Below are 60,948 nucleotides of genomic sequence, written 5' to 3'. Positions count from 1 at the left end.
TGACTTCCAATACCAAGCTATATTTTAAAGATTCACTATTCCACATCTATTTCATGTTATTTGATTTATATTTGTCTAAAATAATTTCGTTAGTTACAGTAAAACACGATTACAACACTAATAGATATACATTGTTTCAAATACACGTCTAAACATTAAACACCAATATAAAATAAGATACATCGATATTTCCAAATCTTTATATACTAGAAAACTTTCCAAATAAATACATTTATAATGCGCACACAATAACATGACTTCGTTCTTATCCAATCATGTTACGTCAAATTTCGTTACAAGAGCGAGAAGCAAGATACAACTTTACGTAGAGAATGAGACAGAACTACGCATTGCATGCCATCATGTTACTGCGCACGCAAGTTTATTATTTCTAATAAATTTATCTATTATTGTAGAGATTCATCTAAACGAGGTTACAGATTGATTTATTAATCATTATGAAGTAATTCAGTCACTGGTAAAAATTAAAAATTGTAAATGGCAATGGCAAAAAAGAAATGTAAAAAGTTTCGATATAAAAACCTAATATTTAAAAACATAGATATGCCTTTATTTTCATTATTAATTAGATATTTTACTTTACTCCCTTGTCTTTCGATATTTTTAATTACATGACTTGTATTATTCATGTCTACAAAGGCATATCAATGTATATAAATATTTAGTCGAAAACTTTTTAATATTTCTTAAATAAAAATAAAGTACAAAAAAAAACACGCTGTACATTTCATTGAAGAGTTGCTATAATTAACATCACGCTGTATTACCTTGCATCCTTGTGAAGCCGAGGAATACTTGTTCGAGCGTAGTCTGAGATACAGAGTAGTCCTCTATTGGCAGATCCTGACGTGCATTCTCCATGATGTGGAAAATCTTCCACCATGGTAGATCTTCATCTTTTAAATAGTAAGTACTTATTCCTAAGTAAGTTTCACTGGAAATATACATCAAAATTATGTTTAATGAAGCGTAAATTTCATGCCTTATACATTAAAAAAAAATCTTTTACTTACATTAGCTTAGCTTCATTGAAGTTGTCTGCTATATATTGATTTATACGAGACACATTGCTGTCTCTGTCCGGTCCAGATTTACTCTTCACTATTAACGTGTAACCTGTAAGACGTTCCAAAAACCCACTTTAAAACTTAATCTTTTTCACAATAAAGTATTATACAAATACGATTTTTAAGAGAACAATAGCTTTTTGCATTTAAAAAAACAACTAACAATTCAGATTCAAATAAGAGTAATATGTATGGTATTCTGGAACGTGAACTTTTTTAACCACTGAATTTCGATATCAAATCATCATTTATGAGTCAAAACCATCGTTTTGACTCATTTCTTGGGTCTATATCTTTGATCATATGTGAATGTGAGCCACTGACCTCTATTACATGGACAGGCTATAAACCGTGGTATTTTGTGCCTTTTTGATAATAGTCATTTTGGCGCTGAAGGTTGCGATTGTTAGGGATGGAGGGGATTCAAACTAATAATACACATAGAATTGTCAGGATCTTCAACATGCGCGTTTAAGTCAGAACCACGTGAAAGTTGTCATTTCCAAGCAATAGTCTATCCATATATAGAGATCAGTGTTTCAGTGTATGTTTGATCGTCGGTACTTTTAGAGATTATTATTTAGAATCTTTTGGCGCAAATGACATGCTTTCGTTATAAAGTCCAGTGACAGAATGAATAGTGAGGGGACATAAACGTCGACATTTTAATAAGGCTAGTGTTGTGCCAGTACACCGACACAGTGTCGGATTTTCTTCCTAACATTACCTTGTGAGAACTTAGTCTTGAGATGCTGCAGTGGTCCGAGGCAGTAGAGACGTCCGTTGACCATGACTGTGAGTCTGGAGCAGAGCGCCTCGCACTCCTCCATGCTGTGCGAGGTGAGCACCACGCTGCGTCCGCCGCGCGCCGCCGCGCTCACACAACGCCACACCAGACGTTTCGACGCCGGGTCCATGCCTAAACGATACATTTCAAATTAAAAAAAAAACTTTGATAGAAGTAAGCAGACAGCAGCAGCAGGCAATCATACATAACTTTAAATTGTCGAGACAAGTCGTCTAATCATCGACATTACGTAATTCGCTTAGCGACTACAATCGCCGGATATCGAACATTTACGTTTCTTTGTATACAAAGCACCTAAATTACCGCTGCACTCTATAAGGATAATAAAATTGCAGGGCCCCCGCGGTGACCTAAGGAGAAGATAATCTGAATAGGTATATCTCCCTCCATCATATTTCCAGTTCCAGTTTATTTTAATAGACATTAGTACTCTTTAAAATGAATTATTCTGAAAATTTCTGGCAATATTTACTCACCTGCGATGTCCATTCAAATATTTTCGCTTACCTGTAGTAGGTTCATCAAGGAACACAAGCGGCGAATCACCCAGTAGAGCTAAGGCGGTGCTGATTTTCCTTTTGGTGCCACCACTGCACTCGTGTACCTAATCGTAAAACAAAAACATTTTTTTTTTACATTAATCAGTTCATAGTTTTTACGCACCGTCCGCGCGGAAATATAAAAAAATAAGTAGTAAGTGTTCTACCAGACTAAGTTCTACATCTGAACCAAATTTCATAAAGATCCGTTGAGTCCTTGAAGAGACATCTTCTAACATCCATCCATCCATACATCTAAACTTTCGCATTTATAACATTAGTAAGAAGTAAGATAGGTATTTTTAGACTATTAGTTAGAAACATTTGGCGCGAATGGCGCGCTTTTGTTACTAAGTCAAATGTCAGATTGATTAGTGAGGGGACATAAACGTTGACAATTTAATAAGGCTAGTGTTGCGCCAGTACACCGGCACAGTGTCGGATTTTCTTTCTAATAGTATTATAAAAATACGAACCATTTTATCATAATGTGTGGTGAAGCCGAGCAGGTTGGCGAGATGCAGGGCGCGCGCTGAGCCCACTCTGACGGGGATACCGCGCAACAAGCAGAAGATGCGCAGCGTCTCCCGCGCCGTCAGGTTCTCCAGCAGGGCGTCGAATTGAGGACAGTAACCTAATATTTTTCTATCATTCAAATATACAAGTGTGCTATCACCAATTTGATAATATTAGTAAAACAATTTTGAATTCAAAAATTCTTACTCTATTACTCCAAAAAACACAGTTACACAATGTTTTGTTAAATACGTGTTTTAACTCTTTGACTGCCAATGATTGATATGGACGTCAGCGTGGTTACCAATGAGTGTGTTTTACTCTTAAATATGTATCACAAAAAGTGCTTCCGATATAAGTAATATTGTTATTTATTTTTATTTGTCAAGATCGCAATTCGAAAGCCTACGCATAATCATGATTTATCTTTAATTTTAATTCTTTAAATTTTAATAATGATAATTTGCACAAAAAAATTTATATTATTCAATGTGTCACGCGAAAAAAAAACATTTACTCTAAAAAACAGAATAAAATTGCGATACCGATATGTCTGTAGACATCCTGTAGATGAGTCTTGAGGGAGAGTCCGTGCACGAATGCGTCGCCGCAGGAGATCCGCGCGTCACCAGTCAGCATGCGGAACGTACTCGTCTTGCCCGCACCGTTCACACCCAGTAGACCGAAACATTCGCCCTTGTGTACCGCTACACAAAATACATATGTCTTCTGACTCATTTTCAGGTCAAATGACCTTAGTTATGACGTCACTTGACATTACGTCAGGAGTCACGTTAATTTCACCCAAAGAACGATAAACAAGTCATAAAATAATTTTTATTTGTGTATAAAATGTTTAAGATGGCGAAATACTCTACTCAATTTTTCTTTTCAAAAGGAAACGTATATTATCTAACGATCTTCGTTATGGAATCGCTTTGGAACGAATGAACTTTGTCTAGATAGGCTTACTTACCAAAGGACAATCGATTGACAGCGAGGAAATCTTTATAGAACTTGGTCAGATCCCTACAGACGAGACTGTGCTGTGCTATCTCCGGGCGAGTCATTTTCTGTACCAGAGAACGCTCCTCCGCCACATCGGAGTCCTCTTTAGGGTCCACCGCTGGAGGCCGGTGAGGACTCTCCTTGTAGAATACCTTATAGAAATATTGTTATGAAAGAGAAGTTCAAATAAATATACGCAATAACATCAGTTTTATCATAGAACCTTGTCATAGTATACATTCAGAAAAGGAAAAGAAAATAATCATGAGACAAGGACTTAACAGTAAAAGCGATTAAGCTTGTAGTGCCTACTTTACTGGACTGTTCAACTGGATTGGACTAGTATTGGATTGGTCTATTAGGTCATTTCGACTTGAATGCCAAGCTTGCTTAATAACTTTCTCCGCGAGGCGTAAAATGAGAGTAGATTTTGGATGTTTAACAATCGTACTAATGATACTATGGATGGATGTTCAATAGAAAGTATCTGCAGATCGGCTTAACAAATTTGAGATAGAGGTAGAACATCTGCCAAGACATATAAACTAATTTCTTTTTTTAATTTCGCGTGGATGGAGTCGCGGGCGAAAGCTAGTAAACTATCACTTACCTTGTTTATAAGTTCATATTCCTTTAGAAGTAAGATAATGAAAGCTATAATTCCGACTAGCGCCATCATGAACAAATATCGTCCGATGCCAGGCTCACTCCACTTGAGGAACGGGTCGTCTTCAACTAAAATAAGAGTCGAATTAAATAAAATGCTTTAATAATAAGACAAACTGTATCTTTCATAGGCAAATAATACTGATTAGTACCCAAAAAATAAAAATAAACTTTACGAAGATAAAACAAATTATTTTTTCTAAAGGTTTCTAGTTAAATGATTTATTTTGATCAGAATCCTTGAATCACTGTGGGTTTCTGAGACCAACATTTCCGTCCAAATATTGCTATCTCTGTTTTGTCAAAGATAATGACTGAGATGACGATAAGTTTTATACAGAGATTACAGTCTCAGAGAACAACCGTCATTGAAGTGTTAATGAAAGATTTTCAAGTGATGTGAAATAAGGAAGTAAGATAGTGAAGTGGTATGTGCAGACTCACTTACTACAACAAACCGAGATGTTGAGATGTTGGCAGATGGTGTGTCGCGTGCAGTTGTCGATGTTGACGAACTGCTCGCACAGACCGTCGCACGCCAGCATTGAAAACGACGACACGCTCATATCTCTACACAACATAAATAACAATATATACATATTAATAAAAATTGGAGTTTCTGTATGTAAAATTGAGAAAAAAAAAATCATATTTCAAATTCTTGATATATTTGCGTGGCTGACAATGATAAACATACTTTTAATATTTTTGTCTCTGTCTGCATGTCTGTCCGCGTAGTAAAAATGAAAATTTTCATATGACAATATTAAATGCGAGTGCTAAAATGCCTTGTGAAACAACTATCTGTCATATTTTATGTTTTTAAAATTACTTAATACAATTTATTTTAAGGTTTTAATAAAAAGCTTTTCCATACTTTGTCAAACAAGTTTTATCTGTGATATTAATATCGCTTTAAATGCCTTTTACCACCGTGAAATAACTTGTAAGTTAAATAAATAATTGTTATAAAAATACCTGAAACTCCGACTTATGCAGTAAATTGGCAACGGTGAGAATATCCAATCGAAGATATGAGCATAGTAGGGGCTGCCTACTTCTGGCAACCTTAATACTTCAGTTATAAGAAAAGGCATGCAACCTGAAACGTAATAAACTGTAAATATGACAAAATACAAGAATTAAAATAACTGAAATAATTATAATAACATTTACCACAGAATATGTTCATAAAACACATTTTAGAAAAGCCAGTTGCAGCTGCCTCGAAGTAAAACGACGCTAAATAGTGCAAAGGTATAGTCGCCACTGAGAACACCATTAATACTAAAAGAACTCGACCTGGAAAAATACAATCATGATAAAACTATCATTTTAACTCTCAAAAATGAAGTCTCAATAAGACAAGTTGTTTTTACCGAGTTCTTCTGGAGTTGAAAGCGTATTCTCTTGGAAGCAGGCTAATGTGAGTACAATACATAGATATACTAGGAAGAGCCACACCCAATCCCACACGAAGGCCGCGCCCCACATCACAGCTGGCCGGACACCAGACACACGCTGCAGTAACTTCGCACCGCTTATGCGCTCCTAGTACATTTGTAACGATCATTTATCAAATTAAACTAAATATTAAGATTTACTGGCAATAATTCTAGTTACAAGTAAGGTTTCATACATAAGTCAATGAAAATCTTTAAAACTCGATTTTAGTCGCTAAGCGACTTATGCAATACATTTTCATAGAGTTTTGTACACAACGCGCGTCGTCGACATTTCTACCTGTCATCGACAAAGACAGTCGCTAGTAACCAGTTTTTCAAGGTCATAGCGAGAAGAGTTGCTGTAATTTTCAAGACATCATAGTTGACATGCCTTATTGACCGAATAGATGATTCTAGCAACTCAACCTACGATTCGACGATTTACATTGTCTAGTGTATAAAAGAACTGATGATTTTTTAATAAAAATCGTAATATTATTAGTATTGGTAGAATTTACAATATAAAATTTTAAGGAATACTAATAAAATTCTTACCTTGACCACAAACAGGACAAGAAAGGATGTCACGAAAGCCATACAAAATCCGATATTAAACGCAAACTGAAATCCCATACTGCTACCCGTAGCCATCACTCTCACCTGTAAATTCACACATAATACTTCTTAGTTAGAATTAATGATTTTTAATTATAAATTGTCTTAAACAAAAGAATAATTGGGAAAAAATTCCGGGATCAAGACAAAACCTAACCTAACCTTAATTAACAAAAAATCTAAAACTCGACTGACCGATGCTGCAATAAACGAAATAGCACCATCTATTGTCAGCGTTTTAAAACAAAGATTTAAAAAAATAATTTAAACTAAATAAACTGTAATGTTATATACAACATTTTCTATTTTAGAATACACTCGAAAAAAAATGTATGGCAAGTGATATTTGAACTCGTCCTTTATACAATTTTTTTTATAATTTCAATTCTTAAGTCCACTATAAAATGTTTGTGCCGATATTAATACTTTATGATACTCCGGGGACGAATACGAAACTAATAACACCTCAGTAATCAAAATCGGTTCATTCGTTTAGGATCTAGACCGTAACAATGGAATTCACATAAAAACCCTCATACATTCAAACTTTGTTACTCGGGTAAAAATATCAGCAAATATATTAACTAATTAACTTACCAAATTTTCAATAGAATAAGGTAATGGATGGTTTATAATCCTGAGCGTGCTGCCGGGAGAGAGAGCGGCAAGCATCGCGTTGTTGACGAGTGCGAGCGAGATAGCAGAGTCGTGGTACCCGTAGTTACTGAACCAGCCAGTGATGCGGTGCGGAGCGAACGTCGCACCAATCAGGTTCTCGTACCGCACACGTGATAAGTCTGCTTCACACTTTAAAATAAGAAAAACGTATAATGTAAAGAAGTTTTTAATGTCCTAGTACTTTGTAAACAATTTGTATTTGTAACATCATTTGATAACCACAGAGACAGTAACGCTGGCCTTGTATAGACTGTTTTGGCTCACTAGCGCCACTTAGTGCTGTTGAGTACCACTGTCCTACTGTACTGGCATAATTATGACTGACTGACTGATAAGCAATTATGACTGTTCTAAATACACATACTATTGTGTATTTCCACTATCGGAAAACTTTTATAGACCTCTTGTCATCTCTGTCTTTCATTTTGAAAAAAAACAGAGACTACAATATTTTTAATATACTTGTATTTTTAAATTAAAATTAAACGTTAACTGTAACAAATATTATAAAACATACCAGTTTCATATAAAATTTGCCAAGATTCATAGTTCCTAGATCATTGAGCGTCATGCCAGGATAATCTGATGTTTTGAAGTAATCTTTATATGCGAGCATCGCTTTGTGTTCCAAACTATTCCCCGTTACATTGACATCTTGCGACATTAATGTCTCTGTCGCTCTGAAGCCACTTTTCAAACTTAAATCTAAAGCTGGTAACTGTGAGATAAACTTCCATGATCGTGCTATAATCACTGATAATGTGATATTTATAATCGGTGTTATAAATTGTATTAGAGCTGCCAATTTGTTCCTCATCGTATTATAAATGAGCTTCAGAAACATTGCTTTTATATGATTCTTAAGTAATTTATATCCTCGCACTTTTTGTATTGGCTCATTTGTCACTGTAATAAATTTAACTTTAATTATAATTAATGCATTAGAGTAAATTTTTGCATTGCTTATATGTATAAAAATTTCGTGTCAATATGTATGTTCGTGATAAACTTGGAAACTACTGAACCGATTCTTAAATTATTCAAACGGCCCCGAAACTAGTCGGTGCCGCCACTGGACGAACCGATTCTTATCAAATTTTGTAAGGATCTGTAATTTGGTTCAACTTGGGACATAGGGTAGTTTTTATCTCAATTATTGACTTCAATATTTGTTATTGCAAATTAAACGTTTATTATACGTCTTTAGTGTGTATTTATTTAGATGGTTATTTGTTAGAAGATATCTCTAGAACGGCTGCATGGATCTCGCTGAAATTTGGTATACATATAGAACATAGTTTGGAAGAATACATAGATTACTTATTAAGTTTTTTTTTTATTTCGCGAGTGCAGAGTCGCGGGCGACTGTGCACTCGCGACGGTGACTTTAAATTAAATTGTCGTTTTTTTTCGTAACCTTACCTATATTATTTTGATGATTTTCAAGTGGTACTATAGCAGCGTCATTTCTGGTTACGAAACTATTTTTTTTAGCCGAAGATACTTCTGTATTATCCTCTACACCGGCCCTTAAATTAAAGTAAGCAGTTTTTAGTCAAAGAAAATATTTCTTTGCAATGAACTATTTTACTGAATTTATGTGTATTCTTTTTAATAACAAGGCAAAGGACTTACTTCATAAAAACTTCTTCAAGACTGGTAACCGAAAGACCATAACTGGATACATGCATTTCCTCTCTCTTTTGTTCAAACTCTTTCAACATATCAGGAAACTTGCTGACATGATCATTTGGCAATATATAGGTTAGTTCCGACCCTAAAAAAATTAAAAATTAAAAAGTTAACAGACATTTATTCAGTGAAAGTTTTTTTTAATTTAAAAATGTACAAACCTATATTAGTATTCTCTCTAATATCAGGCACGTGTTTTTTGAAGAAAGCTGTAACATTTTGTACGTTACATTCGTCTTTTTTGACAATAGTGAGTTTGTATCCGATGCCGTAGTGCTTCTTGAGGAAGTAGGGAGTGCCGATGCACTGCAGTTTGCCTCCAGACATGATGGCGATGCGGTCGCCGAGGACATCCGCCTCGTCCATAAAGTGGGTTGTTAATATCATTGTACGCCCTGGTACAGAAGTATGGGTATCTTATTAGTATTACAAATGTCACTATTTGGATGTATGGATTGATGAATACATGATAGATATCTGCAGTACGGCTACATGGACATCGAGGAAATTTGGCTTAGATGTAGCACATAGTCGGGAAGAACACACAGGCTACCTATTTTTTTATTTCTTTTTTTGTAATTACGGGTGACAGTTAAATTATAAAGAGCAATAAATAACTATCTGTAGCAATCGCTATTAAATTTTATGGTGTAGGCATTATCTCGTGTCGAAATGGGGTAAATTAGACAATAGGGAACATATCTAAATTATTACTTACTAAAAATGTGCTTATAACAAAAAAAAATAGACAAAATTTAAGATTATACATTCGTATTAAATATTAATAAAATTTAGATTAGCAAATAACAATTATGTACGTATTCAATGACATTTTTAAAAACCCTTATAGATAGCTTAATTTTTTTTTTCATATTATAAGGTGGCAAACGAGCGAGCGGCCACCTGAAATCGCTGAAATAGCGAAGTGAATTAGTGATGTACCTTTCTTTTCCTTTTGCAGTAGATCCCAGAGCGATCGCCTAGCTGCGGGGTCTAGTCCCGAGGTGGGCTCGTCCAGTAGAACGACTCGCGAGGAGCCGCACATCGCCGCGCCCACAGACAGCCGCCGCTTCTGACCCCCCGATAGGTGGTTTGATACCACATCTCTCTGCATCATCATTATCAAAATTAAAAACTATTTTCTATATCAATTAACCAAGTAAGCAAAAGCTATCAAAAAAACACGATATTTTCTTAAGCTGGCCATCGATTTATTTAGCATTTAAATTACATAATTAAAATAAACTTCAAGTCGATCTTAACAATCGATTATTGCGTTAGGTTATTCTTAGGTTCCCTGGTGGTTTTTGTTTTAGATGCATTATATAATTAAGCCTACCTTTTCTTCTAATTCCAATAATTTAACGAAATGGTTGACTTCCTCTTGTAGTTTATTACTTGGTACTCCTTTTAATCGGGAATAGAATATAATATGCTCGGCGACAGTGAGGTCGGGGAATAGGACGTTATGCTGCGGACAGATGCCGAGGGACTTACGAGCTAATTCTGTCTCTGTTACTATGTTGTACCCGTTTATTGATGCCGACCCTGATGTGGGTGGTACCATACCTGATATAACATATTTAATTAATGAATCATCATCAGCTTACTATATTACATCCTCACTGAGGGGCTCAGAACCTACCCTAAGTAAGAATTGACCCAGTGCGGTGTGGTTAACTTCACATATATCTTTGATTTGATGTTTCTTTACCGTAAGAACGTCGTATAAACGTATTTTACATATGTAAATCCAATAACATATCGGTATTATATGTTAAATTTGGAATTTACATAGATAATAGTTCAATCGAAATTAGGTAAGCAAGAAACTAACTTTGGTTTTGAATTGGAATTAACGAACGCACATATTTATAGCGTCGGTGGCTCAGTGGTCAAGCACTTGACTTGCAATCTGCAGATCCTGGGTTCGAATCCTTTCATGTAAAAATGTGATTTTCGATTTTCCGATTTACATATGTACATTTATCCGACGTACGGTGAAGGAAATCGTGATGCAACCTGCACATATCTGAGAAGAAATTCAAAGATATGTGTGAAGTCAACCAACCCGCACTTGGCCAGCGTGGTTGACTATGGCTTAATCACCCTTAACTTGGGGTAAGCTCCGAGTCCCTCGATGGGGACGTACAGTGAGCTGATGATGATGATGACATATTTATAAAAAGTTGATATAAATAGGATTATAACAAACAATATACCTGTAAGCATTGATATTGTGGTAGTTTTTCCAGCGCCGTTGTGACCCAATAATACTGTTATTTCATTTTCATACATTCTGAGATTCAAATTATCAACAGCCTTTTTACGACCTTTATATATTTTTGTGAGATTCTGTAAAAAAAACACGAATGATTTTCAACTAAACATTATCTGTTCTGTTTCTCTTAGGTTCTGTTCTATACGTTATAATAAAATTGGAATGATTACATGGAATATCGAAAAAAAAAACATATATCCAAATTTTATAATTTTTATCTGTTCGTCTGAAAAACCGGGTTAGTTTCGGGTATTCTCCGGAACGGATAAACCGATTTTAACAGGACTTTTATTGGAAAGTAGCTTATTTATGCGAAAGTAACATATTTTTTTTTGATTTCGCACTGGCGAAAACGCGTTCAAAAGAACATTAGTTTAACGATAAAATTCGATCTTGTATACTCCGCGCAATAACAAAATCAATTTACGGATTTTATATTCATATTAATGTAAATCAAAAACCAGACCAAGTTTAAGAACTTGGCCTAGATTTAAACACACAACTCTATAGATTGTACTAAAAATTTACAGCGGTTATCATTCATATGAGAGGTCAAGAATTAAATAAATTGTTAAGATACAATAGCTAAATATGGTTTGTACGTTACCGCGAGTCTCTAGATATAGAAAAAAAATATACTAAAACATATCGCTATCTCAGTTTTTTCAAAGAGAATGACAGAGATGACTATACATTTGACAATATATCTTATCGACTAAATATAACTTACCTCTATACAGATTCCCATCGGTACACCTTTCGGCTCTTCATCATGAACAACTTGCAATAGCGCATCATTATAATCTTTATCCACTCCATCGCTCATTGTTATCTCTAAAAATAATAAAAAACAATATACCCATCTAAACGTGCCTTTATAACATTCCGGGGATTACCCAGAACAGGCCATAGTACACGTTCCCTTCCCATCCTTATCTTATAAGGAAATGACAACGATTTGACCGATTGACTCACAGAAAGGGTGTCTATGGGCAATTTCGCTATTTTAGCGAATTTGTGTGACCGCTTCGAAGTTTGTCAATTTACAATACAAATTAATAAGAATGGAATGACATCTCGTACTAAAACAGGTCAAACTCTTTAGATCAAGATGTTACAAGGAACAGCTGTTTGACCAAAAATAAATTCACGAAACGGACTTTTAAAAGACTTAAAGCTATTACAGTTTTATAAATGTAAGAAGGTCATAGAAAAATAATCAATACTTCCTTACAGGTTTTATAATTAAATATTCAATTCCAAGGTTCATATTGTTCGTTAGTATTAACATTTACATACGTCATGTTAAGTTTCACACCTCTTACATTGAATACGAAGTTATTAATGACGCATTCCTTAACAAAGTAAATACTTACTTGCACTTTTCTTTTTATTGGGAAACCAAAAGCTTTTAGTTAACGGGAAATACCATGGTAAAGGTACACCGTATAAACCGGGCCTTATTTTTTCCACGTACATTGCAATCAACATGTATAATATTGTATCTAGAATTAACATGAGGACAACATGACCCGGTTGGAACTGATCATGGTAAGATATGGACGTAAAAAATTCATTCCATTGTAAACCTGTAAAAAGTAAAAATATTTATGGTCTAATTCAACACACATTTCACTGGATGAAAATATCATTTATTGTCTATGGATTTATTTTGACATTTTTTTAATAAATTTATTATTACAGCCTTATAAAGGAAAATAATAAATGATATATTATAAATCTAATTAATTATATTAAATATAATTGAGCGTATAATATATAAATATAATTGTCCGACGTTCTTACGGTGAAGGAAAACATCGTGATGCAACCTGCATATATCTGAGAAGAAATTCAAAGATGTGTGTGAAGTCAACCAACCAGCACTTGGCCAGCGTGGTTGACTATAGCCTAATCACCCTTAACTTAGGGTAGGCTCCGAGCCTCTCGGTGGGCACGTATAGTGAGTTGATGATGATGATATTATAAATGCGAATGTTTAAATGGATGGACGGAAGGATGTTAGAAGGTATTTCCATAAAGGCACAATGAATCTCGATTAAATTTGGCACAGATGTAAGACATAGTCTGGAAAAACACATAGGCTAAATTGTTATTTTTAATTCCGCGCGGACAGAGTCTTTGCGCCAATTAGCTATAATATCTCATTTCTATTAAATTCGACTATAGTCTTTGCGTCATTTAGTTTTTTATATAAAAGATGCGCTCAAATCGCTACCAGTTTAAATAAAAAAGAGATTTAATTAGTTACAGATCAAAAACTGGTTTGCTGCGTTTCTTAACCTTGCATCTCTGCAATCAGTTCAACGTTCACCTACCTGATGATATTTATAAACGTTCTTTAATTGCTAATATTTAAACAATTTAATTTAAAATAAGATTTTTTTAATATTAGCAGATTTTTGTTAATCTATACAAATATTATAAAGCGGAAGAGTTTGTTTTTTTCTAAACGCGCTAATCTCAAGAACTACTGGTCCGATTTGAAAAATTTTTTTTTGTTGGATAGTCCATTTAAAGAGGAAGGCATTAGGCTATATAACGCTGCAACCAACCCTTTTTTATTAATTCGGCGCGGGCGGAGTCGCGGGCGATAGCTAGTTTATTAATATTTCTTGAACCATTCCAACTAATTTCTAAGCTTGTGCTAGGACATGGTTTACGAAAATAGTCGAATGGCGGAATTCGAACCCCCAACCTCGTGATCGGATGATACTCGTACAAGGTGGATTGATAGCTATTTGTTCACCTCGACAATATTATCTTTGCCATTTATGGAAGTGAGCAATTGTTTTTTTTCTCCTTGTAATCATATTCAAGGCTAGTTAAGTAACATGTAAAGGTGATTGTTTAGTGCACGTTTTAGACTAACATAAGGTCGCTGGATCGATAATACCTTAGCCTTAGAGAGCCATCTCTCTTTGTTGTTAAATTTTGACATTAAAATTGTTAATTATAAAATTTTTAACGACATTATAATCGTACTGCTCAGTTCAGGAATTATAGTAATTCCATAAATTGGACGCATTTGTAATGGAAACTTTTTGGAAACGATTATCATTTTACGTTGTTGTATTAACAAAGTATATAATAATATTCGAATTTTGTACATTGTACATAGATTCGGACTTTGTACAGAATTAAAAATTATACTACGATATCAAAATCCTGAATGACGAACGAGATGATACGGTTGTAAAAAACTGTACGTATTTCGTTACGCTAACAAAACGTGTTTATCATTGTACAAACATATTCGCAAAGAAACACGAATGATCTTCACATATTTTGGCTTTTTATTGCTTAAAAAGGTTGCCAAATTAAAATATACAAACAAGTACATTTTTCGTCTCTCTCTAAATGCACGGCATTGAACTTTAGACCCATGTTTAAGATTCGATGTTATTAAGAGTTGAAGGACCTCAATTCCATATTAAATCTTCAATTAACGTCTCTGTGTGCGACAGTTAATAACTTACCTTTAGATGTTCCCTCGCATATCACGATCATTTGAAATGCATATCCCATCGCTGTATTTGATATAAGACTTAGCAACAACTTAGTGGACAGACTAATGTCCTCATATAAAACTTGAGTCAGCATAAATACAGAGTACGTTGAAAACCACGCAAGTCCCATGAAAGAGGCGGCTGTATTTGCTGCAATAAACAATTGTGTCATACATGATGAACTAAACTTTGTATTACGGCAGTTGACATCAATTGACATGATTTTACTATAGTTATGTAGGAACGTTGTCGTTCAAGCGTGTATGTACACCAAAATAACTCTTATTACAATACAAATAAGATGTTTTAATGAATCAGTACATAATTAATATAAGTACATCATCGGTTTATCATTAAATGGTACTCGTTTCCTATAACAGTGTTAACAAATGAAAATAAAATTTTATACTTATCTTATTCAACTAGAGTACAAAGATTCAAACATATAAAAATATCAAACAAAAAAATATTTATTTCTTTCGTCTCTGACCCATTGATTTGTTTATTGCGAGATATCAAAAAATTTAAACATTTAAGTGATTCATAAGCAAATATTTCGTAAGCTATTCAAATATACAACATACCTCTAGAGAAGAAAACGCTGACCATAAAGCAAAAAGCTAATGACGCCATCACAAATAACACCATAAAAAATAATAACACGGTCCATGGCGTAAATGTCAATACGGAATATTTATCTCCTGTTGCCGTCGAGTTGAATGGAGTCTACAAAAAAAACTTAAAATTAAAAAAAATTACACATAAAAAAAGACAAATATATTCCAATATCTCACCTTAAATAGTATAACCATAAGAATAACTGATATAAAAAGGAATGAGAATTGTTTAATGAACCAAGCGACCCAATGCAACCACGATGGTAGTCCCATTATCGTCATAGTCTCCTGAAATAGAATCCGATTTAATCAAGCAGTTCAATATAAGAATTCAATACATCGAGCTCACATATTACAAAAAAAACAAAGAACTCTATATAAAATATGCAGAAAAAAACTTTGATAGCACAAATCGGCCCATTCATGCCAACAAACAGTCGGAGTCGACTTGTGTATAACGCTATTCTAACTTTATTCAAAGTAGACGCTGTGCATAACAGAATTTTCGTATCGGCGGGACACATGCCAGGTCAGAGCATGTCTCTGAGCCCGCATACCTTCGCTCGCTTTGCGCACATAAGCCCGAGCCACTATTAAGTTTGAATCTTATGATACTATAATCGTGATAAATACAGTTAATACTTCTAAGTTCCTTTTACTGAGAAGTTTAGTAAGGCGTATACATTTCCCATTAATCATTCCTTGTGCACTCATAATGACGATGGCTCCAACGTAAACTATCATAAGTTTGAAACGCAAATTATGCAAGACAAAAAGTTAAACGCTGATAAGTTTAATTACGATATATTACGTTAATAGACAACCAAAATCCATTCTACTTCTTCTCTCTGATACTTTCAAATTTTACAGTTAAGCTAGCTGTCGCCCGCGACTCCGTCCGTGCGGAATTAAAAGAAAACTTAATAATGTTTTATATGCTATATGTTTTTCCAGACTATGTTCTACATCTATGCCAAATTTCGTCGAGATCCGTTCAGTCGTTCTGGACATACCTTCAAACAAACATCCATCCATCTATCTAAGCATCCACGTTCAAAATATTAGTAAGATTATCATTTAGGATGTATATGGCAAAATTGTGTAGACCAGTCTTTCCCAAAGTGGGCGATAACGTCCCCTTGTGGGCACTGCAGGTCTCAAGTTGCGAGTTATAGTAAAATTTCGTTTAGAATTCCGTTAATATACATATATAGGTCACAATAATTAATTAATTTAATTTGAAGTTATAGTGGTTTGTAAACATGTAAAAATATGGGGGCGCTAAAAAAATATTTATTCTCAAAGTGGGCAGTAGACAAAATAAGTTTTGGAACCACTGGTCTAGAATATGGTAAGGCACAATTTTTACTACACACCTACCTAGGTAGGTGTCATCGATTATTTATTTATATTAAACAAGGTACAATATAAATAATTACAATAAAAGTGTCTATAAACCCATGATACAATAATGTTTTAATTACGCATTGTTATCTTATTAGATTTTTATTGCTAATAGTAGTTAAATGACATCATTGCTTATTTTCCTCCTTCCACCATAATAATACGTATTGATTGTAAAGTTATCACAAATAAAAACAAAAGCCATGACTAATATTACAAATGTGACTAATAACTTTAACAACAATTAAATTTTTTAACAATAATCATAATTAAAGACAGGGATACATTATTTCACTTATGTCACCAGAAGTAATATTCAATCAAATAAAAAAACGTTGTAATATATATACAAAACGAGTACATGCAAATACATGTGCAACAACTAGACTACATTATACACTTACCTTCAGTTGTAACTCCTTCTCCGCAGTCACAACTCTGACGGTGTTGACAAATGTATACGCAAAGCACAGCATTATTATCATAGATATGAATCTTTCTAAAGCTATCAGTAAGTCATCATCTCTATATGCAATCTGAGGTAGACGTTGAAGATAAACTTTTGTGTCTATCGTTTTTCCTGATTTTTGTTTTATAATTTCCTGTGATACTGCATGTTGTACCGCCAAGAACATCTCCGGTGAATATCCTTGAAGATATATAAAATTAGAAACCAGCTATTATTTAAACCACAAAAAATTTTCATAGTTTTATTCAACCTTGCCAAGAAAAAATACAAATAGATGTAACTTAATTCTGGTACCTTAGAAAAGTAAAAAAAAAAATATGAAGAAGCAGTTGAAGAATATGTTAAAGTAAGTCTTAGTTATAGTTTATATTTACCTGGAGTTTTTCCTCCATATAAATCATCTGGGTCTCTTGGCCCAGGTCGAGGGAATAGAGGGAACAATAAATTAGTCCTCCAACTGGCTCTAAGAGGATGTTCTACCATAGGAGTACGCATTACTGCTGGAAACCTTAATGTCACTGAAATATCATCTGGCCAACTTGTTGCATCTAAATTGATTAAAAAAAAAGAAAATAAAACGTCTTTCAAAGTCCATCTATAATTTTTTTAGATGGACACATTCTTTTAACTCCGCAATTCATTCATATATCAGACAGTTACATATGACATGTCACTGATAATAAATACAATGAAAATATTATTAATAAGAAGCACTTACTTGCCATATTATCATCAAATTGAATACCAACTAGTATTTGATTCATTACATTCGGTTGAGTGAGAGCTTGCTCCAGTTCGTATGAATTGTTGAAACCTTTTGGTTGAGGTAACATTTTCGTGTCAAATAGTAGAGCCAGTAGACCATTAAGATTATCAAGAGCAACCATAGCCATAGCATCTTCAGTAACTTTTCTAGTCAGTGGGTTTTCCGGTGAAAATGCCAGAGTACCCTCTCTCTTTGCTGTAGTAAGGTTTCCCCTTAAAAGTACAATATCTATGTATTTACAATAATTTAATTAAAGTCTAAAGAACCTCATAATACTAAACTATACTGTGAATTTACAAGTAAATGTGGTTTTTGCGAATACTTTTCCCTTTTACCTAAATAAGCTTATTTTACAAACAAGATGTTTTAAATACATCTTTAAAATTTAACCAATATTTTTTTAATTTCCATTTACAACAGATACTAATTAATTTCAATGAATAGTACTCACAGCGTTTTTCCACTTATATTGAAATATGTTGGGAGAAATGGTTTGTATGTTATATCCGGTTTTGAATTTGGGTCCACAAGACATCTTATTAGTATTAAAAATAATGAAAATATCACAGGAGAAGCTATTTCGAAAATAGTTTGCCATTTGTGTCTTCTTTGTAACAGAAAATTTTTCCAAACGAGAAGTTTTAATTTCTCATAGGACGACATTTTTGTCGCTGAAAAAAAATCAAACAAAGCTGAGTTAAAATGAAATATAAAATCTGTTTTTACGAAAAATAACTATTTTTTGAATTAATATAAATTATTTTGAGGATAAAAATGTTTGTCTTATTTATAATTATCGCTATAATTAAATTACAGTAAAGAAAATTTATTTGCGCTTTCCTGAAAATGTAAAGAAAAGCTTACCTATTCATCGCACTCTTACTATCGATTGCTGGGATCGTTTTATTTTTATAATTAGTAGGACGTTGGTTTAGATATTTAGCAGCTAAAAACTGAAACTAAAACTACAAAGCTAATAGCGACAGGCGTTTCAGGAATTACAATTGATTGATGAAATTAGTATTTGACAAAATGGTCAATGACAGACAGTTGTTGGGTGACCAGATTTAAATTGAACATTCTGCCAGTTACTCGTTCAAGTTCTGCTGAAATCTGCTAATCGCTTACGTCGTAGTTTGTACGATGATTTACAAGAAATTCTGTAAGAGAACGGCAATTTAATACTTGCAATTCTACATTACAAAGTAGACTCACACACAAACAGTCAAACGTGGAGTAGATTCACAAATATTTATTATTTTATTTTATTATATTAATAATTTGTTATTGGTGGAAGTGGCACTGTTTTTATTGCATAAAAAAAAATATAAATAAATATTTAATCTCCTACTGTATAACAAAAATGGATTTTATTTTTCTTAATAAGTACGCAACTAAATCGTCGACTATATAGGAAAGAACACACAACCAACACAACTTCAAAGCAAAATATACATTTTAAGGGGATTCCCCTGAAATGTGTATGACTTTTTGTTGATAAAGTTAAAATACCTTATATATTTATAGTGCAATTATACGAATATTACAAAGATATTAAATCCTGCTACAATTCTGCGGTTATGAAACCTACCAAAAAATCATATTTTAATTTGTGCTACATAATCTGCTAAGCCATAAATTGACACTTTATTTCTGCTAAAATAGCAGAATTGTGCTAATTCTGGTCACACTGGACAGTTGTCCACTTCCACAGATAATCAAAGACTATCTTACGTCTAGTACATTTTATAAAGCTTTTGGTTTTACTAATAATAATATTTAAAACTAGTTTTCATAATTTACTTGATTACATATAGTTTAAATAAGTAATTCGTTGGGTTATTTATCATACTTGTAGGAATATAATACAACTTTTTATTTTACATTGGCAGAACTTCTACTGCTATTTGCAGCCTTTAGTATTCGCTTGTTGAAAGTATCTTTTGAGATTTTTGTTTTGTTTACTAATTTATCTTAAATAATAAGCAATTGTAATGTTTTTCCTTTCAAATTCATATCAAAGAATATATAAAATATATATTCATATTTGAAAATTTTAACTATTCTAAAACGAGACTTTTTGCCAAAAGATGGCGTCGCAACTAATATACATATTTACTGAAATGGCGGGGATATTGTTTTACCTACAGGTGGGCAACGATTTCTAGTTCCTATTATATCAGTTAATAATAACAATGGCCGTCCTTCCAATTTGGATCTTAATAGATAAATATATTTCATAACAAATTTCAGTAATAATTATAATATATAAAAAAAAGTGTTAACATTTTATAAAAGAAGAATTATTATAGAGGGATAAGATCACTTTTAAAATGCCAGAAAACAATTTTGATCATGTCGATGTCGCTTCCCCTGGCTTAAGAAATGTTGACCTGCTTTGCCTCTGATCTGCAATATGTGAGGATATGAATTTTCCGCCGGGTTCACTAACCCAAACAGAGGCAGATGTGTTAATTGACAATAATTCGCACTGGTCTTGCGTCGGGTCATTGTGTATGTCGTACATACGTATTTATTATTGTGACAGGCTGTTAGGTTGTTAGCACCATGATGGCAAAAACATGCAGGTGTTGTACTGTGAAACCGGTTAAATAGCATGCCAGGTCAGTTTGTATAAAGTTGTTACTTAGTAATTAGCACTGACTTCGTTTGAATACTTTTGAATAATCAATCTTCCTTTGCCAATCTTACCTTTACTTGAAAGAAAAGCTTAAATATTTGGTCAAATACTCTGTCAGAAAGGTTAGGCTACCTACTTTTCCTATTTAAAACATTTAATGTCATTATAGTTGTAAATATATTGAGGTCGAGAATGTCTTAGGTTCGATTCGAAGCCGATTGTTGCGAAAAAACGGTACTTGACTTTGAAAACCAGACAGGAATTAAGTAAGAGAAAATTTAGAGCGAAAGATAGACGGAGAGATGGAGAGAGAGAGAGAGGAAAGAGTTGCTTATAAAGAGATGACTATAAAGGTCTGAAAGAAAACACGTTTATGTATTTACGCGTATGTTTAAAAAACGTAAATAAAAAAAAAATATAACGAAATATATATTTCGTTCAAACAATCATATTATAAAAATACAAACAAAGGAAAAATTAAACCTGACCTATATTTACTTATTTTACAATTTCTGTAAAAAAATCTATGCCCTAAAACAAATAAAATGAAAGTATTATAAAGAAACGACAAAATAGAGCAAATATTGAAACAAGCATTAACAAACAGATCGAACAATGTTTTATTTTTAGCAAAACCTCTACCTCTACCTGGCTGTGGAAAAGCCAGATGAAAGGGCCGCCCGGTGTCTATTGATGCGAAAATAACCTTGTCAGTTGCTCCTAGATCTACTACAAAACATAGGTATACGTAAAGAAAACTTGCCTACTGTTTAGTATAATATTTAACCTAATATTTTTGAAAAAGAAATAAGCTAAATTAAATAAAGTAAACAATCTGGTTACTCTACTTCTTGCCCTATTAAACTTAAAGTTAAATACTAGTAATCATTAACATGGGTCAGTAGTTCCTAGCTAGTTTATTGTTTAATTTATACAATAGTCAAAATACAATAATGGTCATTATTTATTTAGAGTTAGAGACGAAGCTTGTGGAAAGCTCTGCGTTGTCAGTAATCGTTGTCAACGAAACGAGTCATTGAACGAGGGGCGGGCGGCGCGCATGCGTTTTACGATACCCACGTTTCTGTGTTGCTAGAGGCTGACAAATTTTACAAAATTAGTGTTTTTTTAAGAACTATAATATTTTAATACATAAGATTCAAATAAGACATATTAAACTTGAGTGAAATTCCATCGATCAGTGATTTGTGGATGTTGGAGTTGAAGCAAATAAGATTATTTTAAGTATTACCATAACTTTATACAGACTTTTACTTGTCTAGGATATGAATAACAAGCTATACGACGTGTCAATGTAATCAAAAGATTTGTCCATTGGATAATCTAAGATCTAAGATATGGCTAGTCTAATCTAATCGAGACGTATAATCCAACTCTGTATGCCTTTACAATTTGAAAACAATTTTTTTTTAAAACACCCTTTATTTACATTTTATAATTAGTTGTAATAAAATTAGTTTTAAGTTATTTCAAGATTCATAAGATAATATGAAAAGCATTCTGTGTTTTATAATAAAATAGTAGATAAATAAAATTAACGTTTGCAACCCGGAGCGTTGTCTCGCTGTCTGTCGGGTGGAAGCTAGTTGAGCGCTGTCATTGTGTGTTGCGTCAGTGTGAGCGGGCGTTGTGTTGTGACGCGTCGCGAGGGGGATGTGGCCCTGGTGACCTGAGGCTCGGTAGTGTTGTGCCCTTGCCGCTGCTCATTCATGGTACTGCCTGCACAATGCGTTGGCGCGCGCGCGCGGCTCCTTCCCGCGCTAAGGAGCGCGCCAACATCAGCTTTTTTATCTTCATCATGTTCTTCGCTGTCTTCGGTGTGATTATCCTCACTGAACTGCTTCTTCTGGAACGTCCCAGTGCGACCGGCTCGACACGTTCCAAATACAATGACGAATTACCGGTAAGTTGTGATACAAGATACTAAAACTGTTTTATTTATTCTTTCTATGTGATAATTCGACATCTTCGATTACCTAAATCTCGATCTGCAATTATTTTACGTATAAATATTACATAAAAACTTATTTTATATAGTTATACAATATATTTATTGTATAATGGTTAAAAATTATATTGAAGATGTTTGATGCTTAGTAATTGTTTTCAGCGTGATGCTGTAAATCTATTTATACGTAATCGTACTAACAATGTGATAATTTGTTGATAGGATTGCAAAATAACATGACTATCTCATAATACACGAACTCAACATTATTGTAGTTAGTATCAAATTACAGAATTTATATTACTACCAATAATTAAACGTTATCAATTAACCAGTCTCAAAACCAGTCGCAAATATTCAATACTAACTGTGCCCGCGACTTCATCTGCGTAAATACTGTCTTTGGGTAGCATTTTAATTATTTAGGCTACTTATTTTACTATCACTACATAACAACAAAATATGTTAAACTCACAAAACATTCACGTAAACTTCACATACATATTCTAACAGAAACTTTCATCACTTATTGTTATTTTCCATCCTTGAGGGTAAAATTTTTATAAACATTGAATTTCATATTTATTTATACCAAATTAACAGCCTAAAAATACATGCATACAAATTTCCAACCCCTTACAACCCCTTTTTCCCGTTAAAAAGTAGCCCATGTCCTTTCCCAGGATCTAGACAATCTGTAAACCCAATTTAATTTAAATCGGTTCAGTACTTTTTGCGTGAAAGAAGGACAGACACACAGACAACATGGGTGATCTAAATATAGAATTTTGATATCAGTAAAAGACGACGGGCGTGTTGAATTAATTTCATATTTAAATGTGTTATTTAAATGCTAGCATTGAGTTCTTTCTGTTTTACCAACTACTGGGAAATACTAACCTCAATATAAACTTTTGATAATTCGTAGTTAAATTTTTAATATAAACAGTATATAAATATTTCTTATTTGAGCATTTTGATAACTTTGCCTGGATGTGATTTACTGAGTATTGCGATTCTGTTTAGGAATCTGACTAACTTCAAATCTGCGCGAAATCGCCTTTTACGGTGTAGGAGCTGGCAATAATGTTTGCAAATTAAAACAATTAAAAAAGATTAGACGACGCTTCTTTTGATGTTTCCTTACTGGGTATGGTCACAAATCTAGTGTTTTTACAATTTAATTCCGTACCTCGATTCTTATCATTATTTGAAAGATATGATCAATACTAATTTGATTTGTTCTTCAAATTATATTCCGTAAGATTAATATTATTACTAGGAATAACAGAAGCGTTATTTTCCGCTTATCGCAAATAACTTTTTGTTATTGAAGAATTGACTTTTCTGAGTACCCAATACTCAGTGTATAGCTTTTATAGCGTCCATATTCTCTAAGATCCCTTGAAGATAATATCAAACAATGGGATTGAAGTATTCTATTTTATGTGCCTCAGTAAAGTAGAGTATTTCTTCTCTTTTGATGTAGTTTAATAATGCTATGAAGTTATTTCGTTAATACACAAGTCATACTAATATTATAAAAGCGAATGTTTAGATGGATGGATGAATGTTTGTTTTAAGGTATCTCCAGAACGGCTGAACGAATATCAATGAAATTTGGCATACATATAGAACATAGTTTGAAGGACACATAGGCTAGTGATTATGTTATATTAAGTACACTCGGACGGAGTCGCGGGCGACCTTAAGTAATTTGGGACTCACTAAACTCTCTACGTAATGAGGATATACTTTACAGTGGGTTTGTATTACCCGCCAGGGACAAAGACGTAAGAACTTATATTTAGCAAGTTTATATCAACTCAGAAAATTATTTTGTTACAACCAACTGTTTTCTCCGTGAATAGGCTCGTAAACCGAATTGAGCCTGAACAAAGACTATCTTTTAGTAAAGAAAAACTCGTAAAATAGTTTACTATCACAACTGAAGTTCCGGAGGAAAAGCAAACATGTAGCTTTATTACACAAAGTGTAATGATAAATAATTGACTTGGGGTGTGACAAAGTTATACTCATCAAAGATATCAAATTGCTTTTTTAATTTGTTTATATTAAATCATTATAATTATATTCACACCTACGAATTAAGTAACGATAACGATAAGAATCTTATGTTTGTAAACACCGGTAACATTTCACTAAGCGCTTTTTTACAATATTAGCAGTTTGAGTTAATTAGTATTTATTATAAATCTTTGATTATGAATCTACGACCTTGTATAGCAGTTTAATAGCGAGTTCCTAACTTCTGACTTCATTCGAGGTTTAGGCTGAACGGTCTTTGTGCGCACCAAAATCCTAATGAAACTGTAGATGGTTCTAGAAGGCAAACAAGTTGTCCGGTAACACAAAAATCTGTCTACGACTGCAGACTGGGTTTTCGGACGGATGACGGGTGATATAAAAGTAATTTATTTCCTTCAACGAAATCAATCTTTGAGATTAAAATTGCTACTACATCTTTAATTCAAGTCGCTGAAACTCTTTCGGAATTCGCGAATAGTAAACCTAAGGTAGTGTATTTGATGTTTTAGAATTGACTTTAAAACATATTTTCAACAGTGGTAGAGCCCGCTTGAACATCTTTGCACGAATTGGCCCGGCTTCCCCGGTGAAATACCACGACCACACAGAAGACAGGCGTGAAGCGGAAGCAATTCCGCGTTTCGTCTGATGAGTGTTCGTCCCGGAGGCCTTATGTAGTCCTCTTTCACTTTCCACCCTTTTTCTTATAAGAAAAGGATGGAAAGAGGTAGTGGACTTTCCGGATGAGAGGATGCATGGAAAGGGAAATATTTTCATTCTGTGCATTCTCTCCTCCGTCGATTAAAGGTAGGCAACGCATATGTAATTGCGTATGTCTATGGGCAACGATCACTTCGCTATTTCAGCGATTTCAGATGGCCGCTCGCTCGTTTGCCACCTTATGATATAAAAAAAACAACAAACTGTGTTGGTCTTTACTTAAGAATTTTAATTATAGTTCTGACATGATATTACTTCATCTTATCTGTCCTATTTAGGCATAAAATCAATGGGAAATGGTATGTGATATTTTTCGATAAAGAGATTATTATTCATGTTATTTGATACTTACACAGGCTGTCGTTAGTGATATGGAACTAAAATGTGCGTGACATTGGATGGTTTACATTGTATTTTACTGCTTTACGTGTCTGCGAACACAAATCGGCAACCGTCAATTTTATGTTACTGACACAAGTGGTTGTCAAGTTTACATTGTTACTCCATACCGTATTAAATTACTATAAACGCTTATTTAAAATGACTTTGTATTAAAACAATTAAAAATTATAGACTAACTGTCGTACGCAACTTCAACCGCGCGTAATTATAAAAAAAAAAACTTAATAAGTAGCCTATGTGTTCTTTCACACTTTGTTCTATATGTGTGCTAAATTTCATCAAGATCCGATAATCCGTTCTGGAGACACCTTCAAACAAACATCCATTTATCCATCTAAACATTCGCATTTATAATATTAGTAAGATGTAAGCTAAATAATACTGGTATTAGCTTCAGTTGTTTGTTTTTAAGGATCTATGTAAAACAATTTTTAATTAATTTTACGAATAAATAGAATGTATTCACATAGAGATATCTGTGAAAGTATAACAAAAATGTTTATGCAATAGAAATAGTGATCCATTACACCGTTCAGTTATCAGTAGGCAGCAGACGGTCTGTGTGTTTGCTTTTAATTTGCTAGTCGTAGAGCTCGTGCTAACTCGATTCCCCTTCCCATTCCCGGTGCCGGCAATGATGAAACTGTTAATAGAAATATCAAACGCTAAATTAGCTCTGACGTATATTTTGCAATACCGTTTTGAAAAAAGGAAACTATTATTATTCTGTTTGAGCTAATATTACTAACGCTTGCGATTAATATTCATCAAGAAAGGGTTACGTCTTGCTACGTCTTGCTACAATCTTGCTACGTCGGACAAAAACAATTCCAAATTACTTTTCGCCAACGAGGTTTAAATTAACAAAATTTATAAAGATTGTACTTAATATCATTCCTAGTTTTAAAACCCTTATTTAATATTTTTTCTCGATACTTCTTTGTAACCATTTTTATGTAGTTAAATTTCCATTTATTTTTAATTTTTGGCATGTATCTGTAACTGGTTAACGTTTATCGGTACCATTCACCTGTCGATAACTATACAAATAAAAATAAACATTGCGTACATTGTGAATGACTCTCGGCGTGTGCCGGCTTAAGCAATGCCGTTTGCAAGATCGTTCAACTCTACCCATTCATGCTTTGAACTGATGCTCGCTATATTTATTGTTGCCCTTATCAAAGAACTTTATCAATTAAAATGTATCGTGTACATAATATACCAGAGAATGAGTACTAAATGATAATATTTTAAACAGTGTTTAAATTAAGTGGTCCACAATGTTATGCCTCTTTTGTAATGGAATATATCAAGCGAATTGGTAGTGAACGTTTATAGCGAACAGTGGTAGTTCTAGTCATTATTAGTTAGAATCTATTGGCTCGAATGGCGCGCTTTCTTTACCAAGTCAAGTGTCAGATTGATTTGTAAGGTGACATAAACGTTGACATTTTAATAAGGCTAGAGTTGTGCCGATACACCGGCACAGTGTCGGATTTTCTTCCTAACAGTAGCGAACGATGGCATCATCATCATTAAAATCGTAGAGTTGTAATGACTTTGGAAGAAGTAAGCTATATCTTGTCACACTAAAACGTATCGGTTTTGAAAAATCAGTACAGGGAATTGCGCGTAAACCGTACTCTTGTGAAATACCAATTAATTTTACATTAAAGCATTGCTTGATATATATAATAAATATATAAGTGTTTAATAAACTAAAATATATCTTCTATTGACTTCTGTATATAGCAAGGTTCTTGTAAGTAAGAAAGCGTTGCTACAGAAGGTAGTTCCGAGGACGCGGACGGATATCCGTTTCCGTTGTTCAAAACAAAAATAAGGTGAAAAGGCTTAGTAAAAAAAATCGTACGATTAATAAAAAATAATAATAAGATATTTTTTAACCATTCTCTTGATAAAATGTCAGCTTTTTTTATAAAACTAAAATAAAATGAAAATGCCTTAAGCATTTCGCTTGAAGTAAACTAAAAGAAACGAAAGCTTTCTAATTGGATTGAAGTAAATCTCGTAATTAATTTATTTTAACAATTTTATTTTCGACCTCGATGTTATTTAATTTCTTTAAGGCAGCGTTTTTCTAGACCATAATTAATGCTGTCTTTTGAGTTTCGCCTTTCCCAGCTCACAGATATTTCTTTTATGATTTATTTTCTGTCGGATGTCACAAAAACGTCTTTGCGCGGAAGTAAATCACCCTACAAGTAGAAAATTGTTTGAAGCTTTGATATTTAATCTTCATTAAGTTTCGGCGACGGGTTATTTTATTTAACATGAGTTGGTTGTTGGTTGGTCTGGTGTCGCCGAGCTAGAGAAAGTTATATGTAATACTAGCTGTCGCCATCGATTCCGTCCGCGCGGAATTAAAAAAAACATTATTAGTAGCCTATGTGTTCTTCCGGACTATGTTCTACATCTATGGCAAATTGCAGCAATATCCATGCAGTCGTTTTGGAGACACCCTCAAACAAACATCCAAATATTCGCATGATATTAGTAGGATATTCAAAAAGTGCTTTGTTTGTACTTAATTCCATCGTTTGAAGTAATAATTAGAAATTATTATGAATGTTTGTCTATAGCCCTCATTATACCTTACGACCATTTGAAGTATTATACAAATTTTCGACAGAAAAATCGAGTACTCGTTTCCAAAAATAGCTTCCTTGTCTACCTCTGCCGACAATGTCACTCATATTCGTAGCATAATCGCGTCATGTCAGCTTCAGGCTTATTTACTTTACGTTAACGACGTAGTATTGCCTAACATCAAAGTTCCATTACGTTCCAGTACATTTATGAAATAGCATTACGTGACTTGTTTGAATCGTTACGTATACTAAAATGAATATTCACGTTCGTAAATTTTAGAGCTAAAACTGTGTACCAAATGCTTGGAGTTTTAATATTAAATTCCATTCTGTTGAGTGACATGTTTCAACGTAAAACTTTCGCTACAATTTAATATTAAATACTTTTATATTTTGGGTAACTTAAAGTATTTTATTAAACTTTTGACACATATGTAACATATTATATATTGTGTTAACTATTTATTAATATAAATATTGACTAAAAGACATTTTATATGCTTACTCAATTTTTCACGTGTACTTTTAGGTTATCCTTAAAATGTTATTTTTAATTTTGTTAGGAATAAAGTCAGTTTATTATTTAATATAACTAAATTCGACGTGATATTAAAATATTCGCGACGGTGGATGCGCATCTGCTGTTTTTTATAGATAGTCATTTTTTAATCAACGATCGATTGTATCCAATTTCGGCCGCGCGCTCGATAGCTCTCCATTAATTTTGTTAGCGGCACTCTGTGGGCTTCACAACGCAAACAACATTTAATAGGCCAATTTTATCAAATAAGTAATAAATAATTTGAATGTTTTAAGTAAATGCAGATTTGTATGTTCAGTGTAATCAAATTATAGTTTGAATTTGAATAAACATGTTATTATTTAGTCTGCCAAATTTTATTTAACAGAATCTGGTCTGTTTACAAACAAATTATAATAATTTATAATTAGAATCGTTTCTAAAATTTAGAAGTAGATTTTATTAGATCTATCTACTACTGTTGTCAAAAACATGAAATGGTGTTAATTATAATTATTATTATTAAAATATTTTTCATACGCACATGTTTAAGAAGTTTATGACATTACTTTGATGGTAACAGTTATGGGTATAATTCTTTGGGGGAGATATTAACTTTGGAAGTTCTTCCAAAGAGATCAACGAGTGAGGGAAGAACAAAAAAAAATTAAACTCACCTACTGTTTCATTTCATAGTGTTGTACCAAAGTGTCTGGACAAACCCGCAATGGGTTAAAGACACTTTTATTGTAAATTTTTATTTTGTTCCTTATTTATATAAATAAAAAAAAACATATAAATAAAAAAGCATATTCACGTATTACTTCATCATAATTAAAACTTTCATAGGTAATGTTCGTTTTAATAAAGAAAAATCGATATTTTATATAAAATGTTGCGTTGTTGTTTACTTGGTTGTAGTATTTTTTCAAACTATCATTTTCCAGCACGTATTTTTAAAAGAATAGGAGTAACCGTGACGTGTAAAAATAACGGACATTGAAATAAATGGCGAAGACGTGACTAGCGCTCTCGGCTCAAATATTCAACTACGCTACGCCGATTTTATTCTGCAAAAATGCAGTTTTTTATTATTCATTGCGTACTTTTAATAATCTTTAAAAAGTTTTAGGTTCTAAAAGTAAAATTAGATTGTCTGATCTGTCCACCCTTTTACTTTATAGAAAGAATACTTTATATTGTTATTCGGAGACCAATTTAATGCAAACATTTTCAAACACTAATTCTACAAACCATGTGCAAAATCTTAAAAAAAACACCTATATATTATTATGTATACTTATGGTGGATGCATCCAATTTTTCTGATTGATAGCAAACCCTTCTTTTGTATAAATTGGAATATTGTGCCGCGTGCGGGCCGGCGATAGAAAATATAAATTTATATTTCACTGCATTTGACAGAGGGCGTGAAAACAAATTGTCTCGGCTAATGAACGATTCAATAAAAAATATATTCTAGGTTTTGGTATGTATTATTGATTTATTGTATAGTTCTTTTCAACCTTGTGAACACTAAAGTTATTCTATTTATAAAAATTCATTGATCTTGTTTGTCTACTAATTTATGAAGGGGAAATATTCAGATGTTTTTAACAAAAAAAAAACATACGGGACGGATTTCAAATATTCTTTCAAAATTAGAATGCTATATTATTCTTAAGAAGCCTGCGCTATATAGTTTTTTGTCGAGTGAGTTTATTAAGGCTAATGTTTGTGGAACACAAATTGGTTGTAATATTTCACATTGTATGGTATATCTTAATAACATTATTGCCGAGACATATTTTTTATCTTGTCTCGTTCTTATTTTTTATGTACAAATTCAGAATGTTGAAAACCGAATTTTTCTCTATTCGAATTAGATAAGTACATATTGTTATATATTTTTAAAGTTTGAAATCTATAGTAAATCGATCTAGTGCGTTCGAAATACTTTTGAAAAAAATGCATTGTAACTTTATCCTATCCATGAGTTCCTAAGACCAAGTTCAAATATATTGTTATCTCTGTTATTTTTTTAAGGATAATGACAGGGATGACGATATGTTTAATACAGAGATGATGGCGTCAAAAATCAACGGTAAATTATTACTATTTATAACACGAAAAGAAGTATCTTATATTGAATTACTAATGAACCCATAAAAAATATTAAATTTTATCCTGTTTTGTGGGTTAACGTTCATTACCGTCTCTTTGTTGTAATCGATATGACAGTGTGATGAAAAAAAATCGATATATTTTTTAAAATATCTGATGGTTAATATTATATAATATTAAATTTAAAATAAAACATATTCTTGTATATAGCACTATGTAAAGAAGCGGTTCATTTTAATTGATACAAAATCCCACGCGAAGAAACTTAATTTAACATTTTAAACGGAATGAATATCAACGAATCGTGAGATTAGAATGTGTAAAATAAGAAGTTTTAAATAAAAACTAAAAATGCAAAGCAATATTACTCTTAGATAAACGGGAAAAAGGTCTCTGTGAAAGTAGGTCGCAGGAAATACAATATAGTGAAATGAACAATAATAGTGAGGGTTGCTAACTTATCTCGTAGTTTCATAAAACAGGAAAGCCGGCATGAAAATTACGATATGTTGCATAAACTTGATTAAGCTCGCTTAAATTTATGTTACTCATAAAGTACATGCCACATTGAGTTTACAAATAATCTTACTTCTAATGTTAAAAACGCGAATATTTGGATGAATGGATGATTAGTTGATTGTATAGAAGGTATCTCCAGAACTGCTTTCTGAATGGCATAAATGAAGAGCCTCGAATAACATTTAAGCTATATATTATATTTTTATTAATTCCGCTCGGACGGTGTCGCGGGCGTCAGCTAGTGTGAAATAAAATAAATTTAGACTAAAAACTTCAATAGTTAAGCATTTTTATTTTAAATCATTTTTATGGCATAAAAATACAGTACACTTTTTTATATTAAAGTTGTATCAACTAAAAGGATTGTATTCATTTTTATTTGTTGAGGTGTACATCTGTCCCTGACCGTGCATTCAAAACTATTATCGATTGAATCGGTTTGTGGGACAGACATGTCACCAATATGTCGAGACAATGTCTAGCAAAATTTCATTTTACAATTATAAAAACATTACAACATTGAAATATAATTATTGGTCACTGAACAGTACCATAGTGCATTTTTAAAAAGATAAATATGCACTATGGGTTTGCTTAAGTAAGAAAAATGACTTAATATTTAGCTTAGTTTTAATCAGTTAATAAAGTTCTCTACATTTAGAGTTTTAACATAAGCTCGTTCTGTATATAGGTGACGTCATGGTATATGCTTTTGCATGTAAGGGAGTCCCTTGAGATTTTAGCACAGAAACACCGAGTAAGCTATGTATGCGTCGCAATGAAAGTTTTATAAGATGTGGAATTCTGTAGCATTTTTATTTTACTTTTATCGCGCTATATATGTGCATTTATTAGCAATATTATGCAGTAAATAGTTAAATAGTGGAAATTTTTGCATTTTCCACTGCCGAAAAACATAAAAAAAAAATATTTTCATTCCTCTAATTGTGAAAAAGAGATAACAATATGTATTTCAGATCAATTTAATTAATTACAATTATCATTCCGCGTTATTGATTTTTAATAAAAAGACTTACGTTTTTAAAATATCACACGAGGAAGTTGTTTCACTGATATAAAGTAACCGCAACCCATAAACATTCGCAAGCACCGGAAAAATTGCACTTGCGTTACCAACTTTTATAGAAGCAGGTAAACGGAAACGAATAGGAAAGTGATTTAGTTTCCAGTCGCATGAAAATTTCCTAGTGGTAAAGTTTTATTTTGCATTTTTTTTGAAATAGCGTGTAGTTTTTCCAATCAAATCATATCCTAAGTTCCTACGAATGTATGACTTTAAGATGTTTGAGAATTAAGGTACACGCCCATTGAACGCATCGCATGCGCGGCTCGCAAAGGATTTTAGTTTGCTTTGTATGATTTAACATAACACCGCGCCACCCGCATCGAAAGACAAAAGAAATCCGTTCAATCCGTGCGTGCGGTGCGTCCGGCACGGTCCAATGGAATCGGATTGGTAAATTGACATCAAATAACATTTTAACCAAATTAAAACTACAAAGTTACGTAATACGATCGGTGGAAGGATTTACAAGGATTAGGTCGAGTGATATTCTTCTAGCGAATTGATGTGGAAACTTTGCCATCTAATCGGAGTTTTCGGTCTCAAACTAAACGTGCCCACTGACGTAGAACTAATCAAATGTATTCGGAATTTAAAGATTTATCGAGTTTATTTTTAATTTATACATCAAATGTATAAGGCATTCAATATCAAAAACCTTAAATCTAATGCTAATTGCCAAGTTATCAATATACAAATTCAATGAAAATTATCTGTGATAAATTGTTAAGTTTTGCAGTTTTGGTTTCATTACTACGAATAACTAAAGAGATTCTTTAGAGGAAAACACATATTAAATATGAATTTTAGAGTTGTCCTATAACGAAAGTCGTTGCATATTTTTGAGCGCACAAAGCATTGTTTGTACCTTGTCGTGGTATTTAATCAACAGAAATTCTTGGTCAGGAAAATACTTAAGCTCTTACTTGCAAGCTCGTGCTTAATAAGTAGGTGCCTTGTACTTGTAGTGAATTTCCTTAAATTCAATTACTTACAATATCTTTTACAACATGACAACTTGATTTAAAGTAGTTCTTTTTGTAACAAAGTATTCTCCTTAGTTGTAAATTATAACTTACAAATATAATAGTTTTCTATATTTTATAAATATTTTTAATTTAAACTCGTTCGTTGTTAACGCGGAGAATGTGAAGACCAGATGAATTTGTAAAGCCAAATTGTAACACTTTATCAAACACAATTGTAGTTTATCTCAGTTAAAGTTGAATTGGTAATAATGTTGACCAATTCTAGTAAAATTTGTTACATGATATAATAACAAATAAACAAAAAAAACTGGAAATTTTTCAACGAATAATTTTATCTTTACTGTCGTTTATTTCAACGATTCTTTTATTGTATTGGGTTTAAAATATTACAAAAGTAAAATCCATTTTAGGAACGTAATTTTTAAAGTTTTTTTTATACTATATTTTGTTTAAGAGTACAGCTTTGAATGTTTATCGTTTAAACAGTGAGCGGAGCTAATGATAAATAACGGCGTTACACTGCAATTTACCGACATTATCGTGTAAAGTACAAACATTTGCCTCGACATATTACACATTTTATTTTTACACTGACATTTTTCCACACAAAGCAACGCGTAACCTTTTTGACCATCCATTATTCTCTTTTGCTTTTTAAACATCCCTCATCCTGTCGACCGACGTCAATTAGAGTGACGTTATTGTTATCCTTTCGTAATATACGAGTAATGTACCTATTGAAAATAATTGCATTCTTCGGTAACATATTTTTAATTGACGAGCGACTCAGTTCTCCCGAAATTAAAAAAAAAAAACATAATTAGCAGCCTATGTTCTTCCACTATGTTCTATATGTGCACCAAATTTCATCGAGATACATGCGTCTTTCTCGAGATGCCTTCTAACAAACATTCATCCATTCCTACGCATTTATAATATTAGCAAGATAATTTTGGTCTTCGTGAGACTGTATCAGAGTTTTTAAAGATTTTCATTGTTATCTGCCATACATAAAAACAAACTTAAATACGTACGAAAACTCTCGGCGCAAGTAAAAATGTCTATACCTCTCACGGATAAAGTCGTTGTCTTTAGTTAGTTAGCATATAGTACCAGTTTAAACCAGTTTTCTTTACTAAACTACTACTTGTATTACGGTACGTCTAAGCTGCATGTTTGCTAGTCATACAAGATAACTAGTGCATAGAAATTGCAAGTTTGCCACGCAAATAGTTTGTCGTGACCATTGTGTTTAAATTAGACATTTTGCTAGCAAGTCCCTTTCGCGAATTCTTTGTATAATTCAATATTGTAAGCAACTTTTTCACTAGCATAAGTGACTATACAATGTACATGTAAAACGTTTTATTAAAAATGTAGACTAGTATTGCAATATGTAGACGTAGTGGCGCTTTGCCTACATTTACACGTGCAGGGAGTAATGTACTTCTGTAGTTGCTCGTCCAGTCGTCGACTCAAACGGAATATTATATTAGACATCGTGAAAATTGAAGTATTCATGTCATACGTATGTAATATTATAGCCATCGCACTCCGTAGACTTTTAGTCGCTCGGTTTAGTGCTTTTAAAGCTTGTATTAACAAAGGTAATGGTTAAAAATATAAGATTTACTTTTATGTCATCACTAGCTGTTCCCCGCGATTCCGTTTGGCGGGATTAAAAAATAAATAAGAGTCGATTCACAGACCAGTTTTCCGTTTTGGAGGAGTATGGTAACTAATAATGTTATATATATGATTTCTATTATCATCAGCCTGTGTCTGCCCATTGCAAGACCCTTGTTGTGCAGGAGCCTCCCCATTACCTTTCAGTGTATTCGGTTATAATTATTTTGTATTTCAATATAAATTAATCGTAATCAATGTATAAAACGGTGTTTGCCAGCCAAGCGTTTTATTTAATATGACACGTAAGGCGTACGGGGAAATTATTTGTGCGCCCCGTATATCCTTGCAAGCCTTTACTTAATAGGTAACCGAGCATGTTATTAATTTTCTTGTAAATGATAACGTAGGATATAAAATGATGTTAAGCAGTATAATATAAGAATAATTTGATTATGTTCACCTTTTTTCTTCTTATGAATAAATTGTAGACTGTACGAGATAATTTTAAGGGGTTAACAGATAATACAAAATTAAATAGTCTGTGTTGATTAGTCACCTTTTATTCATGACATCAATAAACCACGAATCCTGTCAGTGCCTTAATTATGACAAACATGACAACAGATGGGGGTAATGAGGGGTGGCATGTTGCATACACCTTAATATGTTTTTGAAACAAGCGCTAGGCTACTGGAAATGTAAACAATGAAACAAAGTAACCAGCAGCACTTTTCATGATTGAAAATATAAAAGTGGACACTTTCCTTTATCGTGGTGATATCTCTATATAGTGATTCTCGTCTATACTAAATTACTTAACTAATTTTAAAGAATGAGTTGTCATTCTATCTCCGAAGTACTCATCATGGGTTTTTGAGACCAAGATTTCTGTATTAAAAACATACCGTTGTACTGTTATTATCTTTGACGAAACAGAGAAAACAATATGTTTTAAACGGGCGTCTCAGAAACTCACAGTTAATAAGTATTTTTAATAAATAAAAGATAATATGATTAAAAGAGAAGCATGATTGAAATGACGCATGAAAGATCGATTTGAAAGCCGAGACATGAGTTAGATAAAAGCATGGATGACAGTTTATTTTTATATTGTTCACAGAATTGGGAAGGCAGAACAGAGACAGGAGGGGATGGTGGCGACCTACCGCCGCCGGCGCAAGCACCGCTCGATGCTGTGTGGCAGCCAGTGGCCAGCACTAGGTAAGTGCAATCTAGTAGCTCACTTGCGGCCGATGTGACCAGCTCAATTGCATATTCTAAAACTATACTACAATATATATACAAAGCTTTGGACATATAATTATTACTTCATACTTTGTGCCATAAATTTAGACATTTTTGGATGGATGTTGAGGCCGAATAGTATAATTTAATAATTTTAATCAACTATGTAAATAAATGAACGTAAATTGAATAAACAGTAATTCCCTTTGTTATATTTGCTTTGTGGTAATATATTTATTTAAATGCGTTGATTTACTGCTGCGAGAGGATTTATTGATGGCAATAATCCTTTCAGTGGTTCGACAGAAATGATTGCCCTTTTAACGTTGAATTTCAATTATGAATATATATATATATATATATATATATATATATATATATATATATTCAATTAAAATTATGATAATATTTCGTCAAAATGATTCTTGTAAATGTCGTAATACAACTATTATAAATATAGATGAATAAGTTTCAAGACAATATGAAGAGCTGCTCTTCTTTACCATCAATGAAATGACATTAAAATTCCATTTGATACGGCTTGTTATGCTAACCGTGAATTCTACTGCTGAGAAATCGATACGTACATAATTGAATTCCTAAAATGAATATAGGCAATAGGTTTAATTATAAGTATTTCAGCAATGGAAAACCCTTTATTAATTCTAATACTAAAGTAAATATGTATATACAGATTATAATTGATAGATCACAATTAGTTCATGAAATTATTGACATGCTGACATGCACAGAGCATATAATTCTTTGAATGTGCGTGACAGGATTTCGATCAACGCAGAGGTACTATATTGATATCTATATTAATGAATACCACAACTGTGTCGAATATACATTGTTCTGTGGGCCTATCACGAATATTTGTGATAAGTGGCATCGCATCGTCATCGACCAATACTAATATAAATTTTGTCGATGCGTGTGTGAATTTGTGATGATATCGGGCGTAAAGTACACCAAAAATCAATACTAATATCGACATAATTGATGATGACAATATGAACGCGTTTGTCACAAATATTCGTGCTAGATCCATTGGCCACATTTATTTATCACATTGCGTTTAATATTTTACTAAAACGTCAACTAGACTTTTATGACTTTAATGAATAGATGACTTTAATGATTTGATTTTAAGGATTCTTAATGACGAAGTATTGTGCTGAACATTGAAATCAACAATTGTACGAATGTGTCCCGGAGGCCTTATTTACTCCTCTTTACCTTCCCACCCTTTTTCTTATAATTAAAGGATGGAAAGTGGAAGTGGACTTTTCGGTTGAAAGGATGCATGGGAACGGAAAATATTTTCTTTCTGTGCATCCTCTCCTCCGTATGCAATTACGTATGTCTATGGGCAACGGTCACTTCGCTATTTTAGCGATTTCAGGTGGCCGCTCGCTCGTTTGCCACATTATGATAAAAAGTCACCACCTAGTGTAGAAAATTTATAGGTAGTAGGGATGAAAAATATCCAAGCAACTAATAAACTATTTTCTAATTATTATTTAATCATCATCAGCTCACTAAGAGTCCCCACTAAGGGGCTCGGAGCCTAGCCTGTCACGGGTGATTAATCATGGTGGTAATATTATTCCACACAATTTCTTTCCTAAAATTTCTTATATCAGTCCATCATTAGTTACCTTTTAACGTTGTTTAAGTATTTTGCTTAATTTTTAAAAGCATTTCCTTTAAATGCAGAACGTTTTTTGCTTAGAAATTTACTCGTTAAGTGCTAACTCGCCTCGCTTTCGAAATAAAATCCTGCAGGATTTTCCCGGCAACGGTATTACGGAATGTTACTGCAGGAAATACATTACTGGACAACGAATAAATCTCTTTTAACAAGTAATGAGTTTTTGTTAACGTTCATAAAAGTAATTAAGCTAATACACAAAAATGAACTAAAGTTAGTCTATGAAATTCTAGTAAAAAGGAAGAATGAATTTACATGCTTTTTTATTTTTTATTAATTAAGGCTTTTACAATTAATTGAATATTTATGGCCGTTTTTATGTTTTTTTTGGTAGGTATTTTGTGTTCTAAATTTGAATTTTAAACTTTTTACAAATCATATAGTGCAATATATACCATTAAGAAAACATAATTAGACATCTGTTAGTTTTAGAAATTTATCTCAAAATTAAATAGATATAAAAGTTTTTAAATAATTTAGGATTTGACCCTTGTTAAAAGTTGAATCCTCGTGCAGAGGCAGTGAAGTTAACGTCCGCTGAGTGTTAAATAATGACACTACGAGACACATGTTCTGAATCAATAACGTAACTTGCTTTGAATTTTGTTTATGTTTGAAGCACATTTCCCACTAAATACGTGTGTACTTATATAAAAGACGAAACCGATAGATAACGAAAAGTAGATACTTCTACTGGATAACATTTTCTTTGATTCAATAAGTAATGATGTATTAATTACCGTGAATTTCTGAGACCAAAATCTCCGTTAAAATATATTGTTTTCTCTGTTTTGTCAAATACCATGTTAGGGATGAATAGGGATAGCAGGGGTAATTTATACAGATGTTTTGTTCTCAGAAACCCATGGTTAGTAAAGCAAATAATCAAAACAAAAAACAAAAAAAATATTCAAGAAAAAGTGTGTGTTTCTAATACGGGTAGTGTTATGAAATAAGCCTATAATATTCTGGTTTACCGATTTTTTAAATTCTGGATCACTTTGCTTTTCTTGCTATTAAGAACTGAATCTGCACTTCGAGGGTTTAGTCAAGAGGCTCGTGGCTTCAAGAGCACTCGCCTCGGCACACCACTCCCCGTTTTCAAATTTCAAATCGTTGTTTACTTAATAAGCTAACATAAACATGGTTTATTTATTTTAATTCAAAAAAGACGTATCTTTGTCAACCAAGACCCTTGTTAGAATTGTAGGTAATTGTGATATAATAAGTGAAGATGATAATGCTAACTGTTGCCCGCGTCTACGTCCGCGCGGAACTTAAAAAAAACTTAATAAGTACAATATTATATAGTAACAAGTGTGCCAAATTCCATCAAGATCCAACAAGCTGTACTGGAGTTACCTAGTGACAAACGTCTATCCATCTAAACTTTCTAATTCAAAATATTAGTAAGATTAAAACGTCTCAAGCCAAAAGTTTCGTTAATGTTCTTAAAAAGTAATGAGAATGTTTCTCATTTATTGCAAATTTTGCTACATCTGAGAGCCTCATTCATCAATTAATCACTTAACACCTCAAATGCCATCGTTAAATCAATTAGTCCCTCTCACGTCTCTTTTCAATTTATCTAGATTTTATAATGAAACATCAAATCAAATGTCTCTGAAGTGACGTTGATCGCGCAAAGTGTTAGCAATTAAAGTTACAACAGTTTCCCGCTTTAAAACTTTTGTAATTAAACACTTAATTGGGTAACAGCAAGCACTGTTGAGTGTCATTGTTGTAGTCTCGGTTAATTTTAACAGTCACTTTTACCTATTCGTTATTGTTAACACGTACACTGAAAATCAATTATGAGTAATAATTACATGCTTTTTCTATAGATAAAGCGCATTTGATTGTTTTATTTGTACTCTATATTGCAATTTTCAAACTTAGCTTGATTCGATTAACAAAGTTTCATTAAGTTATATATACGTTTTTTAAAACTCAGCTTTATTCTCCTCGTAACTGCTTTTGAATTATGTAAAATAAAATATTATGGTGCTTTCAAATGAAATACTTTGCGTATGCTCTTTACGTAAACATAAATGAAATTGCGGTAAGAAATGTGAAAAGCTTTTGACGCGAATACGCGGCTCTCTTGTGACGCCTTCAATTGAAAGTCACTTTTGAAATCCCCTGAGGTAATGTTACTATTTTTAAAGAGTACATCAACGTAAAGTGTTCCTTTATTTTACATATTTTATAACCTTTCATTCACCTTTAAATATATGAATTCTAAATAGAGACATGCTCCGGATTTTTGTTAGTTGTAACCAGTTACATTCACAATTTTGTTAGTTAAAAGTTTTTCATTGTTTTGGTACACTAAAGTCTGTCGGTTTTGGGATATTAGCGTGAGTTTAACGCGAACAATGTTCGAGTACTATGTCAGGCTGTTAAAACTCATATGTATTGTATTCGATATAAAGTTTAAAAGCAAAGTTTATGAGAAATGAGTTAATAAATACACTAAAATACTCGAAATATGTAGTGTAATATTGTTCTTAACATTACGAATGTTACATGAATTTGTTTGTTTTAGTAGATTCAAGTTATATAGCAAATATATTCAGGAATTAAATTATTAATAATTAATTTTCAAATATAGTTTTTTAAATAACATTAAATCCATCGGAGGTACCCGTCCGAGGCGCTGCATTGAGCTTTAGAATATGCGCTTTGTAATCATAGCGGTTTTAAAATGAAGTCTTTTAATATTTCACTCAAAAGAAATCTCTCCGGCATCCGCGAGATAAATTTTCTTTGTTTCCGAGATGGAAATATTCCAAGGAATAGTTTTAAAAGATATTTAAAGCGGAAATTGTTAAGTATTTGATCCTTAAACGGAAACGGTTTGTTGATTTTAAATGGCTTTAGCTTTTTGAGATTAACTAGATTTTATTCTATAAACGGAAAAGTTATTTTATTCGCTTGATTTACTACTGTTTCATATTGCACCGAATGACTAAGAATTGGGTTTATGATTACATAAAAAAATAAAACTCTTATTGTAGAGTTCTCTTACTAACCGTACAATGCCTTTTAGACCCTAATGTGACAGAGTATAAATTTTATCTGAACGTAAAAAACATAGTGTAAACTCTTTATTAACAATCTATGTTAATTCCATCAAAGTCAGTTACAGTGAATGAGCAGCGTGCGTTTGCATTCCGCGGACGCTCTGAGCACTAAATGGATTTCAGTTTACAGCGAATTAAGCAATATGTTATCCTTTATACGAATCTCTCAGACGTGGTAATGCGTTTTAAAATGTAGACGCTTTGAGACAAATATGCGTTTAGTAGTATGTATTATGAAAATAAAATTCGTGCGAGACAAAATGTTAATTAGTATTTTAAACCAATAGTGGCTATTTTAGAACATATATTTCTTCATATAAGTACATATATATATATATTTATATATATATATAATAGTTTAGTAGCATAGTTTCTGCTTTGAATAGAGGGCGTTAGACCTTTGTCGAGTGTCCTTAACGCAGTGATGCTTGCTTATGAAATAAATTTATAAATATTTGGCTTTAAGTTACTATAAATTTATTTCGTCGGATAATTTATGTTTCATATTCTCTACAAAATACTAAATCAAACACTAATAACGACGAATATTAGATTACGTACAAAAGTTGATATAAAGAATCAAATAGAAACATTCCAATAAAGCAAATAGTTTGACATTTATGACGAAGAAAGAACTTACGTAGGTAGTGATATGTCTAAGAAGAGATGGGTGGTTTGTATCAAAGGATGATGCAAGACATGATCAAGGAGGGAGTGACGACTGTAACGACGGAAGATAGATCGATCGATGTCGTCTTCTGGTGCGCTGACCTTTTATGAGTGGGATAAATACAGAAAGATAATGAGTTTGAAAGTCTTTGTACTTATTTTACAGCTAAATATGATTATTAAATTTATCTTTCAATTTATTACACGAAATTTTAAATTATTTGTTATTTCAAAGCAACATGTTACAAATAGGTAAACCACAAAATCGATGCAATATTTGAATTGAAACAATACCGCAAACCAAAACTTTAATTTAATATGTTACCGAGTGTCGATTTGGATAACGTAAGGTAGGGTGTTCTATTTTCATAATAATTTTTCAATAAAAATTCGATCGATGTCAGAATAATCTGCTATTCACTTTGTGGCGCGTATTTTTCGCATCTCATCCTTTGTTCACGTTCGAACGATTATTTTTATCAGATTGTGCAACATCCTGTATCTTGTAAATATTTACCACAAGGTTCGCATGTAACAAAAAGGTTTTAAATCAACCAATAGCATGCGTATAAAACATTAACTCATATTTGCTACTAATGTGAATAGGTCTGTGATATTTAAACCATGAAAATCATACGATTGCTAACATTTCAATTTCAAAAGAATCTCTAGACTTGGGCAAATACGAATCAGACCTAATCCACCGTAATCAGTCTAGCCGTTTAGACTGGCAACGAAATATTCCGACAGTTTATTACATTTGTAGACAATTTATAAACAGACAATATTCACAATCGATTGCTAACATACAGAATTAGTCTGGCATCATAAGCACGTATCGTATTTTCTATACGTGCTCACCTAACGCAGTTTTCAACATCGTTCCAAGCGCGCTACAAAAACAATACTAAAAAAATGAAATATGTATCCAATAACTTTGTATAGGAAACATAAATATCTGTTTTGTTTCACCGTAATAGTATACGCTTCCACTAAACTGGTTCCAAATGGACTGAAAATCTCTGTTATGAATAGATTTAAGTGGAACAAGTGTATACGAAACAATCGTTTCGTTTATCGTAGCTGTAGAATACGCTATATATTTTTTCTGGTAATAACTAGATAACAGACAATATTTTAAATTATTCAAACTTTCGTGAGATTTTATAATAAACTTATATTAAAACCGCTAAAACACTCGCGTATGTTCGTCCAATGGCGGCACTTTTATATAACTTTTTAAATAAGTATAGTTAAAAATTTACTTCATTAAACTTATATTTTAAGAATTTCTGTGTATTACGATATAGTAATGTAACAACATTCTTTTAAAACATTCTTAACCTAATAAACTGTTAGGAAGAAAATCCGAAAATGTGCCAGTGTATTGACGCAACACTAGCCTTACTAAAATGTCGAAGTTTATGTCCCCTCACTATTCATTCTCACACTGGACTTTCTAAAGAAAGCAAGTCATTCGCGCCAAATGATTCTAATACTGTCTAAAAACTTAGCAGTGAATTAGAAAATTCTGTTATTTATATACTGACATGGATACAAACATTTAAAAATAAATTGTATTGTACGTATTACTTTGTATATGTACAAAATGCATGTAATAATACAAAATTTGTGTGAGTTTCAGTTTAATGTTGAGTGAGGAAGTTTTCGTATTTGTTGAATGTCGGCAACCGGATATTAAGTACAATAACGTGTTAGAATAATGTTAAGAACGAGAAAATATTCCACCAGCGGCAGAATTCTTTATGAATTCTTCATAAATAACACTATATTTTATGATATACTAAGCAAAACTTGACTTTTCGCTATGAATATAATGAAAATTATTATTCAAGTTTTTATTTTGTAACTACATAAATGTACTTTAAGCTATGTTATGAATTAAGATTCTTCATTGTTACATTTGAAATCACACAACCTTGTTGAAAACAATCTATATACCAGAATATATTCCTAAATATTTCCATTTGATAGAAGCTTTCAAATAAATCAATGTAATGAGTAAAGATCAACAGCGATTTTCCATTGAATTAATTTCCATTGAACTGGAAAATTGCACCGTAATTAATATAATGGATTGGATGTAACATTTAGTTACGTATAAATATATATTATGCGACACAAGTTAGCTATTCCGTTAATATCATTTAGTTTTAGTTAGGAGTACGGTGTGCTGGACGCAAACTTCACAATGTGCAATTAACTAGTTAGCTCATTGACTAATTTACATACACGCTACATCCTAATTTGCATCAATAAAGCTAATAGCGGAGTTATTAACTTAGTTATTAGTTTAGCGCAAGTTTACTGCGAAATATTGAACAGGTACGTACATTATAATAAACTTATATAAAAAAGTGGCCCACTCAACCTGATGAAGGGCCCCCCGATGGGCTCGAAACTAGTCGGTGCCGCCACCGGACGATTATACGTGAGTGTTTAGCCGTTTTTATATAAGTTTTTTAGGTACGTACGACTTGAATCCTTTGACTTTACATTTTATGAAAATAAGAAAGTATTCTTTTAAAGTAGACGTGGTTACTATATTTTGAATTGTTGTGCATGTTTTTCTTTTAAATGTTTGTTAATTAACAAACGCGGACAGCCGTTGTACTACTATAGCAAAATGAAATTAGCATCAGTCAAATGATTGTGAGAAACTTTGGTTCTAAATCTTACTAATATTTAACTCCGAAAGTTTGGATGGATGGATGCATGAATATTTGTTAGAAGGTATCTTCAGTACGGCTTAACAAATCTCATAAAATTTGGGATAGATGTAGGATATATTCTGGAAGAACTTATAGACTACACATGAAGTATTTTTTTTAATTCCGTGCGGACGGAGTTGCGGGCGAAAGCTAGTATTTGAGGTAAAATATAGAACAATAGAATAGTTATCATTTTGATAAATATAAGTGATATCAAAGTAATTGAATCATTTCCAATAAACATAGTGCTTTAAGAATTACGTGAAAATTATATGATTAATTTTGTATTTACTCATCCTAAAAGTAAACAGCATTTAGCTTCTATATTTCATTTATAATTTCATACCAGAGCTTTAAATACCTTATTTATAGCAAAACATTAGCCCTACAAAAATGTAATAAAAGCCTGTGGCTTTTAGGTCGTGTCAAAAACTTATGTAAATACATTATATTAAGGGAGACCTTTGTACACGAGTTTGTGTCAGAAGCTTTGTATACTGTTTCAAAGACGAAGCCAGTCAAGTATTAATTCAATCAGATTGTGAATAATGTAATGGAGAATTCTAAAGTTGCTATGTTGTTTTTCTTTTTCGTATTCATGAATCGTTTTTCACACAACTATATCCGGTATATTTTAGAAAGATACTAGCTGTCGCCCGCTACTCCGTCTGCACCTATGTATGTAGAAAAAGGTTCAATAAGTAGCCTATGTGTTTTTCCGGACTATGTTCTACATCTGTACCAAATTTCATTAAGTTCGTCGAGCCGTTTCGGATATCTACTAACAAACATCTATCCATCAATCTAAGCTTTTGCATTTATAATATTAGTAAGATTAAGTTTCATACTGAATTTAAAAACTAGTAGGAAAACGCATAGACAAGCCTTCTAACGAAATATCCGTGGATTAGGAACGATTTTTTGAATTCAATGAAATCAAGTAATATGAATATAAAAACATAGTTACAAATTACATTACGAAAGCTCTCAGTCACCTTCTGAATATTTTATACTGTAACTTGAGTACGCGAGAGAAATAAAATGTAAAAATATTCCTGTATTTATTGAGACAGTACTCGAAAAGTACTGAAATATTGCATATTCCCTTAGCTAGTGAACCGTTAAAAAAGTGGGGCGCATCACGGATTGTTTGCGAAACTTAATGAGGGGCTCGGAGCCGGCGCATGCTAATTATGTTGTGTTATATTCATACTTTTATTTTTACCAACACTACCTTTGCATATAAACTTAACCTACAGGCACGAAGCTTGAAATAGGGGCCAAGTACGGAATAAATTGCAACAAATTTTCAGACGAATCAAACCAGTTTTTTATTTAACACTAGAAATGTTTTAATTTACTGCACACAAGACTAGCCTTACTAAAATGTCGACATCTATGTCCCCTCACTAATCATTCTGATACTAGACTTTGTAACGAAAGCACGTCATTCGCGCCAAAGGATGGTAATTAATAATGTCTAAAATTACAAAGTCTCATATAGAGAAAGATTAGTAAATGCCTATATCTAGTAATGGACTGACAAGGCTAATGGTAAAGATCAAATAAAGAAACTTACTTATGTTCTTAAAACTAATGTTTGGATGGATATTTGTTAGAAGGTACTTCCAGAACAACAGCATGGAACTAACTATAATTTGGCATAGATTTAGAAAATAGCTTGGAATAATACAAAGGTATTTTTTTATTTCGCGCGGACGGAGTCTCGGGCCACAACTATTTGAATATAACTAAAAATTTTCACGTTCATGTTAAAAATAATGCGAAGACTATATCACTATGCAGAATTGTTAAGATATTGTTCTAAGTTATAAAAGAAGTACTTATAAAAGTGCACTGAATAAGTAGACAAACACTGTCCGTAGATTAAATTGTTTCTAGAGCAACACAAATAGTTGAAAGCCCATTGTTTGTACTGATCTAATGAGATTGCGGTACGGCAACTGTACACTGCTTAACTATGCTTTCAAGTGTGTACAAAGCGTTTAACATACTCCTTATACATTTTTGATCAACAATAAATAAATAATAATACATGAACTGTTGATCGTGTTGGTTGAAATGGAAAGCTTAAAGAATATAAGATAATTTTTGTAGTAATAAGAAAATATGTAAAGGTTGTCACAGGATGTGTTTATTATAATCTACTAGCTGTCGCCCGCGATTCCGTCTGCGCGAATCATAATTAGTTACGACACCTTAAAAGTTGTTTTTCCAGAATATGTTCTATATGTATTCCAAATTTCATCAAGATCCGTTCAGCCGTTCCGAAGATACCTTCAAACAAACATCCATACATCCATCTATCTAAACATTCGCATTTATAATGTTAATAAGATTTACTCGCGAAGAAGTTTTAAAAAGTGAATTATAATTTGATTAAAGAGAAAAGGTCCTATATATAATATTTCCAATCACCTCCAATCGCACACTACTCGATAACCGAAAGCAACAAGATGTGCTACCACTAAACTCAAACGCTTTGAAAATCACCGACGTGGAAAGGGTAAAGCTTCACACGACCGATACTGATACGTGCCATTTTAGTTATCGCGATTTATTTTATCGTTTAAGTTGGATATTCGGTTATATTTTGTGATAAAAATCAAATCATCTCCTATAAAGATATAAATATTATCAAATGCTTAATATCAGTATTTTCATTGTATATATAAGTAATAAATTTATTTAAAAGTCACAAGGAAATTCAGTCATATTAGGTTAAGTATGTTTAAGTAACCATGAATTCGATAGATAAATAAAGATTTCTGTGAAAATTAATGGAATGTTAACATTCAATTATTTTGGTGTTATCAAGTTTTATAGCTGAATTTTAAGATATTGTTGGCATTTCATAGGCGGCTCTATATATTTCCTACGTCACAGCTTTACCGCTTGAAGCGCCTGTTGTAATGTGCATTACGTCGCTTTATTTGTTTTATGCTGCGTTATTGCGCACCAAAGTCGAGCTGTAAATGTGTTGCGAAACCTTTGTACTAAAACTTTACCGTGCATTATTACACGCTGTGCGTAATATCAGTTATCTTTTATACACAAAGCGCTTGCATATAAAAATGTTATTTGTATTCAAAGATACTGGAATAAGAAATAGTCTGAAATATTTTTTTTAAGTCAGTGAGACTTCAATGACTTTTACACGATATTTCAATCACTTTTTAATCAATTTTATAACAATTTACACTTTTTTTTGTTTCTTACAACTTCAGTTAACTGACTAATATTTACTAACTTTAGCAACTAAACTTCTGTGACTAATGCACAAATGGACAACTGATGTAAGTTTTAGTCTTTAATGAAATTTGTCGAGAGCAAAGTTACCTGTTGTAATTCTTCTAATTTTGAAACTGTCTATTGTGTTTGTGTTGTAAAGTTGGAGCTACACTTCTCCATGATAAAATTGCTTCAAAATAAAAGGTTCCTGTTATTTGTCGAGAATATATATTTCCAATTCAATATCAAGCTTACATTATATTAAAATGTTATATGTTCTTAGAATAAATTGGTTAAAAAAATAGATTCGTGTCTAGAGGAGGATGAACCAAAGAAATATGGATGGATTGTGTGAAAAAGGATATGTAAGAGTTATCCAACACATTGTATTTTTGATAACACAAATAACAATAAAAAATCGCTAGCAATTTTTTCTAGAAGCGTAGATAAATATGCGACAGCTCAGTCGCTTGTCGATGTCATTCGACTTTCCATTTCCTGTAGAGTATCGCGAATCAGTGGGGACTAAGAGGCTTCATATCCGTTCCTGATTGTGCACAAACCGTGAAATTGTTCAATATTCATGTAAGAAATGTACAGGGATATTACATAGCTGTTGATTTTGATGGAAAATTAAAGTGGAAATAGGATCAATATCCGTTAACGAGTTTCAGAATTAGACTAGTTTAACGTTCGAATAGTTTAACATGTTATAATTTTATTCAAATTTTCTTAGGTAATATAGTACGATATAATTCTCGCGCAATTTCCTGTCGCACTGTGGAACGGTGGAACGGCCCTCGGCGGTATTTCCATACCAATACGACTTGGGTCCTTCAAGAAGCGAACATACCATTTCCTTAAATGCCGGCAACCCGTCCCCAGTTTCTCTGATGTTGCAGATGTCTATCGGTGTGGTTGATCATCTTGGTGATCTCGCAGCTTGTTTGCCGCCTTTTCTAATAATCATGGAAAAAATGGATCATAAAATAACTCGTGATATTTTTTAATAAATCTCTACGTCAATCATGACGTCATAACTATTTGCTGCCGAGTGGAAAACTAAATGGAACAATTTAAATGTGTTCGCATTTTTAAAGTTTTCGAATAAATATTTCTGTGCAGAAATTTATGCTTCATTTGATCTGCAATTCAGTGAAAAATTCCAACTCTGCGATAGTAAGCGTTGATTTGTTTGAAAGTTAATAAAACTGTTTGAAGTTAACATAAGCTTTTTTTTATGAAGTGTATATTTTCACTGCTGACAAGTTCATGGAAGAATGTAACAGATAGTAAGTTTTTGTATCGATATTTATAGCTTAACAAAAGTCCGTGATCCTGGGCCACCATTTCATCGAGATTTTTATTTATTTCATATGTAATTTTTCTGATTTAAAAATATCATATCTATTGATAAGATAATTGGTATTGGTATGCACAGTAAGAAAAATTATAGACTTCAAAAAGAATATATTACTTTTCAGCAGTCGAAGTTATAAAGAAGATGAATAAAAAAATGTAAACGGTAGCTGCGTACACAAAGAACGAAAATGATCCAAAACAAAGACCAGTTCGAAACAAAGAACTTCTGAGAGTTTTAATTTGAAAAACCAGTCAAACGACGAGTTTTCTTTGTAAAGATTTTCTAATAAATGTTTTGTGTGTCTTTTGATTTCACTTTTATTAATAAACGTGGTCTATTTCCTGATATGAAAGAGAAAAAATACTTTAGCGCGAGCCAAAGGCCTAAGCATGAAATGACTGTAAAAAAACTCTTTAAATCTATATATTTAAAAATCAATTACTGTTCGTTAGTCTCGCTTAAACTCGAGAACGGCTGAATAGATTTGTCTTACCTTGGTCTTGAAATGTTCGTGGAGGTTTAGGGAAGGTTAAAAAGGTGAGAAAAATTCGAATAATTGCCGGGAATTGATCATGTTTTTTTTTAATTACGCGCGGACGGAGTTGCGGTCCACAGCGAGTTAGGAATAAAAAAAGAAAATTCATTAATTGTAAAATGGACAATGTTCTTGACTGTAATGGAATTAATTATGACAGCCTCGATTTGATTAAAAGATAACGTCATTTCGAGTAAAATTATAAATGCCGTCGTATTTACTCGTGATGAGCTTCATTTTCAATTTCAGTATTAAAATTTTATTTAAAAATGTAATTCGATTTAATTTTCGCCGGTGATTCGTAAACTGTATTGTATTATAAATGGATAGTAGACAGTGTTTACAATAACTTTTTTTATTCTTCAATTCAATTCAATCTCTTATTCATGGCCACTTTTTTTGCGGATTGGGACTGACTCGATTGTTTATGGTTTACTTATTGTTTAGGAGAGACTGGCTCTGATATGTTTTTGAAAAAGTCTTGTTAGTAAATGATGTAAATATTTTAAACTCTTGAACTTACTTTTCTTAAAACAGTTGACTCATATTAAAGTAGGACAGACACAATAAGGGACATCTTAGTGGTAGTTAATAATGGTGAGTAAGTTAATGTTGTTGACAAGTTGACATTAAGTAGAAATGGTGCCATATGCCTTGTCTTGTATTACCTAAAGTGTATAAAACTACCTTGTAACATTTTTTAAAACAAAACACACGCATAGTCGCTAGCAAGGCGGTACGGGTTCGTGGAAATTTAATCAAGGTCTCGGAAAAAGCTTTTTTGGTTTATTTCTTTCTGGAAGGAAAATGGAAAAATTTATCGTCTTGTTAGGATTAGACAGAGATTACACAGGTGCTTTTAAATTTAATTTCTGGATTATGAGATGTTTTGAAATGTAATGTTGCGTTTAACGGTTAATTTCTTGTGAATATATTTGCAGCTTGTAAATTATTTAAATTACGTATATTTTGATTTTATATTTTGTAGGTTAAATGATATATTTTCAAAGATATTTTAAGAATTCCGTAAATTCAATAATAATAAATCTATCTTAATACATAAACTGTGCTTAAACTTTCAGTTTGAGAAAAGCTTAATGTTAATGTTAAGCTTGTTTTTTCAAAGTCCATCCGAGTTTTTGTATCTAAATACGACACCGTTTTTGCTTAAACGACCTGTTTTTTTATAGTCTGGCTGTATCGTTAGTCAAGTTTGTTTGTGTTACAGTTAAATGCTGGACTATTTTATTTTTATTCGTTGCATTGTTTATACAATTTAAAAATTGGTTTTTAAATAGTATTATCTAATCTCATATATAAACACGGCTAAACACTCACGTATATTCGTCCGGTGGCGGCACCGACTCACCGTGTAGTGAGCGACGGGCCGCGTCCGCGAAATAATACCAGTACCACTCATCCTGATGAATGGCCCCCGATGGGCTCGAAACTAGTCGGTGCCGCCACCGGACGAATATACGTGAGTGTTTAGTCATTTTTATATATCATTTTAGTATAATGTCACAAGAAAGTTTCAATTATTTAGTATTATCTAATTTTATAAATAAATAAAAAATATCTTAGCTTTGTTGCATTACATATTTTCTGTAACAAATTGCTACAACCAAGACTTTTCCGAGATGTTTCATATTCACCCGTGGATGTGCACAAACTGTGAAATTGATTAATCTAAGCGTAAAATTGTATGTTACGGGAGCCTGAATACCTCGGAAATTACTAAATCATATATATAATGTTTAATATTTAACAATTTCCAATACGAAACACTTGACGTAACAAATATTTAAATATATTTTTTGTCCCATTGTGTCCCAAATTACCACGAGAACTACATTTATTTTAATTATGTCTGAGAAGGAGAAATCTCTCTGCGTTGATAAGCATTTTAAGTCTGGAATTCACACGAATGTTGAAAGCTATACACTCAAGAATGTATGAAACCGAATTACATTTAGAATGTATGATACTGACAGCGTTGTTACAAATTGTTTCAGGTTTAGATTCTACGTGTATTCAGCGTACGTAGAGAGACGAACGCTGGCTGCTGTGCGAGTGATTGCGGCTACGCGAACTCGAGGTGCCGATTCGGTTATCTGCCGTATGTGGTTGCCGGACAACAGAACACTCACTTTGAAGGCCAGAGTTAAGGTACGGAGAAGATTTAATGTGAAATTTTAGTACTGAGCATAATTCTCTCGTTGTCATCATATCAGAAATGTATTGTCGTATTTCAAAATTTAATCCTTCCATCTGAAAGTATAAACTTATCATTTGATTAGAATGGATAAATATTTTCTTATTCTTGTGAATGTGCTTATTATAATATTATATTTTACAATAAGTTAAAAATTCATTGAAATTTTAAATATTTTGTCTTCTCTAATGTTCTATTAAAATTTTATGATTCTACATTTAAACAGAACGAACAAAGTTTTAGAGTAGAAGTGAGTTTGTTGAAGCCGCAAGGATTTTATAGCATCTTTCATCACAGTAAACATTATCCGAGTACAGTCGCTGTGAATTTTAGTGTAAATTTACTTTGGAATATGGACTTTTATTTACGGTTGAGGCCATTTATTTTCCACCCATTTGTGTGTTATTTGACGCTCAAAATGTAATTACATCATAAACTTATTATTAGAACCTTTGATATAAATTAAAGCTCTTATGGTGACAGTTGGCTGCACGATATTAGATCCTTAGTGGGAACCGAATTTTATTCTTTCATTGTAGAAAGTTATCAAGCAAATATAAATTTATATTCTTCATCGTTTCAGCCTATCCGAGAGAATTGGAACTTGAAGTACAGTGCGACGTATGTGCTGTGTCTGCTGCGCGAGACGGGCGTGAAGCCTCAGGAGACGGTCGGCGCGTCGTTGTCCGTACTGGCCAGCACGGCGCAGCACCGCCCGCCCACCAACCAGCTCATTGTACTCGACACCAATCCCAGGAAGGGTAACGAGGTAAGCTTACAATTGAAGGATGGAGGAGCTGGAACTGCAGTTTATTTGTATTTGTGTCAATTCTCCGCAACTCTGAGAAGGAAACAAGTATAATTGTTAAGCTCAAAATCGCTAATTATTGTTCCGGACATCACAAAGTGTATGTTTAGTATGAAAAATATACGTCAAGGGAATGTTTAGAAACCAATTAAATAATTTTGAATTCCTTAGTTCTGTTACCATTTTTTTAATTTGACTTTTTAAATTATCACTTGATTTTGCGAATTTCATTAGGAAACTCTACACGTGTGCGTGAAGCCGTTTCACTTCTCGTACGCGCGCTCTGACTGGCTGCTGGAGTGGTTTGAGCTGAACCGTCTGCTGGGCGTCAGCCACTTCTATATGTACAACGAGTCCCTAAGCGCGCCAGTCACCTGCCTCATAGAGCACTATCGCAAGCAGGGTCTGGTCACGCTGCTGCCATGGAAGCTGCCCATTGTATCCAAAGTTGAAATAAGGTATGTTGTAATTACATTGCATTTATGTTGTTCCGTTGCGCCTTGTAAAATAATACAGTTAATATATAAAAGCACATTTAGTCAAGATTAAAAAAATAAACTGAGGTATCAAATTAATATTTTCAGGACGGAGGGTCAGTTCGCGGCCTTTAACGATTGCTTGTACCGGTCAATGTCTGCTGCGGGCTGGCTGCTAGTCATCGATGTGGACGAGGTGGTGTTGCCGCGGCGCGAGCGCACGTTGTCCGCGCTGCTTACCGCCCTGCGCGCCGCATACAACCCCCCATCCAAGGCGCCCTCCGCCTTCCTGTTTAGAAACGCCTTCTTCTACTTGGGTTGGGAGGTTCGTAAAATCATAACATGTTCAAATAAAAGAAATGTCATAAATTTCACAACCGTAATCTGATCCGGCATTTAAATAAAATTATCATTTATCGCCAGCGAACATTCTTTATCGGTCTGTGTGTGACTATCGGATATTTTGTAAAAATGTTGTGTCTTGCCGCTTATTATTTTGTAATGTGAATTAACTCACAGGACGACGCCGAAGCTCCGGCGCCTTTGTTGACGTCACGGAAGACGCGTCGGTGGGCGGCGCCGCACGCGGTCAAGAACCGCAGCAAGTACGCACTGCGGCCGCGCGACGCCGTTGAGCTCGGCAACCACTTCGTATGGGAGCTCGCGCCCGGCGCCAGCTCCGTCGGGGTGCCGACTGACCGAGCCTTGCTGCATCATTATCGGGTATATACCTAAACTTTTTGTATGACTATCTACATTTCTCGTTAATAATTAAAAGCCTCAATTCTAACTTTAATCAAAAAATAAGAAACTTATTTGCGATACGTTTATTAAAACTGCCAAAGAAACAGTAGCAGCGTCATTAGAACACAACTCTAACATCAAATTTCATAGAAACTTCGCTACCAAACGAGGTACTATAGATACAGTCTGTTCTTATATTTCTTTTTAAAACAAGGTCTTTTTGAAGTAAGTTGTATCGTATTAATTATACATTAAAATAATGATAAATTGTACTAATATAATTCATGTAACAGATGGCATGCGAGTACGGTGGTCAGCAATGCCTGACGGTGCCTTCGACAGTGGACCGCACCGCACACCGTTGGGCGGACGACCTCCTCAAGCGTGTCAACGCTGAAAAGGATACATATTTAAAAACGTGTCCCACGTAAACCGTTTGTCGACGCATTTCCCTGATTGTACAAATTTACAAGTACATTTACAAATGGTCCCATTATATCATAGCTATTAAAATACGACTGTAGAAATTGAATATTATTGCGTTAATTGTTACCAGAGAAATTTCATAAAATAGTTACTAATTAAATTGATTTTTTTTCGATTTTTTTCGAAAAATGAACATGTTTTTCGAATCTTGCAAGCTTTTTTGGTAGCGTCCTGTCGTGACAATATTGAATATCTATAGTCGTAAGTAATTATAAGTATTAAACCTGCATTTAAATTTATGTATAATATATAGTTATGTTATATATAATACAAAGTCCAATCCAAATATTACTAAATGAAAGCTCTTTATATCGTGTACAAAAAATTTACTTCAATAACTGTCACTATTGTTAATTTATAATAGCATAAACCATTTTATGTGTGTGCATCAGATGCAAAACTGAGAAATAAAATCTGAAGTCAGTATGTAGAAATTATTCGTATAATGGCATTTATAACTATTCTATTGCTATGTTTTACTTTCTTACAAAAGATACAGTTAGATATTGTTTGACAACGTGGTTTAACCATTTAATCGCCGGTGATTAATATTATCGATGTTTTTTGTTGTTTTTCTTTTAGTCAAGATCACATTTCGGAAATCCACATACAATCATATGATTTCTTGTAATATCTGATACCAGCGTTCGATAAAAGGGTTGATATATGTTTAAGTTAAAATGTAATTGAAACATTGTCTGAGTTTTTTATAGTTAGGATCATAATATTTAATTAAATTGTATCTATGCATACTACAAACATATACATATACGTGTAATTTAGCTTCCTAGACTAAACTAGATTATCGAACATCTTAACTTTTTGGCATAAATAACAATTTAATAAAAAAATCCTAGCAAAATAAGTAACAATCATCATCATTATCAGCTCACTATACGTCCCTACCGAGGGGCTCGGAGCTTACCCTAAGTTAAGGGTGATTAGGCCATAGTCAACCACGCTGGCCAAGTGCTGGTTGGTTCACTTCACATATATATTTGAATTACTTCTCAGATATGTGCAGGTTGCATCACGATGTCCTTCACCGTAAGAACGTCGGATAAATGTACATATGTAAATCGGAAATCGAAAAACACATTGGTACATGGCGGGAATCAAACCCAGGACCTGCAGATTGCAAGTCAAGTGCTTGACCACTGAGCCACCGAGGCTCAATATAAGTAAATAATTTATTTTATAAGTTTAAAAAACATACAAATTCTAAATTACCAAACGTAGTGCCATAATTCACTCTTTAAAAAGTTTCATGTCTATTTTCTTTTCATGAAACTGTATCAAAATAAGATTTTACATTCTAATGTCATACTTTTGATATCGGCATACTTTTCTTCATTTAATATTTGCCCCAATATTTCAAAGATATGTTATAGTCATCCGCATCGCATAATAATAAGAGGACCACTTAGTATCAGTGCCATTTGAAAGCTATTTGTTCGAAACATATAAAAATTTTGCCCGACTGACAATATAATAAAGGCGCAATATCATTAGTCTTTAGTATGTATTCCTAGTAGGCAAACTTTTAGCGGGGTATCGGTTTAGTAAACACATATATTTGAAATGAAGTGTCCACAGTTTGCTAGATTTGCGCTGATTTTCAGCGTGACGTGCCCTAACTCACAGCACAACCGGTTCCAGGACCCGAAAATTTGTGGCTCACTCAATCGGCTGCTAATAATTTGCCTACTGGGAACACAGCATTTGCGCTGAAAGGCAGAGTACGAGTATTTAGAGTAATGCGAGTGATTTCTGTTCACTCATGTAGGGCCCTAAATGCGAGCAGTGGTTTTATTAGTTGTTAGGGCCCGCATGCTCTGTGTAATATTCTTTACCGCGCATTATAATCGTCTACTAATTCCCTTCACCAGGACGCTTGCGTTACACAGTCCAAGTTAACGACTAATGAACTTGCGCCCTTATATTTATTATTGATGTATAAGTATGCCTAAACGGCAGAACCTACTTTGATTAAAGAAGTGTCAAAATTCGTATTTTTTACAGTCGGGGATATCATTTATTTTATTATCAACCCTTTAGTATTTTTAATTATTATATACGTAAATGGTCAGTATTCAATGTGGATAAATTAAAGCCATTCACAATATGTTGCTCAAAAACGCTTATAGCGTTAACAGTATTACTTAAAATAAAAATATATATGACTTTAATATGTTAATATAATCAAATTTACTTAAAAGATAATTTATAAATAATTTCAGATATCTAAATCATATTTAATCTACTTTCTAAATAAGGAACGTTAGTCATATAGTCCAGAAAATAATAACAGTCCAAAAGAACGCACTAAATACTATAAATACGCCATTGTTTCAAATTTTTGTTCATTAATCAAATCAATTATTTGAAATTTCTTGAGACATTATAAACTAATTAAAAACGGCTATACAATAGCTATAATACAGTGCTGTCACTGGTTTATCTATACGTAAGTTTATACGTAAGTTTAGCCATTTTTAATTAGTTTAGTTTATACCTTTTACAATTTATAACCATAAACTTAAAATAATCTTAATGCGATTATAGAGATTTTTATTTAATATATTTCCAGTTTGTCAACAAATCTTTATAAAATACGAAATATGATATTCAATTTATGTATTGTAAATATTACAATTGTTTTTTGTAAATAAACTATCTACAATAAGTACACAAAGCTATTGCTATTGTTTAGATGTTGTCGAGTCCGTATTCAATTTCATGATGTAAATGTATCTTTAGTATAATTAAAATTAATATGTACATATCCATTATTCGTTATTGTATTTTCACATTAAACTTATCCTTTTATGAACTTTCAAACCAAGTCTAGTTTACACTGTTATAATTATTTTTAACGTTTATATTTCTTTGAATTTTATATCAATTGTTTTGTATATTTTGAAAAATTACATAAATGGTTTTCTTATAGTAAATAAGTAACGTTTATTTACAAATTTTGTTAACATAAGGAAAATAAAATCAGTAATTTTACAGGTTCCGAATGTAATTTACTGGTAAGTTTTATGACGTAAAGTTTATAAATTTAGTTTTATGCATACAAGTCTCAGTTATATTCTACAAAAACTATTTTTTTTTATTAACTGACACATTTTTTTTAAAGAAATTATATCGCGCATTAGTGTTATTCTGACACATATCATAAACTGTGTTGTTTATAAATGCATACGGGAATACAAAAGTTTTTCGTCAAAGAACATTTTTTTATGTTTGGAATTAAAACAATTTGGTTTTTATTTTTGTTATCGTCTAGCTAACTACTCGGTTCCTAGAAGTAATTTTAAGTATTAATGTATTTTAAAAGTTATTGTTACATGTATTAATGTATGCATTTGTTTTACGTAAAACTGCTTAGGCTGTGTTCAAACCAAAGGTGTTATCAGCCACCGACTGTGAGAGAAACGAACAAAACTAGATTAAGAAAAAAAACCAATACAAGTTTTGTTCGCACTAACCGAAAATACTCCACCAGGTCCGGATTTAGCAGTTACGGCGCCCTCAGCGAGATTTTTGCGGCGCACCTTTTTGGGTGTCGGAGAAAACCTTCCAAAGATTAACTTAAGGGGTTCCGTAAGCGCCTCTTTATACCGACTATGGCACTTTCGACGCTCTCTTATGTCCAGCGCCTTTGGCGGTTGCCCCACCCCGTCCTACCCTAACGCTGCTACTGTACGCTACTACGCCTTGCATAGTCACTTAAATGCAATGTGATTATAGGTTCAAACATTATTTTAAATTACGTAAGCGATTGATAATACATTTGGTGTGTACATGGCCTTATCTTAAACGGTTGTATTGTTATGACGCTTATTTAAACAGAAATGCAGAACAAATAAATTAAGTTTTAGTTTTGATTATACATTGTATTTGAACATTCGCCTCCGAAAAATATCTGCTGGTGTAATTAAGACTTAAAATTATGAATGAATTTCGATGTAACAAAATTTAGTGGCAAATGATATTTTTTGTGTCTATATTTTTATCTGTGATGTCTATTTTAGAGACGTGGGGTTATATTTAATTCGAGGAGAAATTGTTATGTTAGTGAGAAAGTTGGATCTGTTTTTTTTTGTACAATAAAATACAACTGAATTTCTTACGTGTTTCATTGTAGTACAGATATTTTAAAGTAAATGGAGTAACGTGTGCGTATAATTAGAACTGCGGTTGGAAGTTTTGGTAAGATGGCGTTGTTCTTAACTTGAATAAATATTATATTGAAATAATTTTCAAAACCTTGTTAACTTTGGAAAATATTTCATTTTAAATGCTCCAAATTGTAATCTTATTTTTATGTTTATAAATCAAAAAGGAAAAAAACAAATCAACCCATAAATCGTCCACACTTAGATGCGGACAGTTTAAATTACTAAAAGACTGTTACAATAATTTCTAATGTTACTAATTATTATAAATGCTTAAAAAATATATATGTTTGCTAGAAGATATCTCCAGAATGGCTGTATGGATTTCGCTGATATTTAGACACGTGGTACAAAATCTGGAAGAACACATACACTACTAATAATGTTTTATTTTAAATCCACGCGGAAAGTGGCGCGAGTACATCCAGTTTAAATGTGTAGCTAGCAATACGTCCCGATTACGCATGAGTTAGGTTTTGTAAAGAATTGTGATGAAACTAATCCTATCTTATGGAGTTCACTCATACAATGTGAATTGAGATATATTTCTAATACAATTTAATTCGTGGAATACATTTAATAATAAATATTTTATGCGTGTATTTATTTACTTTATTCAAATTATGTTTTTTTTATTATATAAAAACTTTACATAACAAATTAAATATCGATTAGCCAGCAGTACTAAAAACCCACAGGGTTTAGGTGTACTTACTGGGCGCTTATTAATTTATAACATCAGCAAATTACCAAATACAGACGTTATTAACATTTCACAATTATACTAAACAAAAGAACAGAGATTAAACGGTTTTTTCAGACCATAATAGAAAGATAAAAAAGCGAGACAAAAAATAGATATATAAAACAATTGATTGTCAATTTGCAATAAATGTAACTTATTTATTTAAAAGTGCCGATTTCAAACTTCAAATGTAAACAGATGTTTGGTTGAAATTTAATCGTAATATATCATATTATATATCTGTTTGGTATTAATAATTGGCTGAGGCACAGAACACATAGATAAGCTTATAACTAACGTGCGGTTAACAGCGAGTTAGTTGTACGTAGATTATCTAGCGGCATGGACGGCGCTCGGCTTGTGTACACACTACTGTTTGCTTGTCTAAACTGCGCCAGGGTATGTTATCCCGCTTTTACATATAACAAACGTGGTACAGACTAAATTTTGAATAGTTCGAGGTTAATCTGCATTTAAAATTTACTTCAACTTATGTAATTTATATAATTCGTCTTTATTACAAATAAATTTCTCATTTAATACAATTTATTCCATATATTTGTCTTTATTATGTATTTGATAACCAGACTTTGTTTCTATAACAATAATTGGTATATTACTTAAGATTCGTGCTCATGTTAGTACAATATACTCTCGTGTAACAGGTTCTAGCGACGTTGACATTCACCCTTAATGATGGCAACCAGATTCCAGCCGTCGCTTTAGGCACTAGCTTGGGTCACCTTTCTGATGTAAGTATGTTCAATACTATCTTGATGTGTTGAGGTATTTCCTTGATATGAATTCTATACACGTAGCAAACTCGTTGCGTTAGCTTATGCATTTTTTATCTTTGTCTTTTACTAACAACTATTCCAAAATTTTAAAAGACGCCCCGAAGTGTAGACTATTATATTATGAATCAATTTAAAAATCGACATCACAGAAGAGCTGGCAGCAACCTGGAACAAAGAACTAGTTTACCTATTCAAAGGGGGAACGCTGTCAGTATCTTCGGAACCGTACCTAAAGGGACTCCTTTTGATAACATATTTTAGTTAATTATTCGTTATATTTTATTAAAAAAAAACGAATTAACATTTGAACAACAGATAATTTTAAAGTAAGGATTAAAGATAAAGAAGAAAAGGGATATAAAATACAAAAGCACACTATTAATAAAGTTTACACTTGTTGCCCGTAGGGTACCCGAGTCCTACCTGTGAACCATTCCCTGGCCCGCGCGGTGCAGTGGGCGCTTGAGGCTGGCTATAGGCACATCGACACAGCCACGCTGTACCGAGTCGAA

General features: G+C 32.8%; 3 protein-coding genes across 4 annotated transcripts in view; 2 read left to right on the top strand and 1 right to left on the bottom strand.

Annotated features, from left to right (window-relative positions):
- Positions 1-572: 572 nt before the first annotated feature.
- On the bottom strand, positions 573-19,156 carry LOC106119129 (ATP binding cassette subfamily A member 3). The gene is made up of 31 exons (XM_013314015.1): positions 18,987-19,156; positions 18,574-18,793; positions 18,075-18,334; positions 17,731-17,904; positions 17,292-17,536; positions 15,661-15,771; positions 15,451-15,592; positions 14,837-15,016; positions 12,713-12,925; positions 12,067-12,170; positions 11,278-11,410; positions 10,395-10,624; positions 9,998-10,163; positions 9,217-9,450; positions 8,999-9,140; positions 8,786-8,892; positions 7,881-8,269; positions 7,283-7,492; positions 6,626-6,730; positions 6,005-6,176; positions 5,802-5,927; positions 5,604-5,727; positions 5,074-5,195; positions 4,570-4,694; positions 3,928-4,111; positions 3,497-3,658; positions 2,912-3,069; positions 2,404-2,500; positions 1,816-2,007; positions 1,035-1,137; positions 573-955 (listed from the first exon to the last, which is right to left on the bottom strand). Exons 2-31 carry the CDS (start codon positions 18,783-18,785, stop codon positions 775-777), a joined length of 5,103 nt encoding a protein of 1,700 aa, XP_013169469.1. The 5' UTR covers positions 18,786-18,793; positions 18,987-19,156; the 3' UTR covers positions 573-774.
- A 3,146-nt stretch (positions 19,157-22,302) lies between these two features.
- On the top strand, positions 22,303-55,611 carry LOC106118856 (uncharacterized). 2 transcript variants are annotated; one of them, XM_013313613.1, is made up of 8 exons: positions 22,303-22,687; positions 36,503-36,603; positions 51,997-52,150; positions 52,780-52,965; positions 53,239-53,462; positions 53,589-53,805; positions 54,000-54,203; positions 54,518-55,611. In XM_013313613.1, exons 1-8 carry the CDS (start codon positions 22,511-22,513, stop codon positions 54,653-54,655), a joined length of 1,401 nt encoding a protein of 466 aa, XP_013169067.1. In that variant the 5' UTR covers positions 22,303-22,510; the 3' UTR covers positions 54,656-55,611. The 2 variants fall into 2 exon arrangements, with proteins under 2 accessions (XP_013169067.1, XP_013169068.1); XM_013313614.1 differs by lacking the exon at positions 22,303-22,687 and adding an exon at positions 36,051-36,134.
- A 4,342-nt stretch (positions 55,612-59,953) lies between these two features.
- Positions 59,954-60,948, top strand: part of LOC106118829 (aldo-keto reductase AKR2E4-like) — a 5,278-nt gene continuing 4,283 nt past the window's right edge. The window contains exons 1-3 of the mRNA XM_013313582.1: positions 59,954-60,038; positions 60,305-60,391; positions 60,844-60,948. The exon at positions 60,844-60,948 is cut by the window's right edge and continues 78 nt beyond it. Coding sequence (XP_013169036.1) covers positions 59,982-60,038; positions 60,305-60,391; positions 60,844-60,948 — 249 coding nt within the window. The 5' untranslated portion in view covers positions 59,954-59,981. The remainder of the gene's footprint in view (positions 60,039-60,304; positions 60,392-60,843) is intronic.

This window comes from Papilio xuthus, unplaced genomic scaffold (genome assembly GCF_000836235.2).
Source record: "Papilio xuthus unplaced genomic scaffold, Pxut_1.1 DF827542.1, whole genome shotgun sequence".
NCBI lineage: Eukaryota > Metazoa > Arthropoda > Insecta > Lepidoptera > Papilionidae > Papilio > Papilio xuthus.
Note: the sequence above shows the minus strand (reverse complement) of the source record. Positions and strands in the feature narration are given on the sequence as shown.

Excerpts from the sequence above, each read along its gene's own strand:
- LOC106119129 (XM_013314015.1), bottom strand. The coding sequence starts at position 18,785 with ATGTCGTCCTATGAGAAATTAAAACTTCTCGTTTGGAAAAATTTTCTG. Across the intron at positions 8,270-8,785 it reads AAATCATCAAAATAATATAG|TGACAAATGAGCCAATACAA; the intron begins GTAAGGTTACGA and ends AATTTATTACAG. Across the intron at positions 1,138-1,815 it reads CAAGACTAAGTTCTCACAAG|GTTACACGTTAATAGTGAAG; the intron begins GTAATGTTAGGA and ends AACGTCTTACAG.
- LOC106118856 (XM_013313613.1), top strand. The coding sequence starts at position 22,511 with ATGCGTTGGCGCGCGCGCGCGGCTCCTTCCCGCGCTAAGGAGCGCGCC. Across the intron at positions 22,688-36,502 it reads AATACAATGACGAATTACCG|AATTGGGAAGGCAGAACAGA; the intron begins GTAAGTTGTGAT and ends TATTGTTCACAG. Across the intron at positions 53,806-53,999 it reads TCTTCTACTTGGGTTGGGAG|GACGACGCCGAAGCTCCGGC; the intron begins GTTCGTAAAATC and ends ATTAACTCACAG.